A 72089-nucleotide genomic window follows, 5' to 3' on the forward strand; every position below is an offset into this window, starting at 1 on the left:
ACTCATGCTTACAATGACGGGATGTAAGCACAGAATGTTCTGTATGTGTAACTTGGAAAAAAGGGTTTGTAAAGGAGCGCTTGTTGGATTCACTACTTCTGTCCTGAGGTGCTCTTTGGATGGGATACATTTTTATTTATTTATTTTTTTAAAACAAGTTTTTTTTTCAGCCCACTGGCCTTCCTCAGGAAGTCAGACGACATCCTTGGAGTTCTCGATTTGTTTTGTTTTGCTTTTTGTTGTTTTTTTGTAAATGTGCATATACGTTTCTATATAATGTTAAAGGATTAGTTTGGACATTTAGAAGTCTGGTTCTGTGAAATAGTGCAGTGCCATCACGCATAATTTAGACTAGTCACTTGACTGCGGAAACATGACTATGATCTCTTAGAAATGTATAGCTATCTAAATTTTGATCATTTGGAGTTAAAGCGGACTTCTAAATATACAAAGTAACCCTTTGGGTCTTAAAAAAGATGCTTAACGAACATGTATTAAAACACAAATACACACACACACACACACACACACAAGCCCCATTTGATTCCACTTCAGTTACCAGGGACACTGTTCTGTACTTCTGCCTGGTTACTGGTTTGGGCTTAGATGCAGCAGGGTATGCATTGCATAATGATGAAGTCTAAATTAACAGTTCATATGACTTCCATGCAAGTTCAAGATGTGTTGTAAATGTTCATTTTTATGCAGTCAAATGGAAAAAAGTGGTCAAAATAGTTTATATTTTACTTGTCAGTTTGTGCAATACTGCAGAATGTTATCTAGCTCAATTTTGTAAAATACATTTTACTGATTTGTCTGTGTTTTATTACTTCCATACAATTGTGTTTTGAGGTATTTTTAGAAAAATGAAAGTTGATTACATTTGAGCAAACAATGAATATTGTAATGAGTAGTAGTGATGAATACAATGTGTATGTAGGTTAAGTTCATTCCCAATAAAATGAAGTGTAAGATGTTTAACTACATTGCTGTGTGTATTATTGATGAAGTCCCTAAATGATCACCTTTAAAGTGGTTGTGCTAATAACATCATGTGCAGTAAGACAGGCATGGAGAAAAGCTCTGACTGGGAGAGGCTGTGAACAAATGACATAGAATAGAATAATCCTTGAATTGTCCCACAAGGAAATTTGGATGTAACAGTAGCAAGAAAGACACATACGAACAAACAGTACACAAGACACAGAACTGAAACATACACAGTTTTTACATATTTACATCAAGGACAATGCTTACCAAAAACAGTACTGTACTGTTATTAAATTAAATACAGATAAGAGGCAAACCCAGGTTGTAGTGTGAATCTGAATCAACATTAACATTTAAGAGATGGATAGACTGAAGAATTTGGAGCGTGGAAGAAAATTGAAAACAGTTCAAAATGATATTTTATCTTAAAATATCTTAATAACTGGAGCTGCTTTTATTTGAACTAATTTATCAAAAAAGAAAACATGAGTAGAGGAAAAGGGAGGACGAGTCACAGATATCCTCGGTCCTGCTATGTTTTCTGAAGTGTCTCATTCTGTGGCTTGGAGCCACTGCTGGATGAAACACAAGTCGACTTTTCAGGAATGAAACAGAACCTGCTTTAATTTTGCAGCTGTAACTTGGAGTGTTTTACAACGATTCTTTAGCAGCTCCACAGCGACAGCCCGGCTCCCTGGCTGCATATAGGTCACAGTTTTTTGGCCTTTTTAGGTTGTAATTTGTACTCACACTGCTGCTTGGCTAAAGTAGCAGCTAACAGAAAAGGACAAAGGAAATGCTGGAAACAGACTGAAGATGAGTCGGGGAATGTGTCATATAGCAAGAATATGTCTACAATTCTAAGATGATCTGTCCTACTGGAGGTCAAATACAGTTTGTCTCATTCACAGGAGGTTCAGGCTGAGTTCTGATCTTTTTTGCTCAAGCCATTTTTAATCTGTGTTGCAGGATTTAGCTGGTGGGCTTAGCGGTTTATATGCACTGTGATCAAACATGATGTTCAACAATAATTCATATACTTGATGAAACAGGGAAAAATTCAAAATACATGGACCAGCAACTGTAAAGTATTCATTAAACTCAATGGAACACCAGAACAAGCCAAAGTGTTTAGTCATCAGAAATATGGAGGAGCTGGACAAATACTGAGGTTCAACTTACACTGGAGGTATGAATACACATGTGACGTGACACACAGCACAACACAGGAGGTAGAGCAGGTCACCTACTGATCGGAAGGTCGGTGGTTCGATCCCTGCCTCCTCCAGTCTGCATGTCAAGTATCCTTGGGCAAGATACTAACCCCCACTAAAGTGAATGAGGCATGTTGTATAGAGCGCTTTGAGTACTCCGTGAGAGTAGAAAAGCGCTATATAAGAATTAACACATGGCACAGTCTGCACTTCCACAGGCCCCGCTAATTTAGAAACTTATTCTCGTTCACGAAAGCAAGGAAACAAAACGGAACCAGGTTTTACAACATTTAACAATTTGACTCCAACACAGTCTAAAAGAACTTCATCTGCATCTGACAACAATATCAATAGAACTCTTTGTTTATGATCATCTGGAACTGAGAACATTTCGATACACAGACCATAATGACCAAATAATTTCTTCTACAACATCAGCAATAACTGCTGCTACTTCACCGATGAACAATTTAAACACACCATCAACACGAAAATAAATGATCAATAATCCATTTTAATAGCAGAGGTCTGTATGCCAACTTCAACAATATAAAGGAATATCTAAATGAGTTGACAAATCCATTTGGAATTATTGCCATTTCTGAAACATGGATCAATGCTGAGAAAGGACTGGACTTTGGACTGGAGGGATATGATGTGAATTTTGTAAATAGAAGGAACAAAAGTGGAGGGGGAGTAGCTGTGTCTATCTAAAGGAGCTGCTGGATACAATTACTTCAGAAATGTGCAAAATTAAAAAATGGTTTAACAGGAACAAACTATCGCTAAATCTAAGTAAAACTAAATTAATCTTATTTGGGAATTCCCTTAGAAATGCACAAGTGCAGATTGTGTGGAAATTGAAAGAGTACTTGAACATAAGTTTCTTGGTGTGATTATAGATGATAAATTAAACTGGAAGTCTCATATAAATCATATACACAACAAAATTTCAAGAAGTGTTTCAATCTTGAGTAAAGTAAAACACATTCTGGACCACAAATCACTCCACATTCTGTATTGTTCCCTGATTGTACCGCATTTGCATTACTGTGCAGAGGTTTGGGGCAATACTTGTTCGCTATCATCAATCTTTATATTACAAAAAAGGGCCATAAGGATAATGCATAAATCTGGTTACAGAGATCATACAAATTCACTATTCTTAAAATCAAAAATTCTAAAATTCACAGATCTGGTTCATTTTCTCACTGCACAATTTATGTATAAAGCAATAAATAACCTGCTTCCTGACAATATTCTAAAACTGTTTTCTAAAAGGGAAAAGGGATACAATTTGAGGGGGGAATTAAATTTAAACTTGTAGTAGTGAAATGTTTATTTTTAAAGATGGGGTTGATTTACTGTCATAAAACAAACATTTTGTTGCTGTTTCTCCCTCTCATGTTAACTTTGGGCAGACAAACAGGCTGTGTGGTCAATCAAATTTAACTGTCAGCTGATCTCCAGTGATTACCAAGGCAAAAAAAAAACTTCAGATAAAATGATCATAATGCAACATTTTGTTTTATTATGCTGTCAGTGGTTTGTCTTTCAGTGCACCGTTTCCTAGCTGCACTTCCTGCCGGGCTGTAGAAGGTTTGCTATAGAAACTAATAGTGTCAGTTGAATTATGATTATGGTACAAAAATTCCCTTGTCAGAGGAAACTTTCAATAAATCTGACTTTTGTCCAACAAATTACTATTTTTCATCTGCCTCCATCTCACCCTATCTCTAGCATCCTCCCACATCACACCAACCCTCTGTCCTCCTTCATTCACAAACCTCCTCTGAGGTTGTGTTCTTTTACTCCTGCCTGCCAGCTCCATCTTCAACATCCGTTGACAATCCTTCCTCTGCACATGTACAAACCAGCTCAACTTTGCCTCTCTAACTTTGTCTCCAAACCGCTCAACCTGAGCTGTCCATGTACTTGTACTTGCTTATAATCCTGTCTCTCCAGGTCTCTGACAAACAATAATCATAGCATCTTTAAATCTGCAACCTCCAGCTCCTTGTTGTCAGTGCTTTACAAAATCTGTTAGTTAAAAGTTTGCCATCTCAATATCGATCAAAAAAACTGTGCAGCCCTGATTAGGAAGCATCCCATTAATCTGTCATGAAACCACTGACTTCCTGAAGTTTGCATGTTCAGTGAGAAACATTACGTCCATCTTGGTTTTTGTTCCTTGTTGTTATTTAATAATTTTTGATTGAAATAAAATGAACAAAACAGTGTGGCATAAAGGTATTTGTTCCTCTAAATAAGTGTGTAGTGTTGAAAGGAAAAAATCACAAAATAACAGCCTTCAATAAATTCAGCACAGCATAGTGCAAGACAGAGTTATGTGTACCCTTCACACACACACACACACACACACACACACACACACACACACACACACACACACACACACACGGTTTATTTTGAGTTTTGCGTTTGTTGTGACAGTTGTTACGAAATCAGTTTTACCCCGGTTCTTTTTATTCCTCGGGCATCCAGAGACGGCACCGGAACTCAGTAGTTATTTCACAAAACCTTTATTCATCTTTATTCATCTTCATTTAAGCATGCATCTTCTAGAAGGGAAGACGTGCAAGGCCGGTGTCCCTCTGCAGCTCTTCCCTGCTTTGTTAGTTACAGCCAGCTTTATAGAAGTGACCCCATCATAAACCCCCATGGTGTGCTGCAAACTCTGTGTGTCTGTGTGTATGCACGAGCACGTGAGTGCCTGTGTGTGCGCGTACCCGTGTGTCTATGTGAGTGCACGTGAGTGACTGTATGCGCGTACCTGTGTGTATGTGTGTGCACGTGAGTGAGTGTGCATGTGGGTGTGGGTGTGTCGTAACAGTCAAAGCACTGTGTGTGTTTCTGTGTACGTGACTTCCTGGGGGTCATAAAAGTAATCTCCTCACCCAAGCTACACCAGATTCCTCTACACAACATAGAAAACAGAGTTAACATATTACAAATATTGAGACCCCCACTCTGCATCCACTGGGTCGTTGGCCTCTTGTTGTCTTACATTTACAGATCAGGTGGAGAGTCTCCTGCAAACCTACTTCAAAGTTATGGCAATTATGAACTTTTATTAAAGGTACAAGCATCAGCATCAGCAATCCCCCAACTGTAGCTTCCTGTCTCCTTTTATGACACCAGACCATAAATTCCTTTCTCTCTAAACAATTACACACACTCTCAGGCCTACAGCTAAACCAAACTGAAACACAGACCAATCCTTCCTTATTACTGTGATCTAAACAAATTTAACACATTACATTCTAATAATTATTTTCTTGTACTCACACAGTCCACAGTCTGTACAGCTCCGGTCTCAGCTGTTCCCAGCCTTTTCCGCTCCTCTCCTGTCTCACTAAAAAAGGGAAGGAAACCATCATCAGACCAAACGCCATCAGCTGTGTTCTCACCTGCCTCTTCAGTACCGCCCCGTTGAGCTCACTGCACCACTCCTCCCCTGCAGCCAAGCCCGGGACCACACCTCCACCACACTTGTGTTATTCTGTGCTTAGTTAATATTAGTGTGTTTTTGTTTTCCCCCTATTGTGTGTAAATGGTTTGGCCAAACCACTATAAAAACTACCCTCTTGTGTCTTTGTAATTAGGTCAGTTTATGAGTTAAGTTGTGTCCACTTTGTTTAAGTTTCTGGAAATTACTTTTTGTGGAGTTACATTTAGTTGACCTCTTGTATGGGCCTGCTAATTATGTTTTTGAATTTTGTCTTTGAACCTTTTGAGGGTTAAAATAAAGAGAACCCTTCTTTGAAGACATTTTTCCTGTGTCCTCTATGCCTTGGCTGCTTGGTCCCTCACACTCAGGATCGCAACCACGAAGAAGCCAGAAAGAAAATGGAGGAGGACGTCAGATATTAGAGGATTACTTCTCTTTAATAACACAGCTAAAGAGAATATGATTCACAGAATCATCCCAGAACAGAACACAGATAGGTGAGGTGCACAAAGTTTATTATCATCCCCAGCCAGTTGTGGCAGATGGCTTCCCCTCCCTGAGCCTGGTTCTGTGGGAAGTTTCTTCCCATTAAAAAGGGTTTTTTCTTCACACTGTCGCCAAGTGATTGCTCACAGTGGTTGTCTTATTGTTCTGTGGGGTCTTTACCTTACAATATTCAAGTTTCGAGTTTCTTCCATCTCACCCTATCCCCAAAATCTTCTTCTGTCACACCAACCCTCTGCATGTCCTCCTCCACTATATCAGTGAACTTTTTCTGCCTTCTTCCTCTTTAAATCTTCAGCATCAGTTTTTCCAACATATCCAGTATCCCTCCTCTGGACATGTACAAATCATCTCAACCTGCTGAGTTGTCCCCCTGATGTACTCATTTGTAATCTTCTCCATCCTGATCACTCCCAGAGAAAATCGTAACATCTTCAGCTTCACCTCCTGTCTTTTTGGCAGTGCCACCATCTCCAAATCATACATCACAGCAGGTCTCACTGCCATCTTGTAAACCTTCCCTTTCTCTCTTGCTGCTACCCTGCTGTCACAAATCACCCTGACACTCAACTCCACCCTCACTGCACCCTGTTCTTAAACACATGAAACTTGCACCACTGGATGAACCAGATGACTGCAGGTAACATTTGGACAAAAAGTCTCATGACTCCATCTTTAGGGCTTAGTTAGATTAACTATTTAATATGTTAAGGTCAATACATATTCATTCCAAAGGCACTCTTATAATGTAGATTAAATAAAATGTTGACATAACATATAGAGGTATGATTCATTTTTTAAAGAGTTAAATGTTGTAATTACATGAACAAAAGTGCTTTATTCCAAGATGGGATCAGGGTTTTAACACCTTTTATACTCATGTTTTTTATAATTATTTTATGTGTAAAAGCTCAAAATAATGACATAAATACATCTGTTCATGTTATTATCATAATAAAAACATTATTATTATTATTATGACGACACTTTTCATCAATGATGTTTCGCCACAGCGGGCTCATCAGTACCTGGTGAGAAAAGGTCAATCCAGCTCTGACTTGAGGCTGTTCAAGAAACAGCTCAACTTGATCTGGTTCCACCTCTACCACAGGCAGAGAAACACAGGGTGAGATCTCCTCCTGCCAACCATCCCGCTTTAACTTTGTCCAGTTGTTAAATTCATCCATGAGATTCTGCAACACTATAATTTAATAATCATTTCTTTGGTAAGAAGTATGTGTGTTTCTGTTCTTAAACTGATCATCACCAGCCTGGACTCCAGTGGATTTGAACATGTGTTTGTTGGCGAGACAAAATCAGGAACAGAAATCATTGGCTTTCACAACTGGGTCCAGTTCTACCTGCAAGAGAAAAACCAACACTTGGACTACAAAGGATATAAGGCCAGGGAGCATGATTTGGTAAGAATAACAGTTCACCAGACAGAAGAGATTCATTTCCTTCGTTGGTAACATATCCATTAATGTTCATGCTTTTGTCACAGCCTGATCAAGATGACCACGTTCTCAACCTCCAGTTCAGCTGGCACGGTGTGGTGAAGCCCGTTGGCAGCGCCTTCATCGGCACCAGCCCCGAGTTTGAGATGGCCGTCTTCACCATCGTCTTCCTCATGAACACGGAGAGAAGCACCACAGTTGTGGTCAACATTGACCAGTGTCAGATGGAGCTGGTGGTGATCAGACACGGGCGCTCACTCGGGACAGCGTACCCCAAACTGCTCAGCAGCAACGGCAGACATGTCAGGCAGCACGCGCACTGATGTGATCCATCATTTTATTTACTTCTGATCAAAACTAATCTTTGTTCAGCAATACGTGGCCTCATTAATACGGAACTGACCTGCCTAATGTACTGCAAAGGACATTTACATGTATTTCAAGATCACTGTGACCTCAGTAGCTTTCAATAAAATGTTATTTTGGAGTTCAACATTTTTATTTTGCACAGTTTTCTTTAGAAAACAAGTCTTTCTAGTCATTTACATTTATTCAATGTAATATATATAGAACATAGAACTGTGGCATGACCCTTGTGGGGACAGTAAAAGCAAACAAAAGGGAGATCCCGCAAGTGATGAAAAGTAAAGAAAATCATGTGTCCTTCCTCCCTGCTTCAAAAAAGAAGGTTGTCCTGCTCCTGTCATCCATGCACAGACAACCAAGCATAGGACCCACTGAAAACCTGAAGTGATTGGATTTTAAAACCAAGCAAAGGTGGTGTTGATACTTTTGACCAGATGTGCACTCACATGGCTGTGGAAGAAAAACCAAGAAATGGCCCCTTTGCGTCTTCTATGGCATGATCATTGTTGGTGTGATGAACTCGTGGATCATTCACAATAAGAATGCAGTGAAGAGAGGTGACAACCACATGCCTTATATGCAGGCTTTGGCACCGGCACTTATGAAACCATTGGCAGAGTAGAGGCTCCCCTCTTCAAATCTGACACGTCAACTCACAGTCCTGATCTGTATCGTGCTCAACATCCCTACCCTTGTCACTCTTGCAGGTGACAAGGGTAGGACCTGCAAGGACCTGTCCAAGCCTGACTGCCCCGCAGGCTTGGACAGGAAGTGTGTCCATGCCATTATTACCCTGCGTGTACTGACAGCATGTAAGGCAGGGGTGTCAAACTCAATTGCACAAGGGGCCAAAACTCAAGGCACACTTTAGGTCGCGGGCCAAAGAAGATAAACATTTATTGAACACACTAAAACAATGTTTTTAAACATAAATATGAATAAAAACAGATAGGAATATTATTCCAGATTAAATACACTTATAAAATAAACTTTAAATATTTTGCTCTTCATAAAAATATATCCTGTCAAAATTATGGAAGTTAGAAATATGAACATGCTGCCAAAAACCCCAGAAAAAATAAATGAAAGCATACACAAGGTTCGAGCCGCATGTAGACGGAGCATTGCTTCAGGAATGGAACTAATAAACTGTGCGGGCCAGTGTCGTACTTTGCCTTGAGTGTATCATTACACTGCAGCTCCATCTGAATCTGCACTGGTGCAGTTCAGCAAAGTCCGCTGACTTGGTTCAACATTATTTGGCATCAGGGAAAGTGAGGCAGGTTGCACTGGTGCATTTGCAGTGATGGGAATAACAGCGTTACACGTAACGGCGTTACTAACGGCGTTACTTTTTTCAGTAACGAGTAATCTAACTAATTACTATTCCTAGCGTTACAACGCCGTTACAGTTACTAACAAGGAAACGCGGTCCGTTACTATTTTTCAACAAACAGACGGTTGAAGCTGTGTTCAGCTTACTGCATCTTATATCAGTTGCACGGAAGTAGCTGTAAGTAATCTGGACGCTACAGCTTTAAGCAGCTGCGCGCTCCCGCGGACGCGAAAATCACGATCACTGTCTAGCACAACACCTGGAGCTAAGGGGGTAAAACAATCGCATGAGTGCTGCTGTTTGACTGAGGAAGAATAAAGTAGTCGTGGTAAGCCAATCACATGACCACTTAAAGACAAAGCAACAAGGTGATATATACCAGTTTATAAATTATGTTGATAGGCCACGTAAAACCAGAGTCATGATAAACAAGATATACGCGGCGTTTTTTCCTCAATAGTTTCGTCACGTTTACTGTCTAAGGACAGTGCTAGCAAGCATTCTCTGCTTATGACCAAAACAAAAAAAAAAACAGCGGAAGTTTTAGGAGTGACGGCGAGAGAGAGAGAGAGAGAGAGAGCAGAAAAAGAGAGAGCGCGAGTTTTGAGATGTGAGAGATTTGTGACGTTTAGCGTGTTTGGAGTGTGTAGTTAATGTGTTGTCTTGTGTAGTTAGTGTGTAGTGTTGTGGATAGTTTTGTGTTGTGTGTCAGAACAATAAGGTGACTGCTGTCTCCAGGTAGAAACAGGAGTGATACACCTGCTGCTGTCAGGCCTGCAGGTATCAGGCTGTGATGTTCTCCTTTATAGTGGACAGAAATATTTGGAGTGGCACAAATAATTTGTGTGGCATCTTACTGAATGCAGAACAGCTGATTGTTCTGTAAATAGTTTGAAATGGTTATTTTAAAAAAGGGTAAAAGTAATCTTGTGCATAGGATTTTAAAATTGACAATTTATAGTTGCATTTAAAGTTATGAAATATGATTCATTAAAGATGTTTGTGGTTGTTACAGTAAAAAATATAACTTTTTCTACCCTGATTTTATGGTTTTTGTCTGATTTTAGATCAACTGTGTTAATACAGTATGTCAAAATGAAAACATGACTGTAAATTCAGACACGTGAGGTTGTGCTGAAAAGGATGATACCAAACAAGGCAAAGTAAATAGTTTTTAAAGGTGAAATGTGGAGGGAAAATCAAAAGTAGTTAAAATGGCCAGTTATACCCTGGACCCCAGAGGGTTAAACTTTTTTTTTAAAGTAACGCAATAGTTACTTTTCAAGTAATTAATTACTTTTAGGATATTGTAACTCAGTTACTAACTCAGTTACTTTTTTGAAGAAGTAACTAGTAACTATAATTGAATTACTTTTTCAAAGTAACTTGCCCAACACTGTGCATTTGTGACAGCTTCACTTGAAATGCCTTCACTGCATCATACATGCCATGTCCATGAACTGACAGGTTTCCTTGCTGAGCTCAAAAACTCTATATAGAATTTTTTATCCCAACTCAGCCAACGGACCTCTGTATGATATGGAATGTCGGCAAACTCTGAATCTATTTCCCACATAAAAGACTGAAATTGACGGTGATTTAAACTTTTAGCTCAGATAAAATTTACTGTTTGCGTTACAGTGATCATTACATGCTCCATTTTTAGGACTTTACCACACAGCCTTTCCTGGTGTATGATGCAGTGATATGCTGTTAACTCACCGGTACAGTTCTCCACCTGCATCTTTACTCGCATCCTGCTGACTAGTCCGCTTTTTTCACCGCACAACACCGGCGCTCCATCTGTTGTAAGTCCAACAAGTTTGTCCCAGGGCAGTTTCATGTCGGTTACACTTTGACATACGTTTTAAAAAATGTCTTTTCCTGTCGTTGTCCCGTGCATCGATTTAACGTTCAATATTTCCACTCCACGGATGAAGATGGCCAGCTGTGCAATGTCCATCATGTCTGTACTTTCATCCACAGCAAGAGAGGATGCAATAAAGTTTTTGCTTCTTTCACACAACTGTGTTCTTAAATCAGTGGCCATCTCACAAACCCGATCAGCAATCGTATTTCTCTTCAGGCTCACATTTGCCAAAATCTGCCTTTTGCCTGGACACAAGACGTCGCACAGCTTCATCATGCAGCTCTTCAGAGTGGTACCGGGCTGATTTGGTTATCTCCTCTGCTACAATAAAATTTGCTTTCACAACAGCTTCACTTTGTGATTTTGCTCTGGTGAAAAAAGGTCTGCTGAAATGTCAGATTCTTCTTTAGACTTCTACTTTCTGTAGCTTTTGCTCTGCATTTAGGTTTTTCAGCTTATCTTGACGTTTTGTCTTGTAGTGCCGTCTTAACTTAAATTCCTTAATTACAGCCACATTAACTCCACTAATAAGACACACGGGTTTACCAGCAATGTCTGTAAACATATATTCAGTCTCCCTCTGGCGCTGAATGGCTCTGTTATCAGAATCAACTTTTCTCTCCACCATTGTGAGCGGCTAGCTTCACAATAACAGAGGTTTGACTTGATTGACGCGGGAATGTTCCCGGTTAGCCGAGAGTTCAGCAAGGAGGCTGCAGCGCTGCATTACGGGATCTGTAGTTTGTATATTATTAGCGCCTCATATCGCCGGGCCATGCATAACAATAATAGTACATCCATATAAAATGATCTCGCGGGCCGGATATAAATGTACGCCGGGCCGGATGTGGCCCGCGGCCCTTGACTTTGACACATGTGCCTTAAACCTAGCTTTGGACTGCACAGGGTTCTCAGGGAGAGAATATTGAGAGACCTGTAGCTTGCTGCTGTCAACAACCTTCTACTGCGTAGCAGCATTTCTTATTTAGCTTTCTGTTTTTCTTCTTTTTTTCCACATACAGTCTACATACAATGTACATACAGGGTAATGACTGTGAATGCTTGGTGGGATGCTTCTATGCTGGTAAGGAGATGTCATTTCAGGACTTAAACCAGACTCTAAGAAATTGCTGTGTCTAATTTTGCGATGCTGCGAGTAACAAACTGGGTTCAGTTTGGAGGTTGAAGAGGAACTTTCCCTCACCAGGCCGACAGCCATCTGTGCCACAGTTTATCTCATGCAGCGCAGTGTTAATTTTAAAATGATCAAATACTTTGGACAATGTATATTCTTCAATGACAAAAAATACAAGTGTTCATTTAAGCAAATAAACAGAGCCGTAAGAGATGTTTTTCAGAAATTGTTGTCTTTATTTTGATTTGCCACTAACAAATTTTTTTAACTTTGTAGTTTTTGTTGTGCTCTCTATTATGTGAAACCCTCACCTAATTTGTTATGTTTTTTAACAAATTAAACCCCAACAATCAAATGATCCCCTGTGAGCAAGCACTAGGCACGGTGGAAAGGAAAAACTCCCTTTAAACAGGAAGAAACCTTTGACAGAACCAGGCTCAGGAAGGGGCAGCCATCTGTCACGACTGGTTGGGGGGTGAGAGGCAAAAGAAAAGAAAAATGAGAGCACAAGTTAGCTATATGTTGCTCATGTTGTCTAACATGAACAGCGTATGGTTTTCTGGGCTGTGGATGAAAAGCAGTCCATCATTACTAGTCTTTAAAAGGGAACTAATCCATCACCAGGGTAGCAATATGGCTCAACGAGGCCATAGACAGAGTCAAACAAGCAATCGCTGTTAAGCATTGAAAAGCCCCAGTAAGCTGCAGGTATAATAAGGCCTACTGCAGCAATACCTAAACCTATTTTAAGTAGGCGTTTAGCACCATGACGCCATGAACCACTAGTCGGAACCACGTCAGGAGGTTGTTCTGAGACAGGAGAATCGAGCTCTTCGGGTTGAAGACCAAGATTCTCCTGTGTCGGGACCACATCTAGAGATGGTTCTGAGACAGGAGAAACAAGCTCCTCGGGTTCAGGAGCAAGATTCTCCTGTGTCGGGACCACATCTAGAGATGGTTCTGAGACTGGAGAAACAAGCTCCTCAGGTTCAGGAGCAAAATCCTCCAGCTGCAGAGCCTCCAGAGATTCCACCTGTGACTGTTTTTCGTCCTTAGCCTGTCTCACCCTACACTGAAGAATAGATATTTCTTTTTTCAGCTCAACTATCATTTCTGTCTTGTGATCTATTTCTCTATTCTGTTTTTCTATTATCTCTTCTTTTTTTGTTATTTTATGGTGAGTTTCTCCCACTTCGTGCTCAAGTCTCTCTAACGCTTCCTTGAGATCTGCGTTCTCTTTCTTTTGTTCGTTTCTCTCACTTTCGATCTGAGACAACTCAGCAGCAATGCTGCTGTTCTGCTCAAGGAGAGATTCTTCCATTCCCAGAAAGTCATGGTGCATCGTCTGAATGGTGTTAACCTGCTCCTGCATTCTAGCCTCCAGAGATTCCACCTGTGACTGTTTTTCGACCTGAGCCTGTCTCACCCTACACTGAAGCTCAACTATCATTTCTGTCTTGTGATCTATTTCTCTATTCTGTTTTTCTATTATCTCTTCTTTTTTTGTTATTTTATGGTGAGTTTCTCCCACTTGGTGCTCAAGTCTCTCTAACGCTTCCTTGAGATCTGCGTTCTCTTTCTTTTGTTCGTTTCTCTCACTTTCAATCAGTGACAGCTGAGCAGCAATGCTGCTGTTCTGCTTGAGGAGATATTCTTCTTTTTCCATAAAGTCATGGTGCATCGTCTGAATGGTGTTAACCTGCTCCTGCATTTTGGCCTCCAGAGATTCCACCTGTGACTGTTTTTCGTCCTTAGCCTGTCTCACCCTACACTGAAGAATAGATATTTCTTTTTTCAGCTCAACTATCATTTCTGTCTTGTGATCTATTTCTCTATTCTGTTTTTCTATTATCTCTTCTTTTTTTGTTATTTTATGGTGAGTTTCTCCCACTTCGTGCTCAAGTCTCTCTAACGCTTCCTTGAGATCTGCGTTCTCTTTCTTTTGTTCGTTTCTCTCACTTTCGATCTGAGACAACTCAGCAGCAATGCTGCTGTTCTGCTCAAGGAGAGATTCTTCCATTCCCAGAAAGTCATGGTGCATCGTCTGAATGGTGTTAACCTGCTCCTGCATTCTAGCCTCCAGAGATTCCACCTGTGACTGTTTTTCGACCTGAGCCTGTCTCACCTGACATTGGAGATTGCATATTTCTTGTACCTGCTTAACTATCAGTTTCTGGTTTTGCACTATTTCCCTACTCTGTTTTTCTATTATCTCATTTTTTGTTGTTGTTTCAATATGAGCTTTCTCCACTTGGTACTCAAGAGTCTCTAAAGTTTTCTTGAGTTTTGCGTTCTCTTTCTTTTGTTCGTTTCTCTCACTTTCAATCAGTGACAGCTGAGCAGCAATGCTGCTGTTCTGCTCAAGCAGAGATGCTTCCTTTTCCTGAAATTCATGGAGCATCATCCGAAGTCTTCTAACCTCTGCTTGCAAATTTTTATTCTCTGCAACAATTAGAGCTTCGAAGTCATCTGACTGTTGAGTCACTCTTTCAAGCTCAACCATGCTTTCTGTAAAATGGAAATTCTTTTCATGCACGTCTCTACACTTGTGTTCACGCTCATCTTTAAAGCGATAGTAATTTTTTTTGTAATAATTCTTTTTGCGCTTTAGGGTGCTCAACTCCAACTGGAGTTCTTGTATTTTCATTTGATGGTCCCTAGGCTCCGATATTTCTCTCTCCACTAACCCATATAGTTTGTGTGATTCCGCTGGAATCTCTCTGTCAGACTGTGAATTATTAAATGTTTGGTGTGACATTTCTTTAAATGTTTAATGCAAAGTGTCGACAAGAAAAAATGTTAGCTTAATTGTTTAAATTTAAAGATAGTCCCTTTCTGAAAGGTTTCTGGTTTGCAAAACACAACTCGCTGTCTCTGAAAATGCTCCAAGTAAAACTGTGTTTGCAAAGGTGAAGAGGGGGTATTTAAGGACTTTTGTGGCCGCACATTTGACGTCAGCGCTCTTTGATCCTTTGATCCTTTAGAACGTGATGTCACGGCAGGGGGCGTGGTCAGGATTTTAGGTCGAGGCGCCACATTAGCAGGCGAAGCAAATGTTTGCTGTGTTTTTCGGTCATATTACGGTACGGAGCGAGCGCTCGCAAAAGTAACTCGGGATCTCGCAAAAGTTTTGCCACAAGAGGACATCATCCACATGCAACAATACAAAGTACGAAGAAAATTCCGTAAGTGAAAGAACAAGACAGCATAAAACACCGGGGTTGAGAAGGCGAGTAACTTGTTGAAAAACACTTGTTGTATATGCAAGCCTTTAATGTTAACTCTTGTAAATATGTTCAGGTTAATTAACATAACGGGTTAAGTGCACATATGTTTTGAAATTTCATAATGTTATCTGGCTGTGCCGTTACCATGGTAACGTGGACGTCACTGTAGTACATCCTTTTACTCTTGTGAGTCATGTAGGCTGAAAATAAAGAGGTGTACCTTTTTTCAATTTCTTAAAATCTATTGACTTTGCAGACTTTTTAAAAAACATTTATGATTTTTAATAGGCTAAGGTAAAAGATTGAAGAAGAGTCTCATAAACTTGAAGGGTTAAGGTGTCTGCTGTCAGTTAATGCAGTACTTCCTCCTTCAGAAAGCCGACCTAAATGGATTACTATTGATGGTTTCCTGCTCCCATTGTCTTCAGCTAATGGCTTGTCCACACCACATATGCAGTCCATACACGAGGAAGCACCCCAGATTGCACAGGTAAGATGGATCAATTCAGGCAACCATGAACACCTATCTTTACAGACTGAAGAGATGCCAAATTGGCATGCCATTTTCTAAGGATATGGCACTTTGTAGGTCCATTTGAATTAAAAGGATATTTTCAATTGAGAGACTATTTCGGCGTTTAAAATTAAGATAAAATTAAATAGGAAATTTAGTCTTGAAATTATTTACATAACACCATAGTGACACATTATTTTGGTGTAACTATTGTCTTCTCTACCTGTTTTGAACAGAAGTGAGTCCTCTCATAATCAGCATGTAAAGAACACTTGTATAATTTTCTGTGAGGCATAGTAGGAGCTCCATCAGGCCAAAATGGTAATGTTATATATAAATTGTCAGTGCAACCATGGTTTGGGAATGGAGAGACAACTAAAATGAGACAAATAAATTTCAAACATATTCAGAACATTGATATTTTGGAATCTGTATAATTCATTTACATTTCTTATGGAACATGCATGTTTTTTTCTTGTACCCAGGAACATGGACTGAATTTCATCGCACAAGTTTTGCCTTTAAATTCAAGCAACCAACTTTCCCCATCAAATTCAGGAGATCCACAGAGCCCCCTACGTGTGTCAATTCGCAGGATAAAGGTTGTTGATGATCTTTTGGCTGTATTTATGGACAGTAGCATAATGAATGTGTCTTTAAAGATGAACTTTGTAAATGAAAATGCTGTTGATGATGCTGGGGTGTCAAGGAAGGTTTACACTGCATTTTGGGAGCAATTTTTGGAACAGTATGAAGGTGAAACTGAACGAGTTCCAAGGCTGAAGCCAGACTTTTGTGAGGCTAAAAGGCAAGCAGTTGGGCAGATATGGGTGAAAGGCTTACTAGATCATGGTGTCTTTCCTGTGAGGCTGTCAAAGGCATCAGTTGATGTAGACATTCTGATTACATCGTTTCTCAACGATCTCCCTCCCTCGATCAGCTGTTGAGAAGGCTCTCCAAGGCACATTGGATGAAAATGATGAAGAGGACCTGCTTCACCTTTTTACAAGGATGGGTTCCCACTTCCCACCACCTAAGAACAACATGCATCCTGCCATTGAAACAATAGCTCATAAGGCCATTCTCAAAGAGCCAAAGTATATAATGGATTGCTTCTCCACACCCAAGGCACGTCTGCAGCTGAAACTGTCAGACAAGGAAAGTGACTTGTCTCTGTATGAGACAAAGAAGGCCACAGGCAAAAGAGTAGTGCAGCTATTTGAAACAACAAAATTGATGCTGTCTCACGGAGAACAGACAACCTTTAACCATCTTCAGCATTATGTCAAAAACACTGATGAAACAAAGCTGAAAAAATCCTGCACTTCTGCACAGGATCTCCTGTGATCTGTCTTGACAAAATTTTGGTGTGTTTTAATGTTGAAACTGGGCTCAACGGAAGGCCTGTTGCTCATACCTGTGGAGCTACCCTTGAAGTGCCATTTACTTACAGTTCTTATCCTGAATTTTGCACCGAGTTCGACAATATCCTTTCCAGCAATTACTTTGAAATGGACATCATTTGAACTTGATGTGTGTACTAATGGTTACAGCTGTAATTGTTATATGTATGATTATCCTTGAGTTCATAAATTCTGTCTTTTTTTATTTATCATTGAAGCATTTGATACATTCAGCCGTATAGTGAGCAGTCATCAATTTAATTTTCTGATGGTTGTATGTTACCTCAGATTTCACAAGGACTTTTTCTTGTTTAAAATGCTTTGAAAATGACTTTTCCTCTGCTAATGTGTTTCCTCTTTTTTGATAAATGAGTTCAAATAAAAGCAGCTCCAGTTATTCAGATATTTTAAGATAAAATAATTTTTTTAACTGTTCTCCATTTTCTTCCACGGTCCATATTCTTTAGTCCATCCATCTCTTAAACGTTAATGTTGATTCAGAACAAAACCCTTACTTCAGCTCGATGCTGAGAAACTGAACATTTTAACACGGGGATCTAAGAGGGCTGGCTGGCTTTTGACTCCAGCACACCAGAGACTGACCAGAAACTGATCGCTCCTGATATGAGCGTCACTTATGGGTGCCGTAATAGCATTTGATCTTCTGATGAGGTCACATCTCCACTTTCTCCCCCCTCACATTTCCAAAATGAGCTTCTTCATGAATCATTTATTTTGTGGCCACACACCGTCCTGACTTCAACATGATTTCAGCATAAAACGTTCCTGCTGGTGAATCATCAACAGTGCTTATCACGCATGACTGATGTAGTAGAATAGAATTAATAGAATTCATGCATCATCTTAGTAAGAATTTAATGTATCAAATGAAGGATATGTTTGGAGAAAGAGTTTCTAACAGTGTCTTTTTGTTCCTTACAGTGGTTAACTGTGTAACTTTAACATCTCAAACTTTAAACTTTCAAACCACCAGATTTTTTTAGCATTAAACAAAAAGCTGTTTTTAATATTGGCTTTTATTTCTCCATATAAAATGAAACAGAAGCTTTTCAGGTATCTTGGAGGCATTTGTGATGAGATGAAAAGATGTGGAAATCTGTTCAGCATGGCTTATTTCTGTGTGTCCTCAAGTGGCAGACCCAAAACACCATCCACATTTTAGGATTAGGATTTCACTTTATTGTCATTACACATGTATAAATACAGATAAGGGTGGAATGGTAGAATAATTGGGCTGTTTATATCACCCGCTGCAGTGCCTTGCGGTCAGCAGCAGATCAATTCCCATGACAAAGTGGTCAGGATTCTACAGCGCATCCTGGTATTACCTCACCCTGTGAGGATTTTAATATGTCAGATTATATTCTTTTTTTTTTTATACATTTGTCAACAGAACACAAGTTTCCACTGAAATCACAGAAAACATACCTGCCAGAATCCTTTGGTTGTTCCATATCCACCTGCACAGGAAACACCGGCAGGAAGACCAGGCCAGTGTTTCTTACAGACCTTTGGTTCAATGACAGACACGTCCACCACCATCGGCTCATCAACAGGTTCGCCATCAGTTTCAATTTTCCCCATCCAGCCATAGAATAGTAACACATATAGAAACATATTTTCATGTAAAAACTCTTTTAAAAATATAATTATTCTACAAATACATCACATGAAACTGATGCTGCTTTCAATGATGTCATTACCATGTTCAGGATGAACTTCATGAACAGGAAATCTAACTCACAACCGGTCACAGTGTGCAGCAGTGAGCACAAAGTCTTCAGTGATGAGGAATTCTCCACAGACATGTTGACCCTTGTTATTCTGCACTGATCCCATGTAGGGTATCGAGTTCTCCAGAGCTTTTGTTCCATGAATAATTCCTGTTGCAAACTCTGGTAAATAAAAAAAAAGAAGATGATAAAGTTAGTGTGCCGTTTACAGCTGTAAGATAAATCAGGTATGTCTTTGATGTCTCACTGATGCCTTGTAGACATGGTAGAAAACAAAGAAGAAACTTGTGAAGACAGTGCATGGTGCCAGCAGGAAACTCAAACTGTCCTTTACTCAGTAGAAAGACTTTTATACATCACGCGTCTTAGTTTGAAGGCTGGTCTATCGTTATCATCTCGACTTCCTGTAATGCCAACCTCTCTGCAGTGCAGGTTTGATTTACCATTATCTAATGTCAAAAGGGGGATGGTGCGTTACAAGGCAGCGAGAGAGACAGAAAGGCAGGAGAGTTCAGGTAAGAGTTGGATTTTAAATAGAGGGACTGTGACTGAAAGAGAGAGAGAATTAATGTAAAGTCCCAGTCAAAAGTTTAAGACCACTTGAAAAATGGCCAAAAAAATAATATTTTGCATGGTTAGATCTTAACAAAGTTCCAAGTAGAGTTTCAACATGCGACAAGAAGAAGTGGGAGTGAGACAAAGCACTTTTTGAGCTTGCAATTTATGGAAAACAACGCTTACACTGAACCAGGCTGACAACAGACTGAAAAGTCCTCTTTCCCCAAAATTATTATTTTTTAACAGTTTTGTGAATCAGTTTTATTTACTTGAGCATGGCGAACATTTCTGTTTAATAAACAGTCAGAAAGTTAACATCCAGTCTACATGTGCATGAAAAGGTGTCATTTTGAACACCAGTTTATTTTTGGGGGGTGATTTAAATGTGTCACATCTGTAAATATGAAGGCAGGGAGCTTATTTACAAAAACCAGCTTGTATCAAACAACAGGCTGAGGGTTTGAGGGGGTTACTACTAGCACATAGAGGCCTCCTCTGTGCTACGATAAGCCAGCCAAACACTGGCTGTAGCTTCAGATGTCCTGCACAAACATGAGAGGCAGCAGTGCTCTTATAACACTCAGCAAGAAGGTGAAGATCAAAACTCAAAAAACTATTTTTGAGTTTATTGCTGTTTATTGCTTTATGTCCTCCTTTTAACTTTTTGTCCCTTGCATCGTATCCTTTCTAGGTTTTTAATGACGTTTGAGTTTTGTATTCTTCATGTATGAGTGTAGTTTTACAGTGGTTTAAAGACCCATCTAAGAATGGGCACAGTAAGAAAGCCTAGGCTACATATGTGCTTCTAGAAAGTGCTGCAGGAACAAACCTGAAATGCCTGAAATAAGTTTGCATTTTGCACTTACTGGTCCCTTTTCTCTCAAATCCTGTGGGTTATATTTTCTGAACAGTTCACAAGTTCTGTGGGTAAGTTACAAGTTACATTTTTGAGAGGTGGAAATAAAGCAAGTAAAAAGTAGACATAAAGCGAAAAATAGAGCAATCTACTAATAGTATTTCCTACATGAAAACTCTGTACAGAGAGGGTGGTAATCTCAAATCAGTTTCAGTAAGCATATTGTACATTAAACAGACAGTGATTTATCACATTGTACATTCGAAGTGAGGTGAGGTAGTGTTGTATTATTTTAAGCGTCCAGTGTTTTGTTTTGCCATCAGTCTGACTGTGGCAGGGAAGAAGCTGTTGAAAAACCTTGTTCTGTGTGTAATGATCCAGTCCGCTCTGTTGTGTCTCAGATTGTACAGTTTTTGTGTCTCAGCAGAGAGTGAGCTGGATGGTGTGAGTCCCAGATAATTCCCTCTGCTCTTTTTCGGCAGCATTGTACGTACAGAGACCATTGAAGGAAGTTTTGTCCCTATGATCTCTCTGCAGTCTTTATGACTCTTTGCAGAGCCTTCCTCTCTGCCTGTGTGATGTTCCCATACCAAACAGTGATGCCTGCAGTGAGGATCAGTCCTCTGTAAAAATAAGTAAATAAAAATCATGGGGGCGTCCTCTGACAGCGTGTTGTGCCTCAGGTAGAATTGGCCCTATATAAGTGTAATATTAGTTCTGCTTTTCTTTTCATGAGTGGAGCTGGACACAAAGAGCAGAGCGAACACGCATGATTAGTGTCATGTTCTTGTTCTTTTGCATGTTCACCTTATAACTGTGTGAGGTCTCTCTGCATACTCAGACTTCCTCCCACAGTCCAAAAACTTAATTAGTGATAATAAACTGGTCAAAGGTGTGAATGGTTTTCTCTGCTGATCTGGGAATCTGAGCAGAGCTCACCCTATGACAGCTGGCTCCAACACAACCCCAAACTGGACAATGAGTCGGAAATTAGATGGATCCACTAATATAAGAGTAAAAGCTTAAGCTTCTGCCCCAAAGGTAAATGTAAATAAAACAATACAGTCTACTTCTTGTATATTCTTAAAATAAAACCAAATAATATACTCTAAAGTATAAGACTAAAGTATTTGCTATATTAGAAGAGTAGAGTTTGCTACTCCCTTCACAGAAAAGTGCAAACCAGACTGAACCATAACAAAAGTTGGAGAACTGAGTGCAGAACTGAGGAAGGGTACAAAGGTCATTCAGTGTCAGCTCATCAAATGTCTCCCACCTGACCATGTGAGATTTTCTTGAAAAGTGACACTACAGCTAGATAAAAAGTTGTTCCTTTCATATTAAAGCTTTAATGTCTATTAAACATGTAAGGACGTTCCCCTTCACTCTGCATCTCTATGAGCTAACAGCCTCCACGCTAGCGTTAGCATCTCTGTGCTTGTGCTGCTAGACTTTCGGTCCTTTCCGGTCTTCATACTCACAGCTACGGTGTTGACAGGAGCCGCCAGCTCCTGTGGAGTCATGTCGCTAAACTGTCCTCCCAGGACCTCCATGGTGTAAAGTGGCGTAAACCTCAATGGTTTACTCCACTGCTAACACACAAAAACCTGTACCAACCGTCAGTGTTGACATCTTGCAAGCGTGACTCCTTTGTGTTGCACTCTAAAACGTCCGTACGACCGGAACCAAGAAAAGCATTCCGATTCTGTAACTCACAAGGACTGTATCGTTCTACTTTTTAAAAATTACGTCATATAATATTGTATTGTGACGCACAGTTACTCACAATTGCGTCACAAAAAGTAACTGTGCGATGCAAAAAACAGTACAATGAGACTTTAGAATCTTTCCTTTCTTACTTATTGGAGTTATTTATTTAATCTAAGTTCATATTCTCTCTCTCTCGCTCTCTCGTGTTTTCTTTGATGAACTACTGTGATAAAATTTTAAGAAGAATGAATGGCACGTGGTTCATTAGACTTAAGTCAGATGTCCTGCTCTAGAAGTGACATCTCCAGTTTCATTATTGACTGATGACTCCTCTACTTCTGGATCACCTATCAGTGCATTGAAAATATTTTGAAACCACCATTACTAAAATTTAACCTTGACTTCATTAATGTCAATCTAGTTAACACAAAAGTTAAACAGTAACAGTTAACTCACATTGTTTTGCTGGTGTAACCGTATTTATATGATTCCAGTTTTGTTATCTATGCATTTTTCTACACGTTACTGACTCCATGGCGCCCTCTTAGAGGTAATGTCAGACACAATACTGTGTACAATTACTGTGCATTAACATCCATGTATCTACTATACTGGGATATTTAAAAACACTATAAATGATTGACATATTAATTAAATTGCAATTCCATTTTATTTATATAGTGAAAAATTTTAACCTTTGGGTCTTGGAGGGTTGAGCTTGGCCTGCTATGATTGATGTAGGAAGCTCTTTGCCCAACTGATTAACATTCCCAAGGCCACAAGGTGGTCTAGGACGTTGGCTGTTGCTTTTTCTGTCTCCTTTAATCAGGAGATGCAGATAAGCAAATCATCAGGGATCTTTATTCTCAGCAGGATTATTGAGGTCAAGGATGGCCTTGTCACCTCGTAAAAATCCAACTGGCAAGGGACAGGCCGAAGGGGAAGATAGCAAACTGATGTACACTTCCCAAAAGGTGAAATGCAGAAACCTTCTGTGTTCAAAATGAACTGGCACATGGAAGTAAGCGTCATTGAGGACTACTAAGGTGAACCACTCTCCTGGAGTGATGGTCTGCAGGACATTGATATAGTATCTGGAATCAAGAAGTGGAATCAAATCCCGTTCATTATCTCTGATTGCACTATTATGATAGCCCTTTTGCCCAGTAGTATATTTCCTATGACAAGCCCAGTGTCTTCACAGAGTGTGACAGAAGTCACTTTCTCTGAAAAGGGTGGGATCGATGACGAAACTGCAGCTTGTACCCCCGGGACATTGTTATCAAAACCCACTTATAGCAGCCCTTCATCTCTCACTGAGAATGGCAAAACACTGCAATTAGTTAGACAAAGCGTGTCTCAGGTGCCCCACTAACTTGATATCTTGTTGCCAACTAAGCAAGTGTTTAAGGCCAGGCAATCCAGACAAGAATTCCAGCAAGCTGCAGGAGGACACCTGAAACTTCCACCAACTTACTTATGTCAGTATACTTAAATGTGTTAAATTCTAATACCTGAGAATACCTAGCTGTGCACAGGGTTCTCAGGGAGAGCAATATTGAAAGATATTGAGAGACCTGTAGCTTGCTACTGTCAACAACCTTCTACTGCTTAGAAGCATTTCTTATTTGGCTTTCTGTTTTTCTTCTTTTTTTTCACATATAGTGTATATACAGTGTAATGACTGTGAATGCTTCTATGCTGGTAATGTCAGGGCTCTGTGTGCGGGCAGGCGGAGATGAGGATCCAAATGCAGGACTCGAACACAGAATTGTAACTCAAAACCTCAGCTTTATTGCTGGAGAAATTAAAACAAACTGAACAAGGGTACCAAACACGGCATAAACCACACAGGCATAATCCGATGGTACGACGCGACACTGAGCAAGGGCAAACACAGGGCTAATATACACAGGGAAGTAATCAGGGAATGGAAAACAGGAGGGAGACACAGCTGGGAGAGATTGGGGCTAATGAGTCAGGGGGGCGAAGCTGGACACACTGACATAAGACACAATCCTTCAAAATAAAACAGGAAACAATAAGATAAGATAAGATAAGATAAGATAACCTTTATTAGTCCCACACGTGGGAAATTTGTTTTGTCACAGCAGGAAGTGGACAGTGCAAAAGTTATGAAGGACACTTAGAATAAAATAAAATAAGAATAAATACAGTACACAACTGTACAGAATAGAATAAAAATAGAATACTATATACAGTAGAATAAAATAGAATAAAATATACAATAGGATAAAAATAGAATACAAATGCTATATACAACAGAGTGAAAAATACAAATACAAATACACACTAAACTAAGGCACGGACTGGACAGAGAGAGACAGACTAGACACTGAACTAAACCAGCAATAAACACGAGAACACAAAACCTAAGAACTAATCCCTAAACAAGAATAACTAAAACATAGATTAATAATCACCATCATCATCATAACCAACAAAAGCACCACAAGAGAATAAGAAAACAATCCATAATGCAAAAACACACCAAAACATAACAACTCAAAATACTGGGTCAAACTGACCCAGAACCGTGACAGGTAAGGAGATGTCATTTCAGGACTTAAACCAGACTCTAAGAAATTGCTGTCTAATTTTGCGATGTTGCGAGTAACAAACTGGGTTCAGTTTGGAGGTTGAAGAGGAACTTTCCCTCGCCAGGCCGACAGCCGTCTGTGCCACAGTTTATCTCATGCAGCGCAGGGCTAAATTTAAAATTATTAAATACTTAAGACAATGTATATTCTTCTATGACAACAAAATACAAGTGTTCATTTAAGCAAATAAACAGAGCCGTAAGAGATGTTTTCAAAAATTGTTGTCTTTATTTTGATTTGCCGCTAACAAATCTTTAAAAAAAAGAATTGTAGCTTTTGTAGTGCTTCCTACTATGTGAACCCCTCACCAGAATGTTGAAGTTTTTTAGTTCAAGCAAATTAAACCCCAACAATCAAATGATCCCCTGTGAGCAAGCACTAGGCACGGTGGAAAGGAAAAACTCCCTTTAAACAGGAAGAAACCTTTGACAGAACCAGGCTCAGGAAGGGGCAGCCATCTGTCACGACTGGTTGGGGGGTGAGAGGCAAAAGAAAAGAAAAATGAGAGCACAAGTTAGCTATATGTTGCTCATGTTGTCTAACATGAACAGCGTATGGTTTTCTGGGCTGTGGATGAAAAGCAGTCCATCATTACTAGTCTTTAAAAAGGGACTAATCGATCATCAAGGTAGCAATATGGTTCAAGGAGGCCATAGACAGAGTCAAACAGGCAATCGCTGTTAAGCATTGAAAAGCCCCAGTAAGCTGCAGGTATAATAAGGCCTACTGCAGCAACACCTAAACCTATTTTAAGTAGGCGTTTGGCACCATGACGCCATGAACCACTACTACTCGGAACCGCGTCAGGAGATGGTTCTGAGACAGGAGAATCGAGCTCTTCGGGTTGAGGACCAAGATTCTCCTGTGTCGGGACCACATCAGGAGATGGTTCTGAGACTGGAGAAACAAGCTCCTCAGGTTCAGGAGCAAGATTCTCCTGTGTCGGGACTACGTCATTAGATGGTTCTGAGACAGGAGAAACAAGCTCCTCAGGTTCAGGAGCAAGATTCTCCTGTGTCGGGACCACGTCATTAGATGGTTCTGAGACAGGAGAAACAAGCTCCTCAGGTTCAGGAGCAAGATTCTCCTGTGTCGGGACCACGTCATTAGATGGTTCTGAGACAGGAGAAACAAGCTCCTCAGGTTCAGGAGCAAGATTCTCCTGTGTCGGGACCACGTCATTAGATGGTTCTGAGACAGGAGAAACAAGCTCCTCAGGTTCAGGAGCAAGATTCTCCAGCTGCAGAGGTTCACTGGTGATCTTGTGAACAGCAGCTAATATTTCTTCTTCCTCCTCTCTTCTCAGCTCATCTTTAAGATTATTAATGATCTCTCTTTTCATTTTTAGATGTTCATAAAGTTCATCTATGAGATCTTGGTTATGCAGAATTTTGAAATTCTGCTTTTTCATTTTTTCTTCAAGCCAAAATATTTTTTGTGTGAGACTTTCTGCTGTCTTTTCTTGATACTCAAGATTGTGTAAATGTTTCTTGAGATTTGTGTTCTCTGTTTTTAATTTGTTTATCTCAGCAGCAATGCTGCTGTTCTCCTTAAGGAGACATTCTTCTTTTTCTTGAAAGTCACGGTGCATCCTCTGAATGGTGCTAACCTGCTCCTGCATTTTAGCCTCCAGAGATTTGACCTGTGACTGCTTTTCATCCAGTGCATGTCTCACCCGATGCTGAAGAATACAAATTTCTCTTTTCAGCTCAACTGTGAGTTCTGTCTTGCGAAATATTTCCCTATATTGTTTTTCTATAATCTCTTCTTTTTTTATTGTTTTATGGTGAGCTTCTCCCACTTGCTGCTCAAGTCTCTCTAAAGCGTCCTTGAGATCTGTGTTCTCTTTCTTTTGCTCGTTTCTCTCACTTTCAATCTGAGACAACTGAGCAGCAATGCTGCTGTTCTGCTCAATGAGAGATTCTGCCTTTTCCAAAAAGTCATGGTGCATTGTTTGAATGTTCTTTTCCTGTTCCTGGAGTTTAGCCTCCAGAGATTCCACCTGTGTCTGATTTTTTTTAGCCTGAGCCTTCATGTGTTTAAGCTCATCTCTTGACTGATGGAAATTATCTTTATAATAATTCTTTTTGAGCTTTAGGGTGCTCAACTCCAACTGGAGTTGTTGAATTTTTATTTGAAGCTCCATAGGGTCAGGTATTTCTCTCTCCATCAACCCATACAGTCTGTGTGATTCCTCTCGAATCTCTCTGTCAGACTGTGAATTATTAAATGTTTCGTGTGACATTTCTTTAAACGTTTATTGCAAAGTGTCAACAAGAAAAAATGTTTACTTAATTGTTTAAATTTAAAACTAGTCCCTTTCTGAAAGGTTTCTGGTTTGCTAAACACAACTCGCTGTCTCTGAAAATGCTCCAAGTAAAACTGTGTTTGCAAAGGTGAAGAGGGGGTATTTAAGGACTTTTGTGGCCGCAAATTTGACGTCAGCGCTCTTTGATCCTTTGATCAAAGGATCACAGGACAGCTGTGCGTAATTCTGCGCATGCTCAGAGAATACCCATTGAGATGCACGGTTTTGTTTTGAATTTTTTTTAAATACCCTGAAAACAGTCCAAACAGTGTTGCCAACTTAGCGACTTTGTCGCTATATTTAGGGGGTTTTCAAACCCCCTTAGCGTCGTTTTTTTTCTAAAAAGCGACAAATCTGGCGACTTTTTCTGGTGTTATTGGAGGCTTATTTATGACGACTTTTGACGCTTGTTGCACTTACTCTCAACAAGCAGCAGGTGCTGCCGTGGGCACCTCGCTCGTGCCAAAGCGCTCACAGGCGGAGGATAGTCCTCCTCCAGCCGCTATCAGGGCAGGAGATGTTCACGTGCGTCCAAATTGCAAATGAATCGCGCACGAGCAAAGCCGCCGCTCCCGCACTGACTGTAACGCAGTCAATTCTTCTTTTACTGTTATGCTGTTTTGTGGATCACAAGGTTTAAAACTACTTGTAAACACACACAGACACACACACACACAAAGTAACTCCACCCTAACCTGCAGCTGCAGCGCAAATAACAACGAAAATTGTTTGTAAACGTGTCCTGGAGTTTACAGGTGCAGACAGTGCAACAGCTTCCAGGTCATTTATTCTGCCAATATGGCAAGAAGGTCATAACTGCTTCAAGCACTGTCTATATGATCTGGTCAGAGAGGCTGACTGCATCACCACTGATGATGAGTACTAGCGGTTCTGAGACAGGAGAATCAAGCTCTTCAGGTTGAGGACCAAGATTCTCCTGTGTCGGGACCACATCAGGAGATGGTTGTGAGACTGGAGAAACAAGCTCCTCAGTTTCAGGAACAAGATTCTCCAGCTGCAGAGATTCACCAGTGATCTTGTGAACAGCAGCTAGTATTTTTCCTTCCTCCTCCCTTCTCATCTCATCCTTAAGATTTTCAGTGATCTCTCTTTTCATTTTTAGATGTTCATAAAGTTCATATGATCTGGTCAGAGAGGCTGACTGCATCACCACTGATGATGAGTACTAGCTAGTTCCTGAATCCTCTTCTTTGGGGGAGATTGGGGTTGGGGGGCATGTAGGTGGAGGCTGACCAGCTGATGGAAAAGAACATAGGAGCATTTTCTGAGAACAAGGAGCCAGCGACTGAGTGTATCCCTCATGACAGGAAAACCGTGTGGGTCCCACTACTGAAGAGAGACTGCTCTACAATCTCGTGTGCCCACTGATATCAAACCAGGGCTCACCCTGTATGCAGTTCCCTGCAATAGCAGCCTGAGATCTACTTTTGACTTTTTTAAAACAAAGGAGATCTTTTAGCTGCGATGCACCCTTACAAACCTGCACGAGAGGCAAGGATGTGAGCTTTGGAGGATTATAGATAAAGTGGAGATGTGAGCCTACACCAGAATAAAGCAATACATAGCATGTTGGATGACAACGCTAGAAGTTCTCAGGTAGTGAAAAAGGGCAAGCGGTTCAGACTCCAACTGACAGAGGAGTTTCAGGGACAACGTCTTTACTTCGGTCACCTTGGCAGAGGGACTCCTCAGATGAAAACTGGCACAGGGGAAACAACCCAGAGCTACCTCCCTACCTCGAGTTGCAACAGAGGAAGATTTTTTCGTCTGTCTTTGGCTTCACCAAAACTACTACGGCAATTTCCCACATGCCAAAGCAACGGAGGAATGTGCTTCATTTGAGCACAACACACAGGGAACCAGCAGTCAGTGATGGGGAATAGAGGAAGCCTGGAAGCAAGAAGCAATCCTGGACTACAATAGGCACAAATACAGCTTGGATAACCTAGAGAGAATGTTAGCACCTCGAGTTGTTGAAGGAAAACTAGCTGCTGGCTCTTTTCTCCAAACTCCTGGATGTCTTGGGATGCAATGCCTTTGTCCCGTCGGAAATAACTTCACTGAAGTGGGGAAGTCCTCTACAGCCTACAAATGAAGAGTGATCCTGGAAGAGCTAGGGTAGATGCTGGTGACCTCAGCAACTGCAAGACATCCCTGATTCTCAGCCACTTCTGCCATTGATCTCAAGATACAGTAGTCTGAACCAGAGTGTGACCCACACCCCACCAATAAAATGAGAACAAGGTGCAAAAGGCACACCTCCAGGATTGGAACAGCAGCCTCTTGCACCAGGTGTATAAATTTTGATCATTTTAGTGCTCATATCAGTGGTTATTTGGTTATTAAATTGCCTTTATGGCCACGAACTCACCATGTGTGATGTTCTTTTTGGCCATTCATCCAAAAATAAAATAAAGTAAAAATAAATGTTACTGTTACTGGTACTGACCTACAATGATGATTAAAAAATGTTATGTTTTGTTAGGGTTATATTTTTGAATTGTCATTTGTACTTAGCAACATGTAATCATTTATGTCTAGAGGTATATAATTGTTTCTATGTTGATAAAATGTCTCATCCTTATTTAGGTCTGCTAAGGGTCTGGGTGCACTCTACACATTCTTAAGTTCATGCGAAGGGCATCTAGTCTTGTGATATGTAGAATAGGACGAATTATTGCTAATGTAGACCACTCATAGTTGTCCAGGATTGTCATGTAACCTGCGAGCCCAGAAATCCTATTTATTACAGTGATGACTGCAAACACGATCTGAATGTTTAAGCTCAGAGTGTTTGAAAGTACACACTAGAGAAAGTGGTTACATTTCTCAGTTTGCTCTCATTAACGTTGGAGAAGAGCGGCTGTGAGGCGTGATCCTGCACTGTGAGGCTGCCCTGACTTAAAAAGCTTGCTCTACCCTAGGCAGTTCAAACACAGAACACGTCTTTGTACAAGCACAAGACACAGCAGGCGCTGAATAAACTAGAAAAGGTTTGTCACCTGTCACCTGAACAGAGATTGTGTAGTCTATCCCAGGTGTCATGTGATTTACATATAAACTCCACAGCTCATTGAGAATAGCTGACAGCTCCTGCTTTACAGCTGGTCTGTTATAGAAAGTGTCAGACAGAGGCTATGCAAACATCTGACACATGCACACACAAATAGAGGAAACATCAGCAGAGTTTGCTTTATACCACTGTACCTTGATCCATTCAGTCCACTGAGGAACACTGCAAGGAGCAGAAATCCACAGAACAATCTGCATATAACAGATGTGAAAACATTTTCTATACATGGAAAAAGCAGCAAAGTTCTGACCTGTATTCAGCTGTCCGTGCATCAAATTCAAATTCAAATTTTATTTGTCACACACACCCATACACAGTATGACATAAGGTGAAATGCTTGTAGCTGCGCAATGCCCGACCATTAAATGACAGTGGTTTTACAGTATTTACAATTTACAGGCTATTACAAATTTTACAGATTTAACTTAGAAATTTACAGTAAAAATGTGCAAATAGCAGAAAGAGATTATAAATTATAGGAAGTGTGCATGAAGAAAAACCAGAGTGCGTGTGGTGATGTGTGTGAGAGTCCAGTCTTATAGTGATGTGATGTGTGTGGGAGAGTCCAGCCCTACACCTGGTTCAGGGCCCGAATAGCCTGGGGGAAGAAGCTCCTCCTCATTCCCTCTGTTTTGGCCTTAAGGGAGCAGAAGCGCTTCCCAGACCTCAACAGTGAGAAGAGTCCATTGTTGGGATGGGAGAGGTCCATCATAATCTTCCTAGCTTTGGCCTTGCACCGCTTGGTGTAGATGGACAGCAGGTCAGGGAGCTCTGATTGAATGATGCGTTCGGCCGAGCGCACCACTCTTTGCAGATCTCGTCTGTCCTGCTTGGTGCTGTTCCCAAACCAGGTGCAGATGTTTCCCTTCAGGACGCTCTCGATGGTGCAGGAGTAAAAGTTCTTGAGCACCCTCAGTGGCAGATGGAAGTCTCTAAGTCTTCTGAGGAAGAAGAGACGCTGACGGGCTTTCTTAACCAGGGTGTTGATGTGACAGGACCATGACAGGTCCTGAGTGATGTGGACACCCAGGTATCGGTAACTGTCCACTCTCTCCACTGGCGTTTCTCTGATGATGAGGGGCTTGTAATTCCTCGCCTGCTTTGTAGTGAAGTCCACGATCAGCTCCTTAGTCTTGCTGACGTTTAGGAGGAGGTTATTCTCCTGGCACCAGGTCTCCAGGTTCCTAATCTCCTCCAGGTAGGCCGTCTCAATGTTGTCGGAGATCAGGCCCACAACAACAGTGTCGTCAGCAAACTTGACAATGGAGGTGGTGTCTGATGTGGCTACACAGTCATAAGTGTACAGTGAGTACAGCAGGGGGCTTAAAACACAGCCCTGAGGCACTCCAGTGCTGAGTGAGATGGAGACTTGTTTTCCCACCCTCACTGATTGGGGTCTGTCTGTGAGGAAGTTGAGGATCCACTGACACAGTGATGAGCTGAGTCCTAGGTCCGTCAACTTGGTGAAAAGCTTAGAGGGAATTATTGTGTTGAATGCTGAACTGTAGTCCACGAACAGCATCCTAACATAATTCCCTCTGCCAGTGTCCAGGTGACTCAGGGATGTGTGGAGCAGGTGAGATATGGCATCGTCTGTGGAACGATTAGTCCGGTAAGCAAACTGAAGTGAGTCGATGGTTGCAGGAAGTGAAGAAATGACGTGATCTCTCATCAGTCTTTCAAAACACTTCATTACAATTGAAGTCAGTGCTACTGGACGGTAGTGGTGGAACGGATCACGGTTGATCCAAAATTCGAACCGATCCCACTCCACGGTTCGGTACGCACGTGATCCGAAGATTCGAAAAAGAAAAAAAAGTATGTGTATGGTGCGCGTGGTGGGTCTGTCAAGCGGTAGTTATGGCCAGCGCTAGCAGTCCAAGTGGCGGAGCAGAGGAGTTTGCGGCATTTAAGCGGCCCTTTGCTGCCCAATCCGACCGGGCTAAAGCTATTGCAAAAGCTACTGGGGTGTTTAGCTGCAGACGGGAGGCCGTATTCCGTTGTGCAAAACAAGGGGTTTAAACTGTGATGAACGTGCTTGAGCCACGCTATGATATCTCGTTGCGCGTCCAGTTCAGTGTGACAAGATCGTTCCAAGCATGTATGAGCAGGAGAAGTTTAAAGTTATGGTTGAACTGTCCCAGGCATCTTCTGTTGCTCTAACTACAAATGGGTGGACCTCCAGGGCAACGGAAAGCCACGTGACCGCTCGTTATATCACAGCGGAGTGGTAGATACAAAGCCCTGTACTGCCCTATTACATTAGATTAGATGAAACTTTATTTATCCCTGGGGTGGGTTCAAACTGAAATTCAGTTTCCAGTAGCACAGCACCGACAGAAGCTGCAGAATGTGAGCAGAAACATACCATATATACACATATATAAATACAGAGAATACAAAAGGGATAAATAGGAATAAGAATACAAGGGAACGGCACATTTCAAGTATTGTGAGTCTATTACACCGTTGGATATTAACAAAAACTATTGCACAGTGAAAAGGCACTACAGCTTACTTGTTCCCCCCTCCTCTGTCCCCGTTTCCCCTCCCTCTCCCCTCCAATGAGGAGTTTAACAGTTTAATGGCGTGTGGGACAAAGGACTTTTTAAGTCTGCTGGTCCTTGACTTTGGGAGAAGCAACCTCTCACTGAACAGACTCCTCTGGTTGTTTATGGCCGTGTGCAGAGGATGCAGAGGATGCCCAGCATGGTCCATAATGTCCATATTGCACCTTAATTTGTTTTTATATAAGTGCATGAAATGAGTCTTCAGTTGAATGTTTTTTAATAGGCAAAAATACTTAAATAAGTAAATGGAGAGTCGAATTTTTGTCTTTTTTTTCTATTTTTGCGTGACTTAAAACCGTGATCTGATCCGAACCGTGAGATTTTTGATCCGTTGCACCACTACTGGACGGTAGTCTTTGTGGCAAGCGGGCTGTTGTTTCTTTGGAACAGGGACAATGATGGACTGTTTGAAGCACATGGGAACCACTGCTTGGGCCAGGGAGAGGTTGAAGATCTCAGTGAACACCAGTGCTAGCTGGTCAGCGCAGGCTCTCAGGACCCGGCCAGGGATTGCATCTGGTCCTGCTGTCTTCCTGGTGTTCACCCTCCTGAAGGTGTTCCTCACAGCATGCTCTGTGATGTTGAATGCATTGTCTTCACTGGTGCACTCCGAGCGCGCGCAGCCATTTGTTGTTTTAATTGTTTTAATTGCTGCAGCGTGGAAGCGAGCATAAAACGTGTTCAGCTCATCAGCCAGTGAAGCGTCGGCGTAAACAAACTAATTTTCAGTCAGTAAATAAAAATACAAACCTCACAGACATGACACCAAATGAAAGTGTCCACTGTTTCAGCCTGGACTGCAGCAGAGTACTCACACACAGCCTGTCTGTCTAAAGGTCCAGCCTCCACCCAGAATCTTGCAGGGGCCTTTCTGAGACTGAGACCCACTTTTAACCACCAGATGGCGCCTCATTTCAGGGCACAGCCTCTCTCTATGGTTTTGCATGAACTTTTACTAAAGTGATACAGCGATGCAGCTTCAGGTGGTTTTAATTTTTATTTTTCATGCAACTTAGCTTATAAACCATCACATACTTGATGCAATTTAATATCAGGTCCCAATTAAAATTCAAAGTTAACGGACTAGATTAAATTTAGCTCTACGGAAAAAGGTTAATGGTCTCACTCTGCCCACGAATGTAGCTGCCCTGGTTTACCTCTGAGCAGGAGCATGCATATTTGTTAACTATGTGAGCATGTCCTGTAGAGTGACCACATGTCAACAGCATTATTATAGTAGGTTACACTGTAGTGGTGTGATGTATATCACCAGTACAGAGGTCAGAGGTGGGTGTATCTCACCACTGAACCAGGACTCTTGTGCAGAACGCATCTCATAAGTTTAATGAGTGTTCTGTCATTTAGAGCCACAGCAGTTCACACGTCTAAACTCAGCAGCATTCAGATTTTGTGCCACCTCACAGCGGACAGACTGATGACCTGTCCAGCGTGTACTCTTCCTCTCACCTTATGAAAGCATGAATAACCTGTGTGTGTGTGTGTGTGTGTGTGTGTGTGTGTGTGTGTGTGTGTGTGTGTGTCAAGGGTACACATAACTCTGTCTTGCACTATGCTGTGCTGAATTTATTGAAGGCTGTTATTTTGTGATTTTTTTCCTTTCAACACTACACACTTATTTAGAGGAACAAATACCTTTATGCCACACTGTTTTGTTCATTTTATTTCAATCAAAAATTATTAAATAACAACAAGGAACAAAAACCAAGATGGACGTAATGTTTCTCACCGAACATGCAAACTTCAGGAAGTCAGTGGTTTCATGACAGATTAATGGGATGCTTCCTAATCAGGGCTGCACAGTTTTTTTGATCGATATTGAGATGGCAAACTTTTAACTAACAGATTTTGTAAAGCACTGACAACAAGGAGCTGGAGGTTGCAGATTTAAAGATGCTATGATTATTGTTTGTCAGAGACCTGGAGAGACAGGATTATAAGCAAGTACAAGTACATGGACAGCTCAGGTTGAGCGGTTTGGAGACAAAGTTAGAGAGGCAAAGTTGAGCTGGTTTGTACATGTGCAGAGGAAGGATTGTCAACGGATGTTGAAGATGGAGCTGGCAGGCAGGAGTAAAAGAACACAACCTCAGAGGAGGTTTGTGAATGAAGGAGGACAGAGGGTTGGTGTGATGTGGGAGGATGCTAGAGATAGGGTGAGATGGAGGCAGATGAAAAATAGTAATTTGTTGGACAAAAGTCAGATTTATTGAAAGTTTCCTCTGACAAGGGAATTTTTGTACCATAATAATAATTCAACTGACACTATTAGTTTCTATAGCAAACCTTCTACAGCCCGGCAGGAAGTGCAGCTAGGAAACGGTGCACTGAAAGACAAACCACTGACAGCATAATAAAACAAAATGTTGCATTATGATCATTTTATCTGAAGTTTTTTTTTTGCCTTGGTAATCACTGGAGATCAGCTGACAGTTAAATTTGATTGACCACACAGCCTGTTTGTCTGCCCAAAGTTAACATGAGAGGGAGAAACAGCAACAAAATGTTTGTTTTATGACAGTAAATCAACCCCATCTTTAAAAATAAACATTTCACTACTACAAGTTTAAATTTAATTCCCCCCTCAAATTGTATCCCTTTTCCCTTTTAGAAAACAGTTTTAGAATATTGTCAGGAAGCAGGTTATTTATTGCTTTATACATAAATTGTGCAGTGAGAAAATGAACCAGATCTGTGAATTTTAGAATTTTTGATTTTAAGAATAGTGAATTTGTATGAATTTGTATGATATATATATATATGTATATATATATATGTATATATATATATATATATATATATATATATATATATATATATATATATATATATATATATATATATACATATATGTGTGTGTGTGTGTGTGTGTGTGTGTGTCTGTGCATGTGTGTGTGTGTGTGTAATATGAGACTTCCAGTTTAATTTATCATCTATAATCACACCAAGAAACTTATGTTTATGAAACTTAAGTACTCTTTCAATTTCCACACCATTTATATGAATCTGCACTTGTGCATTTCTAAGGGAATTCCCAATTAAGATTAATTTAGTTTTACTTAGATTTAGCGATAGTTTGTTCCTGTTAAATCATTTTTTAATTTTGCACATTTCTGAAGTAATTGTATCCAGCAGCTCCTTTAGATAGACACAGCTACTCCCCCTCCACTTTTGTTCCTTCTATTTACAAAATTCACATCATATCCCTCCAGTCCAAAGTCCAGTATCCAGCACACCAGAGACTGACCAGAAACTGATCGCTCCGTCGCTTATGGCTGCTGTAATGGCATTTAAGTTTCTGATGAGATCACGAATGAGGCGTTTTCATAGTAAGACACGAAACGAATGCTGAATGAAATCATTTGAAATGTTTCTGCTGAGCTATTTAACAAGTCAGAAGCGCCGCTGTGTGGTCAAATGAGCATACTGCATCAGAAATCAAACGAGAGGCTGAAAATGAGAGATGTGGATAGTTTTCCACTGTTTCTAATGCAGGACGCTTCGCAGAGCAGCACGCACACAGACAGACAAACGTCTTTTTAAATAAATGATATTAAAAGGCTGAATGATGTTAATCAATGATGTAAGCAAGTAAAAATACTCCATTACTGTACTCATAGAGTTACAGTATTCAAGTATTCTCCTGACAGCTTTGTTTTTACACCAAACATCTGAAGTCAAACGTCTCCACTTTCTCCCCCCTCACATTTCCAAAATGAGCCTCTTCATTTGATATGAATCATTTATTTTGTGGCCACACACCGTCCTGACTTCAACATGATTTCAGCATAAAACGTTCCTGCTGGTGAATCATCAACAGTGCTTATCACGCATGACTGATGTAGTAGAATAGAATTAGTAGAATTCATGCATCATTTAATGTATCAAATGAAGGATATGTTTGGAGAAAGAGTTTCTAACAGTGTCTTTTTGTTCCTTACAGTAGTTAACCGTGTAATTTTAACGTCTCAAACTTTAAACTTCCAGACCACCAGATTTTTTTAGCATTAAACAAAATACTGTTTTTAAATATTAGCTTTTATTTCTCCATATAAAATGAAACAGAAGCTTTTCAGGTATCTTGGAGGCATTTGTGATGAGATGAAAAGATGTGGAAATCTGTTCAGCATGGCTTATTTCTGTGTGTCCTCAAGTGGCAGACCCAAAACACCATCCACATTTTAGGATTAGGATTTCACTTTATTGTCATTACACATGTATAAATACAGATAAGGGTAGTATAAATGGTAGAATAATTGGGCTGTTTATATCACCCGCTGCAGTGCCTTGCGGTCAGCAGCAGATCAATTCCCATGACAAAGTGGTCAGGATTCTACAGCGCATCCTGGTATTACCTCACCCTGTGAGGATTTTAATATGTCAGATTATATTCTTTTTTTTTTTATACATTTGTCAACAGAACACAAGTTTCCACTGAAATCACAGAAAACATACCTGCCAGAATCCTTTGGTTGTTCCATATCCACCTGCACAGGAAACACCGGCAGGAAGACCAGGCCAGTGTTTCTTACAGACCTTTGGTTCAATGACAGACACGTCCACGTCCAGCCATAGAATAGTAACACATATAGAAACACATTTTCATGTAAAAACTCTTTTAAAAATATAATTATTCTACAAATACATCACATGAAACTGATGCTGCTTTCAATGATGTCATTAGCATGTTCAGTGTTTTTGTATCCTTCATGGATTTCATTTTCTCTCAATCGTTACTTTGGGATGATCAGTGTGTGCGGTCACTGTGTGAGTAATCATTGAGAGGGAATTAAAAATGTCAACAATTTTAAACTGATATCTTTATTTCTCATTACGCAATCGTCACATGCAGGTTAATGTCAGCAGTGCTGTAACCAATGGCTATCAGAGGTCAAAGGTCATTTTTATTTGATGCTATTACACTTAATTGTGTTTTATTTTCCCTCGAAATAACATCTGCCTTACCAATAACTCAGACTGATCTGATCAATAAACACAAGTTTGAAAAAGTTTGTTTTTGGATGAACTTCATGAACAGGAAATCTAACTCACAACCGGTCACAGTGTGCAGCAGTGAGCACAAAGTCTTCAGTGATGAGGAATTCTCCACAGACATGTTGACCCTTGTTATTCTGCACTGATCCCATGTAGGGTATCGAGTTCTCTGGAGCTTTTGTTCCATGAATAATTCCTGTTGCAAACTCTGGTAAATAAAAAAAAAGAAGATGATAAAGTTAGTGTGCCGTTTACAGCTGTAAGATAAATCAGGTATGTCTTTGATGTCTCACTGATGCCTTGTAGACATGGTAGAAAACAAAGAAGAAACTTGTGAAGACAGTGCATGGTGCCAGCAGGAAACTCAAACTGTCCTTTACTCAGTAGAAAGACTTTTATACATCACGCGTCTTAGTTTGAAGGCTGGTCTATCGTTATCATCTCGACTTCCTGTAATGCCAACCTCTCTGCAGTGCAGGTTTGATTTACCATTATCTAATGTCAAAAGGGGGATGGTGCGTTACAAGGCAGCGAGAGAGACAGAAAGGCAGGAGAGTTCAGGTAAGAGTTGGATTTTAAATAGAGGGACTGTGACTGAAAGAGAGAGAGAATTAATGTAAAGTCCCAGTCAAAAGTTTAAGACCACTTGATAAATGGACAAAAAAATAATATTTTGCATGGTTAGATCTTAACAAAGTTCCAAGTAGAGTTTCAACATGCGACAAGAAGAAGTGGGAGTGAGACAAAGCACTTTTTGAGCTTGCAATTTATGGAAAACAACGCTTACACTGAACCAGGCTGACAACAGACTGAAAAGTCCTCTTTCCCAAAAATTATAATTTTTTTAACAGTTTTGTGAATCACAGTTTTATTTACTTGAGCATGATGAACATTTCTGTTTAATAAACAGTCAGAAAGTTAACATCCAGTCTACATGTGCATGAAAAGGTGTCATTTTGAACACCAGTTTATTTTTTGGGGGGTGATTTAAATGTGTCACATCTGTAAATATGAAGGCAGGGAGCTTATTTACAAAAACCAGCTTGTATCAAACAACAGGCTGAGGGTTTGAGGGGGTTACTACTAGCACATAGAGGCCTCCTCTGTGCTACGATAAGCCAGCCAAACACTGGCTGTAGCTTCAGATGTCCTGCACAAACATGAGAGGCAGCAGTGCTCTTATAACACTCAGCAAGAAGGTGAAGATCAAAACTCAAAAAACTATTTTTGAGTTTATTGCTGTTTATTGCTTTATGTCCTCCTTTTAACTTTTTGTCCCTTGCATCGTATCCTTTCTAGGTTTTTAATGACGTTTGAGTTTTGTATTCTTCATGTATGAGTGTAGTTTTACAGTGGTTTAAAGACCCATCTAAGAATGGGCACAGTAAGAAAGCCTAGGCTACATATGTGCTTCTAGAAAGTGCTGCAGGAACAAACCTGAAATGCCTGAAATAAGTTTGCATTTTGCACTTACTGGTCCCTTTTCTCTCAAATCCTGTGGGTTATATTTTCTGAACAGTTCACAAGTTCTGTGGGTAAGTTACAAGTTACATTTTTGAGAGGTGGAAATAAAGCAAGTAAAAAGTAGACATAAAGCGAAAAATAGAGCAATCTACTAATAGTATTTCCTACATGAAAACTCTGTACAGAGAGGGTGGTAATGCACGTATTCGCTGGCGAGAATCCAAATAGCATTCTGGGTATTTCACACATAGTATTGCACATTTTGACATTTAGAATATTTTACCTAATATTGCACCTGTTTCTCAAATCAGTTTCAGTAAGCATATTGTACATTAAACAGACAGTGATTTATCACATTGTACATTCGAAGTGAGGTGAGGTAGTGTTGTATTATTTTAAGCGTCCAGTGTTTTGTTTTTGCCATCAGTCTGACTGTGGCGGGGAAGAAGCTGGATGGTGAGTCCCAGATAATTCGCTCTGCTCTTTTTCGGCAGCATTGTACATACAGACTACATAGAAGGAAGTTTTGTCCCTATGATCTCTCTGCAGTCTTTATGACTCTTTGCAGAGCCTTCCTCTCTGCCTGTGTGATGTTCCCATACCAGACAGTGATGCCTGCAGTGAGGATCAGTCCTCTGTAAAAAAATTAATAAATAAAAAAATCATCCCTACCTTCAATATGATGGTGATGGGGTCATCCTCTGACAGCGTGTTGTGCCTCAGGTAGACTTGGCCCTATATAACAGTAATATTAGTTCTGCTTTTCTTTTCATGAGTGGAGCTGGACACAAAGAGCAGAGCGAACACGCGTGATTAGTGTCATGTTCTTGTTCTTTTGCATGTTCACCTTATAACTGTGTGAGGTCTCTCTGCATACTCAGACTTCCTCCCACAGTCCAAAAACTTAATTAGTGATAATAAACTGGTCAAAGGTGTGAATGGTTTTCTCTGCTGATCTGGGAATCTGAGCAGAGCTCACCCTATGACAGCTGGCTCCAACACAACCCCAAACTGGACAATGAGTCAGAAATTAGATGGATCCACTAATATAAGAGTAAAAGCTTAAGCTTCCCGTCCCAAAGGTAAATGTAAATAAAACAATACAGTCTACTTCTTGTGTATTCTTAAAATAAAACCAAATAATATACTCTAAAGTATAAGACTAAAGTATTTGCTATATTAGAAGAGTAGAGTTTGCTACTCCCTTCACAGAAAAGTGCAAACCAGACTGAACCATAACAAAAGTTGGAGAACTGAGTGCAGAACTGAGGAAGGGTACAAAGGTCATTCAGTGTCAGCTCATCAAATGTCTCCCACCTGACCATGTGAGATTTTCTTGAAAAGTGACACTACAGCTAGATAAAAAGAGTTGTTCTTTTCATATAAAAGCTTTAATGTCTATAAAACAATTCACATGATTTAAACTGTTAATTTGAAATCATAATTAAACAATATCATGGACATTGTGTACGAGAATCTGTAAACAAAGTGTCAGTCCTCTAAATCATTCTGAGGAACTAGCTCAAGTAGTTTTCTAGATAACCGAATATTAATACAATGATAGAAAACACCTGAAAATGGAGAAAACTAATGAAAATAGGGGCCTGAAATTTTGCACAATTCCTAGTAATTAGTGCATGAAGTGATGGATGAACAGCTGCTAATGGAAATGTTGCTACAGTACCTGGTAACTGAGACTCCAACTGCACCCTTCCTGTCCTGCTCCACAATGATTCAGTACTTGGACAGCTGTTCTTGGATCAGAATGACTTTCTCCTGACCTTTTACAATGAAATAACCCCATGTGGAGAAAAAGACAAGGGGCATGGATCAATTCAGCTGGATCACCTGATGGCAAGTCATTTTCTTTTACTTAATTACTTTCAGAGTGTGTAAAGGCAGTTTTAACTCTATACCCCTTGAAACTCTTTTCAGTAATGAGCCGTTTCTGTCATATTTCAGACCTGCTTATAGTACAAATTTTCTGTGTGCACCAGAAAGTAGTGAGGGTGATCACTGCCTGTACGGAGTTTGAAAGAGTTCAAATGAGAGTGCTATGGTTACGTGCCTGGATCCAGGGGACATTCGTTGAGATTTGAAAACTCGATGGGCGAAGAATGCATCAGCGCAAATGAGTGAAGGTAAGTTTATCAGCAAATGAAGCTTAAAAATCACAAAAGCTGAATTACTTTTTGGCACTTATTGGCTTACTGAGCTTTGCTGGAGAGGTTTTAAATTTGTAGATTTGATATATATGTGATATAAATTTAATATAAATATGTCTGCGGCAGCACGGTGGCACTGTTGCCGCACAGCAAGAAGGTCCTGAGTTCAATTCCACCATCAGGCCGGGGTCTTTCTGCGTGGAGTTTGCATGTTCTCCCCGTCTTTGCGTGGGTCCCCTCCGGGTGACAAATCCAAACTGTTTTCTACAGTCATTAAACGGGACATCGCGACTAGCAATGTTAAATCTCGCGACACCGCATGTGATTTTGTCTCGCGCGCTTTGGATCTGAGCTTGAGGAAGGCAGCCATAAGTTGAGTCGCCCGCCACTACTTTTTTTTGGTAAGCCTTGATTTTTTGAATAAACATTGTCCAAATCTCAGCCAAATGTAGTTTAATGTCTAGAGTGTCACCATCTAACATTAATGTTAAATAAGTGCCGTTTGTTTATTTGCTCGCGCTGTTTTATCTGTTGTGAAAGAATTGGCGCTTTTTCATTTGAATTTTTTTTTCTAGTGGGAGCAGTAATGTCGCATTTAACTTAATTCTGAGGCGCTCCTAACATATTTTGGTCTTGTGTGTGTGGGGTTTGTCAACTGACAGTGCATTATGTGTTAACTGCACCGTGGTGTTAGTGAGATTTTGGCCATCGAACAGCTTCAGCTAACGTCTGCGGCTGCATTAGGTTAGCTTAACCACCGCGTGTTGCGATGCGCGAGACAAACATTACCTGTACTTGTATTCGCTGCATAAGGAGTGGTGCTCATTAGCTGCTTGCTAACTGGGTAAGGGTGTCATGGGTCTGTAGCTTTGTCCACCGTTTTAGGGAACATATTTGGTTTTAAAGTAAGTTACAGGGCTATTCCCTGCATTTCTGGAGAACACTAAAAACGACCTGATATTCATATTAGTAAGATAAGATAAGATGACCTTTATTAGTCCCACAGGTGGGAATTTGTTTTGTCACAGCAGGAAGTGGACAGTGCAAAAGTTCTGAAGCAGAAATTAGAATATAATAAGAACAAATACTGTACACAACTGTTCAGAATAGAATAAAATAAAATACTATATACAGTAGAATGAAATAGAATAAAATATACAATAGGATAAAAATAGAATACAAATGCTGTATACAACTGAGTAAAAATACAACGATGCCAGAAAGGAATATTGCACTTAGTGTTATTGCACATGTATGGGTGTGTGTGTTTGATCAGTTAAAGTCTTTGTTGTGGAGTCTGGCAGCAGTGGGGAGGAAAGACCTACGAAATCTCTCCATCCCACACTGTGGGTGCCGCAGCCTGCCACTGAAGGAGCTGCTCAGTGCTGTCACAGACTCCTGCATGGGGTGGGAGATGTTGTCCAACAGGGATGACAGCTTAGCCACCATTCTCCTGTCACTCACCACCTCCACTGGGTCCAGAGGGCATCCTAGAACAGAGCTGGCCCTTTTGATCAGCCTGTTCAGTCTCTTCCTGTCCCTGGCAGAGATGCTGCCACCCCAGCAGATCACACCGTAAAAGATGGCTGAGGCCACCACAGGAAAGGGCAGAGCAGGCTGTACCTGCTGCGGAGGCTCAGGTCGTTTGGAGTGAAGGGCCCACTCCTGAAGACCTTCTAGTATGAATTATGTTAGGATATATTAGTATAGATAAGTATGGATTATTATAATTATGATATTAAAAACACATTTCAAGAAATGACATTGACAAACAGATTATATAAGAATTATATTTAACATATGACTGCTGATTTTACAGCAGCAAAATTATTGTATCTCTATCGTTTAAACCTATAATAAGCTTTCTGCCTTGCACAGAGTGGCTAGTCAAACAAATTGAATAATCATAAATATATAATTTTATATTTTTACTTTATTTTTTATTGTCATCACTTTATTATTGAACTATGAATAAATAATAAGAGAAGTATTATGTATCACCACCATGATGAAAACTTGTGGCAATAGCATGTACAGTACTCTGGAGAAGATATAAAATGTCAGTGTGTGTGTGCATGTTTTATGTGTATAGATGTTTTAAAATTATTACTCATGATACAACAATGTCCAGATATAGGGACATGAGGAGGAAACGGTGGCAAAAGGAGCTATGTGAGGCTGCTAAAGGCAGTGGATCCCTCACCAGACCACAGGCAACAAAATAATAATGGTAAACACAATTGCAGTGTTTTGGTTCTGTAACATGTTTTATCATTACTTTTTTATGGATTAGGTGCAAGAGTTGTTAAGTGTGGATAATTAAATAATAGATTAATGTAATAGCAAATTGTGCCTTTTTCTCAGATGGACAGGAACAGGAGAGTGATAGATGAGATGAGATGGAAGGAGGAAGAGAAGCAAAGAGTGAGTCACAGGCAGAGCCTGTTTTATTTCCCACAGTATTTTAAATCTGTTGCCTTATGGTTCCAAGCATTGTCACCAATCTTTGCATTTTATTATTATCTTGTAACCCTTGTTTAATCAGATACCATCTCTTCTATGGACTTTGTAAATCTGCAGTCTCAGATCAACACAACCCTGCCCTTCAGCACTATCAGCAGCAGGAGCAGCAGCAACCTCTGAAAAGCAGCATTGTACCCCATCAGGTAAAATATAGGCTACGTTTACTTTGCATTGTCCCCACCTGATGACAGAGATATAGTATGGTTTGATATTAGATTTTTGATGAATGTGGGTTGTTGGTATTCAGCCTTGTTCTATGTGCCCCTTTTTAACTTTGAGCACCCACCCCTTCAAACATCTCTGCACGGCCCTGCCTGTATATATTATCAGAAAGGTGATTACGCTAATTAGTTTAACTGGTGCAGTGTATTTTAGTGGACTACTTTGCGTTTCTGACATTTTGCCCTAGACATTTTAGCCTTTTTTGCCAGGGTGAAGGGAGTATCTGCCATCAAATAAGAAGACAGCCACATGTAACTACGACGGTGCTTGCTAGTTCACCTTACATGCATTAATTTAATAACGTGGTTAGCCTACTCAACGTAAATTACACATGAACAACATTAAGCTACTGACCCACGCAGAGAAGAACGGCTGCTGCTGCCATCATCATCCATCATCTTTTCTGCTTCACTGGCAGGGCTAGGGGCCAGGACTCTCCTCTTCAGGTTCTTGGGGGATGTTGCTAACTCTGGGTCCGATAACAGGCACCACACCCGTAGTAGGTACGGTGCATTTCTCGGCAGGTGTTTCATCAGATTCGAGGTGTTACCTCAGGGGTGGGCAATCTCAGTCCACGAGGGCCGGTGTCCCTGCAGGTTTTAGATCTCACCTTGGGTCAACACACCTGAATCACATGATTAGTTCGTTACCAGGCCTCTGGAGAACTTCAGGACATGTTGAGGAGCTAATTTAGCCATTTAAATCAGCTGTGTTGGTTCGAGGACACATCTAAAACCTGCAGGGACACCGGCCCTCGTGGACTGAGATTGCCCACCCCCGTGTTACCTCCTTTGCACAGTATCACCGGGGTGCTGAGTTTGCATCTTTTGCTGTGAAGTACAGCCAGACTTTTGACCGCTTCGCCTTGGGCATTTTTAATCTGTAGCTCTGCTCTAAAAGAACATATGTACCTGGGCCCGCCTACTATCCTTGCAAAGGTAAAAAGATTGGCTAGAATCTGAAGTGTATGACGTCTCAGGAAGAAAAAGCACCGAAATGTGCGCTGCTTTTCGGTCTGTTTACTACCGTTTATGTCAGAACCAGTCCCATAATGGCACCGGATACCGGTACCCATTCCTAGTAATCAGTAATTGATTTAACTTCAGGGTTCGTACGGGTGCTTGAAATCCTTGAAAATACTTGATTTTTAATGTTGTCTTTTCAAGGTTTGAAAAGTGCTTGAATTTCAGATGTGCTTAAAAGTGCTTGAAAGTGTAACTGTATTTCATTCACCACAAATGACTATCTGATTGAATAGTTTTCTTATCAGATAGAGAAATAAAATGAGTCGCAAAATGTAAAAGCAAAATTTCCCCGCCTGGGCTGCCTTGCTCCTCTGTCTGTTTCAGCATGTGACCCCACCTCTCCCTCGGACAGTCAGGTATGAGTGCGCTAATACCTGTAGGTTGTTGTTTTAATGAGTGTTTGATGGAAAACGACAATGGCGGCGTTTGCGTTCTCTAATCGCATGATAGGTGAGTCCTAGTAAATAATTTTCCAGTATGTGTACGTTACACATGCTATTTTTTTAAAATTATGATTATTATTTTGCTAGCTGTCAAACTCGCTGGAGAAATGATTGAAATGCACTGAGTGTGATGCAGTATGGCAGTGCTATTATGGAATATGCTGTGAACTTAGCTAACATTACTTAGCAGTGATATGAGTTCATTTACTCAAGTGAAAGCTTTAAACATTAGCCAGATACATAACTAGCCACCTTAAGGCTTTCTGAGTAACCCTCTGGGCTCGACGGATCCAGTCTCCCCATTTCAACTTGGTTCAAACGTGCGGACTTCAAACTATATACCAGTTTTTAAATTGTCTTGATAGGCCACGTCAAACCGATGTTTTTTTGTTTTTGTTTTTCTGAAAAAAACAACAACAAAAAAACAGTGGCGTTTACTCCGGCAAGAAACTGTAAAAACGGCGTTTTCTAAGGAGAGCGCTAGCAAACACGCTTTGCTTGTGAGTGAGAAAAAGAAAAAAACACTCCTTCCCTATTGGTGGAAAAATGTACCATGTCGACCAATCAAAAAATGATATGGCGACATGTGGCATTCGGTTGTTTGGGAAGAGGGGGAAGTTTTAGGAGTGACCGGCGAAAGAGCGAGTGAGCGAAAGGGGGAGAGAGAGAGAGAGTTTGGATACGAGAGAGATTTGTGATGTTTACCGTGTTTGGAGTCTCAAGTTAGTGTGTTGTCTTGTGTAGTTAGTGTGTAGTGTAGTCGTTGTTTTGTTTTGTGTGTCAGTTCTACTAGTGAATGTCACAGTTACTGCCTTAAAGCCACCAAAGGCAGATTGCAGTGTAAACGCTGAGTGACACATCTGCTGTCAGACCTGCATGATTTATCCCTGTGCTGTTCTCATCTGTGTTATAGTGGACACTAGGGGTGGGCGATTTAAACGATATACGATAGAAACGATATAAATTTGGCCAACGATAGAGATTTTGACTATACCGCTCTATCGCGATAGCGCATGTTGATGATGTCATCAAGCTGCGCCTGTTTTGGTTGAAAACAGGCTACAACCATTATCATCTGCAAATTATGCCGGGCGACAGTCATAGCAAAGAGATGAAGCACTTTTGAAATATGGGGAAAGCCAAAAACTGCGCTTCCTCCACTTCCGTAACATTGATTCATTAATGTTGAATTCTCTCGCAGCTGTTCTATTCCCATATTGTTGCAGTATATTAATAACTAACCTCCTATTGTGGATGAATAATCTCAGTTGTTCTCCTGACTGAAGTTTGCCCCGTGTATAGCATCCTGCTATGCGATTGCATTTGTCCCTAACTACCAGAATCCCTCACGTTAACTTTTATCGAGTGGAAAAAAGTTGGCGTTCATCCTCCAGCTTCACTGTACTAATGTTATGCTAACATAGCTGTGTCGCTAGCAATCACGTAGCACAACATTATATACCAGGTAGTCCAACTTCAGTAACCCTGCAAACACCACTGCTGTTTAGTTTTCTGTCTTCATTTATGTTGGAAGTGGTAGCAGAGCTGTACGTTTTAATTAGTTTCAAAAATCTCTTAGTCAGAACATGGTATGTCATGTTTAGGTGTAAACTAGCGACCTCCCAGCCCATTGTTCCTTCAGTGGGCTGGTTTCAGTCATTATGCAAATGTACTGTTTATAAAATTGGGGAAACCTGCAGTCAGCTGAGACTGAAGAAGTCACTTGGATGAGTGACGAAACGTTTCTCCCACAAAACGCTACGTCCAGATGAACAGAATCAACTTTTGGAGACTAGCGAGCTAGCTTCCTGTTAACTTGTAACTCCGTTAAATTTAATAACTTCTGTTTTCATGGATGCATGGATGTTAAACTTAATTGTTACACTTGGTAAAGCAGCAACGCTGATCGTTTTATTAAAGATGAAAGAATTTAGACCGTTTTTAACTCTGTGTTCGTTTGACTTTGGGACCTGAAGGGGACGGCATTTTGGACCCAGATTACTCCGCGAAGCTCCTCACCACAGCAGCCGTAATGCTCTGACAATCCATCAAGCAGTGCGGCTTACCAAAGTTGTACTAAAACATTTTTTAACAGATTTCTGCACGCCAAAATCGGCTCGAGGTCCGTAAGCACAACCAGAATTCATACATAAGGCACACTCTGGATTTTTGAGAAAATTAAAGGATTTTAAGTGTGGCTTATAGTGTGGAAAATACGTTGTACAGAAGAAAAGAATATATCGCGATAGAGCAGGGCGATATGGCCAAAAATATTTATCACGATATATATTTGAAAATTTGCGATAACGATATAACTGACGATATAATTGATGCGAGACAAAATACAACTCCACAACTTTACTAGCGCAAAAAACACCATCCATTTATTTTCACTTAAACAAGAAGCTGTTTTTTATGTGCATTAAAGCTATATAAAAATTTAACAGTGCAAATGCAAATTCCTTGCTGAAAGTTTAACCAAAAGGCATTTCCAGTAGAAATGGGCTGACATATCCTGAGCATAACCATGTATAATATCCACTGAAGTTAAAAAGAGTTGCTTTGCAACATTAAACTGCAGTGTGCCAAATAAAAAAAGTCAAATACATATTTTTTGGACCATAAGGTGCACGGGATTATAAGGCACATTAAGCGAAACAAAGCAGTCAGATAAATCAAACTTTATTCAACTCATTCTTCTTGCTTCCTCCACTTCTGTACCATTGATTCATTAATGCTGTAGTCTATCACAGCTGCTCTATTCCCATGTTGTTGCAGTATATTAATGACTAACCTTCTATTGTGGATGGATTATCTCAGTTGTTCTCCTGACTAAAGTTTGGTCCGTTTACAGCATCCTGCTATGCGATTACATTTGTCTCTAACCATCAGGAAACTTCACGTTAACTTTTATTGAGTGGAAAAGTGTTAGCCTTGATTCCTCCAGCTTCACTGTTTATGTTATGCTAACATAGCTGTGTCGCTAGCGATCACGTAGCACATCATTACATACCAGCTAGCCCAACTTCAGTAACCTTACAAACGTCACCGCTGTTTAGTTTCCTGTCTTCATTTATGTTGGAAGTGATAGCAGAGCTGTACGTTTGAATTTTTTCAGAAATCTCTCAGTCAGAACATGCTATATCATGCTTAGGTAACTAGCGAAACTAGCGAGCTAACTTCTGCTAGCTTCCTGCTAACTTCTAACTCCGTTAAATGTAATAAATTCTGTTTTCATGTATGCCTGGATCTTAAACTTCATAGTTACACCTGGTAAAGCAGCAATGCTGATCATTTTATCAAAGATGAAAGAATTTAGACAGTTTTTAACTCTCAGTGATGCTGCAGTGTTTGTTTGACTTTGGGACCTGAAGCGGAGGGAGTTTAGGGACCCAGATTACTCCCAGATTTACGAGCACCTTAGTCCGACAAATACGGCAATAACGACGGCCGCTTGCATGTTCTACAAAAAAATGTGCTTTGTTGTGTATCTGACGGACAAACACCAAACCAGTTCCACATCACTGAAGTGGCACCATTTTTACAAACTAATTCTGGTTCATCCGTTTCACTCAACAATCGGCCATGTGCGTATGAAAACAAAGGCACTGCGCATGCGCGTTTGACCCATATTCTATCGCGATATTTCATTTTCCTATCGTTGCCTAACATTATACCGGTATTACCGTGAACGGTATAATATGGCCCAGCCCTATATCGCGATATATATCGTTACCGCACGTGCTTCAAATTATACCGCGATATGGATTTTAGGCCATATCGCCCAGCCCTAGTGGACACAAACTTTTTTTTGGAGTTGCATAAATAATTTGTGTGCCTTCTTATTTGATACAGAACACCTCATTGTTCTGTAAATAGTTTGAAATGGTTATATAAAAATCATCTGAGCCTTGGCTGCATTTTTAGGTAAATAGTACCATATAACTTTGTTGTTTGCAAAACTTGTGCATATTTTTTTAACAATGTACAATTTCTGTTTGCATTCCAAGTTATGAAAATGATTCGTTAAACATGCTTGTGGTTTTTACAGTCAAAAATATTACTTTCTACTCGTATTTTAAATTTTGTCTGAATTTAGATAAATTGTGCTGATACAGTTTGTCAAAATGAGAAAATCACAGATTGGCAAGAAACAGTTTTTAAAGGTGAAATATAGAGGCCAAATCAAAAGTAGTCAAAAACGGCCAATTATACCCTGGACACCAGAGGGTTAAAGGCTAAAAGCAAAGTTGTCACCAAGTGCTGTTTATATTTGTGTGTATTGCTGCAGCTTTTTTGAGTATTAACTTGGTGACTTTGGGTGAAATAATGGTAATGTTAGGGACCGATCCATATGGTCACAAAGAATAGCCACTTGTTTCTGTGCTACCAAAGTTCCCCGGCTTTCATTCAAAATGTGTTTATTGTCAGCACCTACACATTAAACTACTTAAACATTATAAATGTCTTCAAGCTCACACTGAGGCCTGTGGGGCACTATCAGCCACTGAGACAGTAGACACATTTATGTGTATCTGTATATGAATATTTCATATTTTAAGGCTGCCTGTTTATTTAAGGGAGATGAACAAAATACATTGGAACCCCGACTTACAAATACCCGTTTCACGAAAAATTCAACTTACAAAGGCACTGAACGGCAATATTTCTGCCCGTGTTACGGCAAAATGGCCGAGTAACGAAATCCGCTGGCTCTGATTGGCTGAGCCTACAATGTCCACAATGCCTTCCGAATCATGTGACAACCCCTTGACTTCCGTACTTGCGCTTCGCTGTTCCACTTGAACGACGTATTATTGTTCTAATTAGCCTATAGCCTATCGTTCAGCATCGCCTCACTCAAAACGCGCAATGGGTGCTTCGACTTACGAAAATTTTCGACTTACGAAAGACCCTCAGGAACAAATTAATTTCGTAAGTCGGGGGTTCCACTGTACATTGGAATTGTACATAATAATATCACAGATGATAAATTAAATAGGTTTTAAGTAGATGCTTGTGCATTCTTAAAGTCTTATATTTTGAATTGAACTGTGTGATCTGTTCAAAGCCTCTCCCAGTCAGTGCTGTTCTCCATGCCTGTCTGACTGTACATGATTTTATTAGCACAAACACTTTAAAGGTGATCATTTAGGACTTCAGCAATAATAGAGACAGCAATGTAGTTAGCAATAAAACAGTTTTATCTGGAATTAACTTAAAAAAAATAAACAAACAAACATCTGTCTCCTATTTTTTTGTCACACAGGAAGGAAGCATCAATATCAGATGAGAAGACTTATTTCTTCCTTTTGTGTGTTTTTTTTTTTTTTTTTTTTTTTTTTTTTTTGTTTGTTTGTTTGTTTGTTTGTTTGTTTGTTTTTCAACAGAAGAATTTCTCCAACAAGTTGATTTGTTCACATTTTCACATCTTAATTTTTAAGTGAAATGTGCATTTTGAGTTTATACACTATTAGGGATGGGTACCGGTGTCCGGTGCCATGATGGCACCAGTTCTGACATAAACGGTAGTAACCAGACCGAAAAGCAGCGCACATTTCGGTGCTTTGTTTCGGTGCTTTTTTTTTTTTTTTCCTGAGCCAATTCTAGCCAATCATTTTACGTTTCCGAGGATAGTAGGTGGGCCCAGGTACGTACGTTCTTGTAGAGCAGAGCTACAGATTAAAAATGCCCAAGGCGAAGCGGTCAAAAGTCTGGCTGTACTTCGCAGCAAAAGATGCAAACTCAGCAGCCTGCAACAAGTGCTTTAAGGTGATACTGTGATACTGTCAAAGGAGGTAACACCTCGAATCCGATGAAACACCTGGCGACGCATAGCGTTTTTTTAAAGCCGAGAAATGCGCCGTGTTTGATAGCTTGCTGCGAGACCTCACACCGAGCACATCTACTGCGGGTGTGGTGCCTGTTATCGGACCTGGAGTTAGCAACATCCCCCAAAAACTCGAAGAGGAGAGTCCTGGCCCCTAGCCCTGCCAGTGTAGCAGAAATGATGAGGATGATGATGGCAGCAGCAGCCGTTCTTCTCTGCGTGAGTAGCTTAATGTTGTTCGTGTGTAATTTATGTTGAGTAGGCTAACCATGTTATTAAATTAATGCATGTAAGGTGAACTAGCAAACACCGTCGTAGTTACATGCGGCTGTCTTCTTGTTTGATGGCAGATACTCCCTTCACCCTGGCCAAAAAGGCTAAAATGACCAAAGAAAAAGTGGAAAAAAGTTTAACATGAGAGGTTTTTGGACAAAGTTTGTGTTTTTTTTTTTCCCATTGTTTAAGCACTGCTTCCAGCCAAGAGTGATACCATATATGCCCTATAGCTGAAGAAAAGGCTAACATTGTTATCTTTTTACAAAAAACAGCTAAACATGAGAGGTTTTTGGACCAATTTTGTGTTCTCCATTCTTTAAGCACCGGTTTGAGCACCGTTTAAGCACCGGCACAGTTTCAAAAGTACCGGTTTGGCACCGGTATCGGATAAAACCTAAACGATACCCATCCCTATACACTATGTATATAAGGTGACTGTTCCCTTTAGCAGTATTTTTGTGTGGTGCGTTTTTCTGTCTTAACAAAAGGGGAACAAAGGTGTTCACCTAGGATGATTTGTTTTAATTTTCACATGGTCTTACTGAGGTGATGCGAATTGAAACATGCATTCTTTTTTGTTGGGGGGGGGAGATGTGCTGGAAAAGCGTGAAAAGGGACCTTGAAAGTGCTTAAAGAGCTTGAATTTGACCCTGAAAAAGGCTCTGTCCCACATTTGGTTAGCAATACTCTTACTGTTGTGTATACCTTCCCTTAGTTGTTGTACACATTTAATTCAAAAATGCATTCTTGAAATGTCAAACACCATTTTGTCCTCACTAGATATAAATTATTCGTTGTTTCCTCTTTTACTGTGAATGGTGCTAGAAGTGTTGCAGTGAAATGATAAATGTAGCAATGCTAGGCCTGCCCTTCAGTTTTTCCAAGTAGGTCCCATATACTGAAGCATTGTCGAGTGAGACATGGGCAATGATACGGAAATGATAATCGTATTCCAGGTGTGCATGCAAGCTGCCAATGCACTTTTCAAACGTGGAATACACTATTAATTCATTTGAATAGATGTCATGTTGTTAAAACTAGTCGTCATCAGTCAGGAATGTCATTAAAATATCATTTCTGTTCTTGTAAGGATCTTGTGTCTGAGAGGGATTACTGGACTCACATTAATGCACACTTGAAGAAAAATGATGCTCGAAGGGAGTCCCTCATCAAAGGATTCTGCATCTGTCTCAATTACAATCCCTGACATCTTGGTGCAGGAGTACATGGTGAGCGTTTTGTGAATAGATTGTGGCTTTGCAACTTTTCAAAATGCATTCAATTAACCATATGATTATGATTGGGCGATTGGACAAATATATCGACTATCCTATCCTCGATTGCTTTTACAAGGACGATTTATTTATTTGCCCATGAGTAAGTTTGCTAATAATGATGGCGCTAATAGAAGAAGTCAACAGAAAAAGAAATGGCGCTGTTTTAACAGCACCCTATTTTATCTGCGAGCAAATGCACCCTCCTCGGAGTTTGCCCAAATGCAGCGATTCATTTACTCAAACTCATTACAGAAAGAAAGACAGGCAGTTGCCTGTGTTCAGAAAAAAACTTAAATTTTAAAAAACCACAACAGTGGGGAGGGAGACAAAGAAACTGGCTTCTTTTTCCTCTGTAACAGTGTTTCCAGGCTTTTCCAGTGTTTATCGGTCTTATACACTCGATCAAGCAGCAAATACAAAATTAAACAAAAGTATGTTAAAAATCAAAATGTCTCTTGCAGCGAACATATGTGCTTCCATCAAAAAAATTAAAAAAAGTTAAGTTTTTGTGCAGTTTGGCGCATTTCAAATAAATAAATGAATAGTCCAAAGAGTAGCTATATTAATATTTTTATTCTTATTATTTTATTCTTTCTACTTTATTATTATAGCACTATGACTAAATAATGAGGGAAGTATTATGTATCACCACCATGATGAAAACTTGTGGCAATAGTATGTATAGTACTCTGCACAGTGTGTGCATATTTTATGTGTATAGATGTTTTAAAATTATTACTCATGATATAACAATGTCCAGACATGTCCTGTAGGGACATGAGGAGGAAACGGTGGCAAAAGGAGCTATGTGAGGCTGCTAAAGGCAGTGGATCCATCACCAGACCACAGGCAACAATAACACATGTACCAGTTGTTGAACTGCAGAGGTATTCAAATGTAAAAATAATAATAGCAAACACAATTGCAATGTTTTGGTTCTGTAACATTTTTTATCATTACGTTTTTTATGGATTAGGTGCAAGAGTTGTTAAGTGTGGATAATTAAATAATAGATTAATGTAATAGTAAATTGTGCCTTTTTCTCTGATCAACAGGAAGTGGAGAGCGATAGATGAGACGAGGAGATGGAAGGAGGAAGAGAAGCAAAGAGTGAGTCACAGGCAGAGCTTGGTTTATTTCCCACAGTTTTTTAAATCTGTTGCCTTATGGTTCCAAGCGTTGTCACTAATCTTTGCATTTTATTATTATCTTGTAACACTTGTTTTAGGGCTGTTCGATATAACGTATATATATATATATGATGACGATATAAAGACATCTATCGTTTCATTTTACGCTATTGTTTGTTTCATGGTATCATAAAATAAACTGTGCCAATATTTTTTCACCGTTTTGATGGTCACTGTAGTGGCTATATTAATTTCTTTAAGTTCTCTCTTTCTCTAATATTTAATATAACCACACTACGGACGGACAAGAGCCTGTTTTTATGCGTTGTTGTTGTTAGCAACAACGACGGTAAAACCCTTGCGTGTCCGCTTGTTTATTTTCCACATAAACCTTTCAGAATAAAGCCCAAGATCCTGTTGAGACTTTTCAAAATAAACTGAATCACATGAAAGAGTATGCAGAGTGTTTGTGGATGAGAAGCAAAAAAGAGTCGTCAGGTGCTAAAAAGTAAACCTTAGACTCAAACGTTAGAACAGGCTTTTCCCCGCAGCACATAGAAAACGGCGGCCGTTACAACTTATGTCTAATAATGTATAGTTTCATGCATTGGTTAAAATATTCGACTCCAGGTACACGGCGCCCAGCTGGTAACACTTCAAAACAGATTCACAGAATTTTCAGAAAATGTAAAATTTTTGTGATTTATATCGTTATCGGGACGATAGATGTCTTATATCGGGATATGAGATTTTGGTCATATCGCACAGCCCTAACTTGTTTAATCAGATACCATCTCTCCTATGGACTTTTAATGTTATTCTCAAACGAACAAAAGAAAGTAAATATTTCCTATATTCCTATGTATTGTTTACCTTGTCAGGTTTCATCTGCGTGCGCAGGTGATTAACAATATTACCAGCGGTGCTGAAGATCCATTCTGGTGGTGTGCTTGTGGCTGGAATACACAGATATTTCCGTGCCATGTGGGACATTAACGGGAAATGTTCTTCATTCATTTTCCACCAAGCCAGTGGATCTTCTTCTGCATCTACGATCTCCTCACTGAGGTAACAGTCCATTTCTGTCTTGGCTCAGCATCAACAGAAATTCACTGCAGCCATTGTAATATTTGATGCGTCGTAATTTATTTCAGGCTATTTCGCAAATACACATTTTTGCGGCAATGTCATACACAAACGCAAACTATTACCTTGTTAAGATCAAGCCTATATCAAAATTGTGTCATTCTTTTGGCCCATTGGAGTGCGGTAAGCCGTCATACGCCCCTATTGGAAACTAAGAATATTACATGGAATTGCTTGTTTGGCAAAAAAATTGGTAAATAATGTAATTTGGTTTTACAAAACAAAAACATGGAAAACTACAATTTTCATACATCACTCTGAACACACCATCCCCACTGTCAAATATGGTGGTGGCAGCATCATGCTCTGGGGGTGCTTCTTTCATAAGGGACAGGGAAGCTGGTCAGAGCTGATGGGAAGATGGATGGAGCCAAATACAGGGCAATCTTGGAAGAAAACCTCTTGGAGTCTGCAAAAGACTTGAGACTGGGGTAGAGGTTCACCTTCCAGCAGGACAACGACCCTAAACATAAAGCCAGGGCAACAATGGAATGGTTTAAAAAAAAAACAAAAAACAAAAAAAAACATATCCATGTGTTAGAATGGCCCAGTCAAAGTCCAGATCTAAATCCAATCGAGAATCTGTGGCAAGATCTGAAAACTGCTGTTCACAAACGCTGTCCATCTGATCTGACTGAACTGGAGCTGTTTTGCACAGAAGAATGGGCAAGGATTTCAGTCTCTAGATGTGCAAAGCTGGTAGAGACATACCCTAAAAGACTGGCAGCTGTAATTGCAGCAAAAGGTGGTTTTCGACAAAGTATTGACTCAGGGGGCTGAATAATTAGGCACACCCCACTTTGCAGTTATTTATTTGTAAAAAATGTTTGGAATCATGTATGATTTTCGTTCCACTTCTCACGTGTACACCACTTTGTATTGGTCTTTCACGTGGAATTCCAATAAAATTGATTCATGTTTGTGGCTGTAATGTGACAAAATGTGGAAAAGTTCAAGGGGGCCGAATACTTTTGCAAGCCACTGTATTTGCAAAAGCGATCCGACGTTTTCAAAGACGTCTGTTACCCACCAGCTCGATAGCTAGCCGGGAGCTCGAGGGTCACTAGAGCCGCCGAGAATGGGCTTTCGCTATTCAGGTTAAACGCAGTGTTGGGACTAACGCGTTATTAAGTAATGCGTTACTGTAACTACGTTATTATTGTGGTAATGAGCACAGTAACTAGTTATTATGCCAAAATCAGGAACGCGTTAATCGTTACTGGGATTTAGATAGGCTCGTTATTCGTTACTTCTTGCGGTGGCTATCGCGGAGCTTCCACAGATTCAGTAACATTAGCAAGTGGTGGAGGCGAGCAGGTGGATGAGGGAAAGGGGAGGAAGGAGAAGCAGGCGGCCACCTGTCCGAGTGTCAGGTGAACTGAACTTCAGGTAAGAAGTTATGACCTGCAGTCTATCTGGGTCAGATATAAACCAAGTTTAGTTGGAGGTTATTTTTCGTTATGCTGACTTTTTTGTACTGGGTACTAGCTAGCATGACGGAGTTTCTGTACAGCTGGGTGGGTGCTATCATGTATAAGGTTAATTATTAGAGTTGCCAACCATCCCCTAAAAAACGGAATCACCTCTTCTGTTTCTACTTCACTCATGAAACTGATCAATGATCAGCTGATCGGCTTGTCCAAGTCCCGTCTCTCTTGTTTGTGTATCGGCCACTTTGCGCCAGAAAGAAGAAAGCAGCGGAGGTCGCGTTAAACAACAGCAGCACGTTTAAGCTTGATCAGCTGTTGTTAGAATTTATTTAATATTACTTTCCTAGTATCAGCTGATGTTTGCTGGGGCCACAGCTGTAAAAGCTGCTGGTCACTATATCGGTTTGGATATGTGGTGAGAGGGAAACATGACGATGAAGCCAGGAGATGTCCTTACTAAATCATCAGAGCTGAACAGGTGATGGAGTAACAGGTAAACCTTTTAGGTGACATGAATGAGTTGAAGGAAAGTTATGAACTGTTTCTGAGAGACAAATAACACCAGGATCCTTTTTTTACGTAGCTGACAGCTGGTAACTGTGCAGGGGCGGGTCTAGCAAAGTTTTGCCAGGGGGCCAGGTAGGGCATTAACAGGAAGAGGGGGGCACAAAGAAATACTTTTCTTTCTTATTCTCATTTAAAATGTAAAAAGCGCACATGACGTTGTGACGTAGGCTAGAATCACGGCGGCAGTCGACTGCGGTCCAGTCGTGGGATTTCTCTTGTAGAAATATGCACATTATTTTTTCCTTTCTATTTGTAGGTGGCACAGTGCACTTGTGGCAAGTAAGCAAGCTAGAAGACTGACAATCTTGCTGGGTATCCAGTTACGGAAGCAACACATTAACAAGAGAATTCTGAGTACAACCAAAGATACTTTCCCTAGTAACTAGTTACTTTGAAAGTAACGAGTAACTTGAAGTAACTGAGTTACTTTTGATAGAAGTAATGTAACTAAGTTACTCATTTAAAGTAACTTACCCAACACTGGTTAAACGTAATATAGAAGTCACTTGGATAATCTAAAAATGTTATTTTCTGGCTTTTTTCAGTGTTTTATTTGTTCCGGAGTAAATCGGTTTGGCTGAGATTAAAGTTATTAGATTTGATAAAAATAAAACTTTATTAATCCCTCGGGTGGGTTCCTCCTTGGCTTTCACACAGCTGAATAAACGTCAAACATAAAACTGATTAAACAGAAGTGTGGCATGGTCGAGAATTTACACCAGTGTCCTACTATATTTCAGATAGCAAGGAGCAGACGGCCGAGTTTATTAAACTCCATCTGAGACAGTGGTGACGCAAATCTGAAGGCTAGACCGTCCAATTTCACAGCCGTTTACTTTAATATGAATACCTTGTGTTAATTTAACTGAAGTTTAAGTTGCTGCCAAATCAAAACATCTGTGTGCAACCACTGTTGAATTAAGTAAATCCAACATGTTCTCTTGTTTTTTGTTTTTGTTGTCCCTAGAGCACACAGTGAACTCCACAAGAACAGAAACAGCAGAAGACAAACTGGGCTGGCTGTCTCAGCCACCCCAGACTTATTTAGACTTTTCTCTAGACTGAAAACAGAACTATGAAAACCTTCAGGAGACACATTATTCACATCATCATAGCCAAATTGTTCATATGAGGCTGAAATTATGAAGCGGTGGCCTCGTCATTCTCTGACCATAATCCAGCTAGGAAGGAGGCAGTCAAAGAGTGGTCAAGTCGAGGCGATGTGGAGGTGCTCACTCGCCCGCCCTGAAAGAGATGTGGACGACGTGGATGATGTGGGCAGTGGTGGTGGTGACGTGGACAACATGGACATGCTTGACTGCCTCTGGAGCGACGTGGACGTACTCCCCGATGCTGCACCGGCATGAGAGACACGACAGACTATGCAAACAACATTGACACATGGGAGGCAAGAAACAGAACAAAAAATACTACTAAATCAAAGAACATAAACTAAACGAGATACACTCAGTCCGGGGGGGGGGGGAAACTTAACATAAAGGAGATCACAGTATGGTTGGTGGGCCATGGTTGGAAAACAGTATTACCGTTTTGTAAAAGATAAGTGTTTCAAGTCCAAAATTTTTAGTAGGCCTCAAGTAGATCATAAGCACAGTTCCACAGAAAACAATTGGGAAATTCACTTCAGTTGACAATCGTTGTGAAGGCCCATTAAGCTGCAGAAATAACAAGGCCTGCTGTGGCAAGACCTAAACATACATTAAGTAGGCGTTTGGCACCACGTGGCTACAAACCACTAGTCAGAACCACTTCAGGAGGTTGTTCTGAGACAGTAGATACAAGCTCCTCAGGTTCAGGAGCAAGATTCTCCAGCTGCAGAGGTTCACCAGTGATCTTGTGAACAGCAGCTAATACTTTTTCTTCCTCCTCCCTTCTCAGCTCATCCTTAAGATTTTCAATGATCTCTCTTTTCATTTTTAGATGTTCATAAAGTTCATCTATGAGATCTTGGTTATGCAGAATTTTGAAATTCTGTTTTTTTGACTTTTTCTTCCAGCCTAAATATCTCTTGTGTTAGACTTTCTGTTGTCTTGGCTTGATACTCAAGATTTTCTAAACATTTCTTGAGATTTGTGTTCTCTGTCTTTAACTTGTTTCTCTCAGCAGCAATGCTGCTGTTCTGCTCAATGACAGATTCTGCTTTTTCTTGGAAGTCACGGTGCATCCTCTGAATGGTTAATGAAAGCATTCTTGGCAAATGCTTTTGCTTTCGTCCGTCTTGCGCCGGTCCAAGAATTTCACCTCTAGCGGCACAATACGAATGCCCCCGGCTGTCCCTCTTAATCACGGCCCCAGTTCAGAGAGAAAACCCACAAAATAGAACCGGAGTCCTATTCCATTATTCCAGGACAACTGAGCAGCAATGCTGCTGTTCTGCTCAAGGAGAGATTCTGCCTTTTCCTGAAAGTCACGGTGAATCCTCTGAATGGTTTTAACCTGTTCCTGCATTTTAGCCTCCAGAGATTCCACCTGTGCAATCCCTGTAAAGCTTTGAAAAGCCCCAGTAAGCTGCAGGTATAATAAGGCCTACTGCGGCAACACCTAAACCTATTTTAAGTAGGCGTTTGGCACCATGACGCCATGAACCACTTCAGGAGGTTGTTCTGAGACAGGAGATACAAGCTCCTCAGGTTCAGGAGCAAGATTGTCCTGTGTCGAGTCCACATCAGTAGATGGTTCTGAGACTGGAGAAAAAAGCTCCGCAAGTTCAGAAGCAAGATTCTCCAGCTGCAGAGGTTCACCAGTGATCTTGTGAACAGCAGCTAATACTTTTTCTTCCTCCTCCCTTCTCAGCTCATCCTTAAGATTTTCAATGATCTCTCTTTTCATTTTTAGATGTTCATAAAGTTCATCTATGAGATCTTGGTTATGCAGAATTTTGAAATTCTGTTTTTTGACTTTTTCTTCCAGCCTAAATATCTCTTGTGTTAGACTTTCTGTTGTCTTGGCTTGATACTCAAGATTTTCTAAACATTTCTTGAGATTTGTGTTCTCTGTCTTTAACTTGTTTCTCTCAGCAGCAATGCTGCTGTTCTGCTCAATGACAGATTCTGCCTTTTCTTGGAAGTCACGGTGCATCCCCTGAATGGTTTTAACGTGTTCCTGCATTTTAGCCTCCAGAGGTTTCACCTGTGACTGCTTTTCATTCAGAGCATGTCTCAGCCGACGCTGAAGAATACATATTTCTTTTTTCAGCTCAACTGTCAGTTCCGTCTTGCGAACTATTTCCCTATATTGTTTTTCTTTTATCTCTTCTTTTTTTTTATTGTTTTATGATGAGCTTCTTCTACTTGGTACTCAAGACATTCTAAAGCTTTCTTTAGACTTGCGTTCTCCTTCCTTTGTTCATCTCTCTCACTTTCAATCTGGGCCAACTGAGTAGCAATGCTCAATTGTGTTCTCTTTCTGTAGTTCATTCCTACTCAAGGAGAAATGCTTCCTTTTCCTGAACGTCTAGGTGCATTGTCTGAATGGTTTTAACCTCTGCGCGCAAATTCTCGTTCTCTGCCACAATCAGATCTTTGATGTCATCTGACTGTTGAGTCTTTCTTTTAAACTCTTCCATCTTTTCGTCAAATTTTCTCATCAATCTTCTCATGCACATCTACTAGCGAAACCTGCCAGGCAATAATGAGGAGCATATTTTTAACAAATGCACTCAAAGCTTGAAAGCTTCAACCCAACATCTGAGTAGTGATTGGTTATGATGGTGCTCAGGGACGCGACTTCTTAGATCGACAATACAGTCAAACTCATTGGAAAGAGCTTTTGACACCATCTACAAGCCTTATTTTCTACTCTGTTTTAACACTGATCAAACTCTGCGACAATATAACACTAAGACTTGTCAAGAAAAACGTCTTGATGCATTCTCAATCATCCAGGAAAGTAAACGCTACGTCCAGATGAACAGAATCAACTTTTTGGAGTGTCAAGAAAAACATTTAGAAAAAGAACCTCCAATCTAGTCAGTAAATGCAAAACTAAATACCTTTTATTATATACATAAAAATAATTATAAATATAATTGTAGATGAAAGAATGGGAAAATTTAAAGCTTAGTTGAGTGACTATTTCCTTTGAAAATGTACAGTTCAAACTGAAAATGTGTAGTTCTGACACCACCGAGTAACCTATAATTTACCTCTCTCTGAGCCTCTGCTAGTATCTGAAGCTGATGGTTTGGTGGTCTCCTCCTCAAGGAATCTGAAATCCCACACAACAGCGTTGGTCGCAATGGTTGGCTGTCAGAATCTGATGAGGTATGAGGACTCAATAGGACTTCCTGCATTATATCAGCAGGGGATTTAAACACTGTAGGTGGCTTGGGTGATAAGGACTTCCTCCTTAACAAGGGCCTGCTCTTCAGGGGCTTGTCGTAGTGTTTGTCCCACTCAGAAAGATGCTCTGCTACCTGCTCCTCCATTCTATGGCTCACCTTCTCATCCAAAACCTTTATCAAACTCAATCGTTCTTTATGGCATGTTATTTTTAGCTTTCTCTGTTTTAGACTGACCTGAACTTCAGGCCCACGCACCATACAGTGGAAATTTGTTTTCCTTTTTGCTTTTTCGAATCTTCGGATCATGCGCATGCCAAACCGTTGAGAGGGATTGGTTCAGATCACGGATCAACAGTGTTCCTTTGCACCACCAATTTTCAAACAAGATATTTTTCCTTTTGTTGCAGGGCATGAACCCTCTGCACACAAATTCTAATACGCTACCTGCTTTTTTTCTTTTCAGCTTAGATTCAAGAAGCGCCAGCTTATCCGTGAGCTTTTCTTTGATCTCATCCTAAACTGTCTCCCTTTTAAGCGCTTTCCTTAATGTTTAAATTGTTCTCATGCCAAACTGAATGCATCTGTTTAAGCTCGTCTCTTGAGCGATGGAAATTATTTTTTATCATAATTCTTCTTGAGGTTAACGGTGCTCAACTCCAGCTGGAAATCTTAAATTTTCTCTTGAAGCTCCATAGGCTCAGAAATTTCTCTCGCCACCGACTCATACAATCTGATTAATTCCCAGGAAACAGGAATTAATTCATGTTTCCTGAGAGAAACAAGTTAAAGACAGAGAACACAAATCTCAAGAAATGGTTACAAAATCTTGACTATCAAGCAAAGACGGCAGAAAGTCTAACAGATATTTAGGCTGGAAGAAAAAGTCAAAAAGCAGAATTTCAAAATTGTTCATAACCAAGAGAAACCAAATCTCAGGAAATGTTTACAAAATCTTGATTAATTCATTTGTTTAAAAGCTTGATGCACAGTGTTGAAAGAAAAAGTATTCCCTTTCTCAAAGGTTCCAGGTTTGCAAAAACAGCTTGCTGTGAAACTGTGTTTACGAAGGTGAGGATGTTTTATTTATGAATTTCTCTGTCAGAGGCTGTAATGTCAGTGCTTTTTAGTCCTGAAAGTCATTCCAGCTTTTCCTTCACATGGTTCACCAGACTTGCTGACTGATAAAGGTGACTCCCTCTGCCCCTCAAGGTGTGCGTGTGCGTGCGTGTGTGTGTTGATATATTTTACACTTTAGTTTTGTGAAGGATATCTTCCACATCCCCAAAGCTTAACTTGTACTAAGTTAAGCAGTATAAAAAAATGTGACATGACATAAATTAATCTGTAAAACAAAGGTTTATTTGAAGCCATTGAGGTTACAGTGATCCTTAAAATGTACATGTGTTTTGTTCTACATTAGGCAGGTCAGTTCCTTATCAAAGAGGCCAAGGACGTCATGTTTCTATATCATCTCTCCCCTGTTAGACCCTCTTACCCAACACACACCAGCCATTTTAATGCTCAATCTTTTTACCAGCTTAAGTAAATTATATTGCACAATTTCCTCACCCAATAAAAGAATATTTACAACATGAGTTTGCCTTCCATGTTATCTAAAATGTGCAAAAGGATCATTGTTTTTAGTTTATTTTGGGGATATGGGATATTGCCCTTAAATGGAACTCATGCTTACAATGACGGGATGTAAGCACAGAATGTTCTGTATGTGTAACTTGGAAAAAAGGGTTTGTAAAGGAGCGCTTGTTGGATTCACTACTTCTGTCCTGAGGTGCTCTTTGGATGGGATACATTTTTATTTTATTTTTTTTTTTTTTAAACAAGGTTTTTTTTCAGCCCACTGGCCTTCCTCAGGAAGTCAGACGACATCCTTGGAGTTCTCGATTTGTTTTGTTTTGCTTTTTGTTGTTTTTTTGTAAATGTGCATATACGTTTCTATATAATGTTAAAGGATTAGTTTGGACATTTAGAATTCTGGTTCTGTGAAATAGTGCAGTGCCATCACGCATAATTTAGACTAGTCACTTGACTGCGGAAACATGACTATGATCTCTTAGAAATGTATAGCTATCTAAATTTTGATCATTTGGAGTTAAAGCGGACTTCTAAATATACAAAGTAACCCTTTGGGTCTTAAAAAAGATGCTTAACGAACATGTATTAAAACACAAATACACACACACACACACAAGCCCCATTTGATTCCACTTCAGTTACCAGGGACACTGTTCTGTACTTCTGCCTGGTTACTGGTTTGGGCTTAGATGCAGCAGGGTATGCATTGCATAATGATGAAGTCTAAATTAACAGTTCATATGACTTCCATGCAAGTTCAAGATGTGTTGTAAATGTTCATTTTTATGCAGTCAAATGGAAAAAAGTGGTCAAAATAGTTTATATTTTACTTGTCAGTTTGTGCAATACTGCAGAATGTTATCTAGCTCAATTTTGTAAAATACATTTTACTGATTTGTCTGTGTTTTATTACTTCCATACAATTGTGTTTTGAGGTATTTTTAGAAAAATGAAAGTTGATTACATTTGAGCAAACAATGAATATTGTAATGAGTAGTAGTGATGAATACAATGTGTATGTAGGTTAAGTTCATTCCCAATAAAATGAAGTGTAAGATGTTTAACTACATTGCTGTGTGTATTATTGATGAAGTCCCTAAATGATCACCTTTAAAGTGGTTGTGCTAATAACATCATGTGCAGTAAGACAGGCATGGAGAAAAGCTCTGACTGGGAGAGGCTGTGAACAAATGACATAGAATAGAATAATCCTTGAATTGTCCCACAAGGAAATTTGGATGTAACAGTAGCAAGAAAGACACATACGAACAAACAGTACACAAGACACAGAACTGAAACATACACAGTTTTTACATATTTACATCAAGGACAATGCTTACCAAAAACAGTACTGTACTGTTATTAAATTAAATACAGATAAGAGGCAAACCCAGGTTGTAGTGTGAATCTGAATCAACATTAACATTTAAGAGATGGATAGACTGAAGAATTTGGAGCGTGGAAGAAAATTGAAAACAGTTCAAAATGATATTTTATCTTAAAATATCTTAATAACTGGAGCTGCTTTTATTTGAACTAATTTATCAAAAAAGAAAACATGAGTAGAGGAAAAGGGAGGACGAGTCACAGATATCCTCGGTCCTGCTATGTTTTCTGAAGTGTCTCATTCTGTGGCTTGGAGCCACTGCTGGATGAAACACAAGTCGACTTTTCAGGAATGAAAGAGAACCTGCTTTAATTTTGCAGCTGTAACTTGGAGTGTTTTACAACGATTCTTTAGCAGCTCCACAGCGACAGCCCGGCTCCCTGGCTGCATATAGGTCACAGTTTTTTGGCCTTTTTAGGTTGTAATTTGTACTCACACTGCTGCTTGGCTAAAGTAGCAGCTAACAGAAAAGGACAAAGGAAATGCTGGAAACAGACTGAAGATGAGTCGGGGAATGTGTCATATAGCAAGAATATGTCTACAATTCTAAGATGATCTGTCCTACTGGAGGTCAAATACAGTTTGTCTCATTCACAGGAGGTTCAGGCTGAGTTCTGATCTTTTTTGCTCAAGCCATTTTTAATCTGTGTTGCAGGATTTAGCTGGTGGGCTTAGCGGTTTATATGCACTGTGATCAAACATGATGTTCAACAATAATTCATATACTTGATGAAACAGGGAAAAATTCAAAATACATGGACCAGCAACTGTAAAGTATTCATTAAACTCAATGGAACACCAGAACAAGCCAAAGTGTTTAGTCATCAGAAATATGGAGGAGCTGGACAAATACTGAGGTTCAACTTACACTGGAGGTATGAATACACATGTGACGTGACACACAGCACAACACAGGAGGTAGAGCAGGTCACCTACTGATCGGAAGGTCGGTGGTTCGATCCCTGCCTCCTCCAGTCTGCATGTCAAGTATCCTTGGGCAAGATACTAACCCCCACTAAAGTGAATGAGGCATGTTGTATAGAGCGCTTTGAGTACTCCGTGAGAGTAGAAAAGCGCTATATAAGAATTAACACGTGGCACAGTCTGCACTTCCACAGGCCCCGCTAATTTAGAAACTTATTCTCGTTCACGAAAGCAAGGAAACAAAACGGAACCAGGTTTTACAACATTTAACAATTTGACTCCAACACAGTCTAAAAGAACTTCATCTGCATCTGACAACAATATCAATAGAACTCTTTGTTTATGATCATCTGGAACTGAGAACATTTCGATACACAGACCATAATGACCAAATAATTTCTTCTACAACATCAGCAATAACTGCTGCTACTTCACCGATGAACAATTTAAACACACCATCAACACGAAAATAAATGATCAATAATCCATTTTAATAGCAGAGGTCTGTATGCCAACTTCAACAATATAAAGGAATATCTAAATGAGTTGACAAATCCATTTGGAATTATTGCCATTTCTGAAACATGGATCAATGCTGAGAAAGGACTGGACTTTGGACTGGAGGGATATGATGTGAATTTTGTAAATAGAAGGAACAAAAGTGGAGGGGGAGTAGCTGTGTCTATCTAAAGGAGCTGCTGGATACAATTACTTCAGAAATGTGCAAAATTAAAAAATGGTTTAACAGGAACAAACTATCGCTAAATCTAAGTAAAACTAAATTAATCTTATTTGGGAATTCCCTTAGAAATGCACAAGTGCAGATTGTGTGGAAATTGAAAGAGTACTTGAACATAAGTTTCTTGGTGTGATTATAGATGATAAATTAAACTGGAAGTCTCATATAAATCATATACACAACAAAATTTCAAGAAGTGTTTCAATCTTGAGTAAAGTAAAACACATTCTGGACCACAAATCACTCCACATTCTGTATTGTTCCCTGATTGTACCGCATTTGCATTACTGTGCAGAGGTTTGGGGCAATACTTGTTCGCTATCATCAATCTTTATATTACAAAAAAGGGCCATAAGGATAATGCATAAATCTGGTTACAGAGATCATACAAATTCACTATTCTTAAAATCAAAAATTCACAGATCTGGTTCATTTTCTCACTGCACAATTTATGTATAAAGCAATAAATAACCTGCTTCCTGACAATATTCTAAAACTGTTTTCTAAAAGGGAAAAGGGATACAATTTGAGGGGGGAATTAAATTTAAACTTGTAGTAGTGAAATGTTTATTTTTAAAGATGGGGTTGATTTACTGTCATAAAACAAACATTTTGTTGCTGTTTCTCCCTCTCATGTTAACTTTGGGCAGACAAACAGGCTGTGTGGTCAATCAAATTTAACTGTCAGCTGATCTCCAGTGATTACCAAGGCAAAAAAAAAAAACTTCAGATAAAATGATCATAATGCAACATTTTGTTTTATTATGCTGTCAGTGGTTTGTCTTTCAGTGCACCGTTTCCTAGCTGCACTTCCTGCCGGGCTGTAGAAGGTTTGCTATAGAAACTAATAGTGTCAGTTGAATTATGATTATGGTACAAAAATTCCCTTGTCAGAGGAAACTTTCAATAAATCTGACTTTTGTCCAACAAATTACTATTTTTCATCTGCCTCCATCTCACCCTATCTCTAGCATCCTCCCACATCACACCAACCCTCTGTCCTCCTTCATTCACAAACCTCCTCTGAGGTTGTGTTCTTTTACTCCTGCCTGCCAGCTCCATCTTCAACATCCGTTGACAATCCTTCCTCTGCACATGTACAAACCAGCTCAACTTTGCCTCTCTAACTTTGTCTCCAAACCGCTCAACCTGAGCTGTCCATGTACTTGTACTTGCTTATAATCCTGTCTCTCCAGGTCTCTGACAAACAATAATCATAGCATCTTTAAATCTGCAACCTCCAGCTCCTTGTTGTCAGTGCTTTACAAAATCTGTTAGTTAAAAGTTTGCCATCTCAATATCGATCAAAAAAACTGTGCAGCCCTGATTAGGAAGCATCCCATTAATCTGTCATGAAACCACTGACTTCCTGAAGTTTGCATGTTCAGTGAGAAACATTACGTCCATCTTGGTTTTTGTTCCTTGTTGTTATTTAATAATTTTTGATTGAAATAAAATGAACAAAACAGTGTGGCATAAAGGTATTTGTTCCTCTAAATAAGTGTGTAGTGTTGAAAGGAAAAAAATCACAAAATAACAGCCTTCAATAAATTCAGCACAGCATAGTGCAAGACAGAGTTATGTGTACCCTTCACACACACACACACACACACACACACACACACACACACACACACACACACACACACACACACACACACACACACACACACACACACACACACACACACACACACACACACACACACACACACGGTTTATTTTGAGTTTTGCGTTTGTTGTGACAGTTGTTACGAAATCAGTTTTACCCCGGTTCTTTTTATTCCTCGGGCATCCAGAGACGGCACCGGAACTCAGTAGTTATTTCACAAAACCTTTATTCATCTTTATTCATCTTCATTTAAGCATGCATCTTCTAGAAGGGAAGACGTGCAAGGCCGGTGTCCCTCTGCAGCTCTTCCCTGCTTTGTTAGTTACAGCCAGCTTTATAGAAGTGACCCCATCATAAACCCCCATGGTGTGCTGCAAACTCTGTGTGTCTGTGTGTATGCACGAGCACGTGAGTGCCTGTGTGTGCGCGTACCCGTGTGTCTATGTGAGTGCACGTGAGTGACTGTATGCGCGTACCTGTGTGTATGTGTGTGCACGTGAGTGAGTGTGCATGTGGGTGTGGGTGTGTCGTAACAGTCAAAGCACTGTGTGTGTTTCTGTGTACGTGACTTCCTGGGGGTCATAAAAGTAATCTCCTCACCCAAGCTACACCAGATTCCTCTACACAACATAGAAAACAGAGTTAACATATTACAAATATTGAGACCCCCACTCTGCATCCACTGGGTCGTTGGCCTCTTGTTGTCTTACATTTACAGATCAGGTGGAGAGTCTCCTGCAAACCTACTTCAAAGTTATGGCAATTATGAACTTTTATTAAAGGTACAAGCATCAGCATCAGCAATCCCCCAACTGTAGCTTCCTGTCTCCTTTTATGACACCAGACCATAAATTCCTTTCTCTCTAAACAATTACACACACTCTCAGGCCTACAGCTAAACCAAACTGAAACACAGACCAATCCTTCCTTATTACTGTGATCTAAACAAATTTAACACATTACATTCTAATAATTATTTTCTTGTACTCACACAGTCCACAGTCTGTACAGCTCCGGTCTCAGCTGTTCCCAGCCTTTTCCGCTCCTCTCCTGTCTCACTAAAAAAGGGAAGGAAACCATCATCAGACCAAACGCCATCAGCTGTGTTCTCACCTGCCTCTTCAGTACCGCCCCGTTGAGCTCACTGCACCACTCCTCCCCTGCAGCCAAGCCCGGGACCACACCTCCACCACACTTGTGTTATTCTGTGCTTAGTTAATATTAGTGTGTTTTTGTTTTCCCCCTATTGTGTGTAAATGGTTTGGCCAAACCACTATAAAAACTACCCTCTTGTGTCTTTGTAATTAGGTCAGTTTATGAGTTAAGTTGTGTCCACTTTGTTTAAGTTTCTGGAAATTACTTTTTGTGGAGTTACATTTAGTTGACCTCTTGTATGGGCCTGCTAATTATGTTTTTGAATTTTGTCTTTGAACCTTTTGAGGGTTAAAATAAAGAGAACCCTTCTTTGAAGACATTTTTCCTGTGTCCTCTATGCCTTGGCTGCTTGGTCCCTCACACTCAGGATCGCAACCACGAAGAAGCCAGAAAGAAAATGGAGGAGGACGTCAGATATTAGAGGATTACTTCTCTTTAATAACACAGCTAAAGAGAATATGATTCACAGAATCATCCCAGAACAGAACACAGATAGGTGAGGTGCACAAAGTTTATTATCATCCCCAGCCAGTTGTGGCAGATGGCTTCCCCTCCCTGAGCCTGGTTCTGTGGGAAGTTTCTTCCCATTAAAAAGGGTTTTTTCTTCACACTGTCGCCAAGTGATTGCTCACAGTGGTTGTCTTATTGTTCTGTGGGGTCTTTACCTTACAATATTCAAGTTTCGAGTTTCTTCCATCTCACCCTATCCCCAAAATCTTCTTCTGTCACACCAACCCTCTGCATGTCCTCCTCCACTATATCAGTGAACTTTTTCTGCCTTCTTCCTCTTTAAATCTTCAGCATCAGTTTTTCCAACATATCCAGTATCCCTCCTCTGGACATGTACAAATCATCTCAACCTGCTGAGTTGTCCCCCTGATGTACTCATTTGTAATCTTCTCCATCCTGATCACTCCCAGAGAAAATCGTAACATCTTCAGCTTCACCTCCTGTCTTTTTGGCAGTGCCACCATCTCCAAATCATACATCACAGCAGGTCTCACTGCCATCTTGTAAACCTTCCCTTTCTCTCTTGCTGCTACCCTGCTGTCACAAATCACCCTGACACTCAACTCCACCCTCACTGCACCCTGTTCTTAAACACATGAAACTTGCACCACTGGATGAACCAGATGACTGCAGGTAACATTTGGACAAAAAGTCTCATGACTCCATCTTTAGGGCTTAGTTAGATTAACTATTTAATATGTTAAGGTCAATACATATTCATTCCAAAGGCACTCTTATAATGTAGATTAAATAAAATGTTGACATAACATATAGAGGTATGATTCATTTTTTAAAGAGTTAAATGTTGTAATTACATGAACAAAAGTGCTTTATTCCAAGATGGGATCAGGGTTTTAACACCTTTTATACTCATGTTTTTTATAATTATTTTATGTGTAAAAGCTCAAAATAATGACATAAATACATCTGTTCATGTTATTATCATAATAAAAACATTATTATTATTATTATGACGACACTTTTCATCAATGATGTTTCGCCACAGCGGGCTCATCAGTACCTGGTGAGAAAAGGTCAATCCAGCTCTGACTTGAGGCTGTTCAAGAAACAGCTCAACTTGATCTGGTTCCACCTCTACCACAGGCAGAGAAACACAGGGTGAGATCTCCTCCTGCCAACCATCCCGCTTTAACTTTGTCCAGTTGTTAAATTCATCCATGAGATTCTGCAACACTATAATTTAATAATCATTTCTTTGGTAAGAAGTATGTGTGTTTCTGTTCTTAAACTGATCATCACCAGCCTGGACTCCAGTGGATTTGAACATGTGTTTGTTGGCGAGACAAAATCAGGAACAGAAATCATTGGCTTTCACAACTGGGTCCAGTTCTACCTGCAAGAGAAAAACCAACACTTGGACTACAAAGGATATAAGGCCAGGGAGCATGATTTGGTAAGAATAACAGTTCACCAGACAGAAGAGATTCATTTCCTTCGTTGGTAACATATCCATTAATGTTCATGCTTTTGTCACAGCCTGATCAAGATGACCACGTTCTCAACCTCCAGTTCAGCTGGCACGGTGTGGTGAAGCCCGTTGGCAGCGCCTTCATCGGCACCAGCCCCGAGTTTGAGATGGCCGTCTTCACCATCGTCTTCCTCATGAACACGGAGAGAAGCACCACAGTTGTGGTCAACATTGACCAGTGTCAGATGGAGCTGGTGGTGATCAGACACGGGCGCTCACTCGGGACAGCGTACCCCAAACTGCTCAGCAGCAACGGCAGACATGTCAGGCAGCACGCGCACTGATGTGATCCATCATTTTATTTACTTCTGATCAAAACTAATCTTTGTTCAGCAATACGTGGCCTCATTAATACGGAACTGACCTGCCTAATGTACTGCAAAGGACATTTACATGTATTTCAAGATCACTGTGACCTCAGTAGCTTTCAATAAAATGTTATTTTGGAGTTCAACATTTTTATTTTGCACAGTTTTCTTTAGAAAACAAGTCTTTCTAGTCATTTACATTTATTCAATGTAATATATATAGAACATAGAACTGTGGCATGACCCTTGTGGGGACAGTAAAAGCAAACAAAAGGGAGATCCCGCAAGTGATGAAAAGTAAAGAAAATCATGTGTCCTTCCTCCCTGCTTCAAAAAAGAAGGTTGTCCTGCTCCTGTCATCCATGCACAGACAACCAAGCATAGGACCCACTGAAAACCTGAAGTGATTGGATTTTAAAACCAAGCAAAGGTGGTGTTGATACTTTTGACCAGATGTGCACTCACATGGCTGTGGAAGAAAAACCAAGAAATGGCCCCTTTGCGTCTTCTATGGCATGATCATTGTTGGTGTGATGAACTCGTGGATCATTCACAATAAGAATGCAGTGAAGAGAGGTGACAACCACATGCCTTATATG

At 40.2% G+C, this 72089-nt stretch overlaps 2 protein-coding genes and 2 long non-coding RNA genes across 6 annotated transcripts in view; 3 read left to right on the plus strand and 1 right to left on the minus strand.

Moving 5' to 3' along the window:
* The first annotated feature begins 7103 nt into the window (after positions 1-7103).
* LOC134631503 (uridylate-specific endoribonuclease C-like) lies at positions 7104-9029 on the plus strand. The gene is made up of 3 exons (XM_063479909.1): positions 7104-7306; positions 7451-7601; positions 7685-9029. The coding sequence occupies exons 1-3, from the start codon at positions 7158-7160 to the stop codon at positions 7958-7960; spliced, it is 576 nt and encodes a 191-aa protein (XP_063335979.1). The 5' UTR covers positions 7104-7157; the 3' UTR covers positions 7961-9029.
* Positions 9030-15239: 6210 nt separating this feature from the next.
* LOC134631506 (uncharacterized) lies at positions 15240-19006 on the plus strand. 3 transcript variants are annotated; one of them, XR_010573715.1, is made up of 4 exons: positions 15240-15573; positions 15946-16061; positions 16571-16687; positions 18903-19006. It is a non-coding gene; the product is annotated as an uncharacterized LOC134631506 (long non-coding RNA). The 3 variants fall into 3 exon arrangements; XR_010573714.1 differs by lacking the exon at positions 18903-19006 and having other exon boundaries at positions 16571-18487; XR_010094407.1 differs by lacking the exon at positions 18903-19006 and having other exon boundaries at positions 15240-15529; positions 16571-18487.
* On the minus strand, positions 18654-22309 carry LOC134631505 (uncharacterized). The gene is made up of 3 exons (XR_010094406.1): positions 22138-22309; positions 18938-19404; positions 18654-18843 (listed from the first exon to the last, which is right to left on the minus strand). It is a non-coding gene; the product is annotated as an uncharacterized LOC134631505 (long non-coding RNA).
* A 48300-nt stretch (positions 22310-70609) lies between these two features.
* LOC134631507 (uridylate-specific endoribonuclease C-like) overlaps positions 70610-72089 on the plus strand; it is a 1926-nt gene continuing 446 nt past the window's right edge. Inside the window, exons 1-3 of the mRNA XM_063479910.1 lie at positions 70610-70812; positions 70957-71107; positions 71191-72089. The exon at positions 71191-72089 is cut by the window's right edge and continues 446 nt beyond it. Coding sequence (XP_063335980.1) covers positions 70664-70812; positions 70957-71107; positions 71191-71466 — 576 coding nt within the window. The 5' untranslated portion in view covers positions 70610-70663 and the 3' untranslated portion in view covers positions 71467-72089. The remainder of the gene's footprint in view (positions 70813-70956; positions 71108-71190) is intronic.

Source organism: Pelmatolapia mariae, linkage group LG7 (genome assembly GCF_036321145.2).
Source record: "Pelmatolapia mariae isolate MD_Pm_ZW linkage group LG7, Pm_UMD_F_2, whole genome shotgun sequence".
NCBI classification, from domain to species: domain Eukaryota; kingdom Metazoa; phylum Chordata; class Actinopteri; order Cichliformes; family Cichlidae; genus Pelmatolapia; species Pelmatolapia mariae.

Coding starts and splice junctions, on each gene's coding strand:
- LOC134631503 (XM_063479909.1), top strand. CDS start 7,158: ATGACGACACTTTTCATCAATGATGTTTCGCCACAGCGGGCTCATCAG. Junction 7,307..7,450: donor CACAGGCAGAGAAACACAGG/GTGAGATCTCCT, acceptor GATCATCACCAG/CCTGGACTCCAGTGGATTTG. Junction 7,602..7,684: donor AGGCCAGGGAGCATGATTTG/GTAAGAATAACA, acceptor CTTTTGTCACAG/CCTGATCAAGATGACCACGT.